The sequence below is a fragment of the Syngnathoides biaculeatus genome, chromosome 8, assembly GCF_019802595.1.
Source record: "Syngnathoides biaculeatus isolate LvHL_M chromosome 8, ASM1980259v1, whole genome shotgun sequence".
NCBI classification, from domain to species: Eukaryota; Metazoa; Chordata; class Actinopteri; order Syngnathiformes; family Syngnathidae; genus Syngnathoides; species Syngnathoides biaculeatus.
Genome location: NC_084647.1, coordinates 29,813,210 through 29,885,298, shown reverse-complemented (window position 1 = coordinate 29,885,298; position 72,089 = coordinate 29,813,210). Strand labels below are relative to the sequence as shown.

General features: G+C 42.9%; 2 long non-coding RNA genes and 2 pseudogenes across 2 annotated transcripts; 1 reads left to right on the top strand and 3 right to left on the bottom strand.

The window, feature by feature from the left end:
* Nucleotides 1-18,444: 18,444 nt before the first annotated feature.
* On the bottom strand, nucleotides 18,445-28,613 carry LOC133504704 (uncharacterized). Its single transcript, XR_009796060.1, has 3 exons — nucleotides 28,471-28,613; nucleotides 19,423-19,562; nucleotides 18,445-18,787 (listed from the first exon to the last, which is right to left on the bottom strand). It is a non-coding gene; the product is annotated as an uncharacterized LOC133504704 (long non-coding RNA).
* A 5,208-nt stretch (nucleotides 28,614-33,821) lies between these two features.
* Nucleotides 33,822-33,940, top strand: LOC133505451 (5S ribosomal RNA; annotated as a pseudogene).
* An 11,348-nt stretch (nucleotides 33,941-45,288) lies between these two features.
* On the bottom strand, nucleotides 45,289-49,738 carry LOC133504982 (protein Jade-1-like; annotated as a pseudogene).
* Nucleotides 49,739-50,588: 850 nt separating this feature from the next.
* On the bottom strand, nucleotides 50,589-56,567 carry LOC133504705 (uncharacterized). Its single transcript, XR_009796061.1, has 3 exons — nucleotides 56,498-56,567; nucleotides 51,716-51,920; nucleotides 50,589-50,699 (listed from the first exon to the last, which is right to left on the bottom strand). It is a non-coding gene; the product is annotated as an uncharacterized LOC133504705 (long non-coding RNA).
* Nucleotides 56,568-72,089: the final 15,522 nt, after the last annotated feature.

Sequence of the window (72,089 nt, the reverse complement as noted above, 5' to 3'; positions counted from 1 at the left end):
TTGTGGACAAAGTTCCTATCATGCCTGAAAAGTTGCTGGAGAGTTGTGATGAGGAATGGATATTCTGAAGGAGTTTTATTGGGCCTTTTTGGCCTGTGGAATTTTGGAGGCATCTGATGGGTACTGGCTAGCCAAGCAGAACACAGCTTTCATGGTTGCTGAGACAAGAACTCACCTAACTCCTGGAAACATCCTTCTTTACAGCTTCCCTTCACATTGACAGATTACATGTGTCAACCATTGTGACCATCAAGTTTCATTCTCGAGTGCCAAAAAAACAAAAGGTCCTCTTGACCTTTGCCCTCTCCTTAAAAAAATCCTCCAACCCCCATTGGCATGGACAGGAGGCCCCACTCTCATCTTTCCTGCGGAGACCCTCCCTTCTCCACATCACCTATTTCATTTCACCTCCTTACTGGCCCCGGGAAGTTTTTGGTTATTGAATACTTGGGTGCAATAACCCCTGGTAATAACCTCGGGTGATCACCCGTGAGGTGGCTAACTCTAAAACCCCCAAATGGAAATAGAATTTCTTTGAAGCAGACCTTAGTGTTGTTTTGATGTAGAATTACTCAGGGAGTTTGTCTATCTTCCTTTCTAAGATCAGACCTTAATTCTCCTCACTCAGGTTTCATCTAATATAATGCCAAAATATACTACAGGACACTGCGTTCTCAGAAACCGGAGGGAGTATATCCTTTTTGAGGATGTAGTTGATGTTTATCTGTCACTTCATGTCCTGTGAGACAGTAATTTCCAGGAACTTGAAGTTCTCAATGGCTGACTCAAGACAATTAGACTGCAGCTGTGATAAAATATGCCTCTAAAAGTCCACAATCATCTCTACAATCTTTAGTGTGTTCAGCTCCAGGTTGTGTCGGCCATTGCAAAACCCCAGCCTCTCCACTGTCTATACACAGACTCGTCATTGTCTTTGATGAGGCCCATAACTGTCGTTTCATCGGGTAACGATAGGAGTTTGACAGCAAGGTGCGTTAAGATGCAGTCATTTCTGTTGAGAGAGAATAACAGTGAGGACAGGACACCACCTTGGGGAGCATCGGTGCTGATGGTGCACGTGGATGAGGTCTTTGTCCTCAAGCCTCACCAGCTGTGTCATGCTCGTTAGCAAGTTTTAAATCCACTGGCAGATGGAATGAAAGATATTGAGCTGGAGAAGTTTGGAGGAGAGACATTTGGGGAGGATGGTTTGAACGCAGAGCTGAAGTCCACAAAGAGCATCCTCGCGTAGGTCCCCACGTTATCGAGGTGTTCAAGGGTGAAGTTCAATCCCATGTTCACTGGATCATTGGCTGACCCATTTGCATAGTAGGCAAACTGCAGTGGGTCCAGCAGATGACCTGTGATGATCTTGAGGTAGTCTAACATAAGGTGTATAAAGGACTCCATGACCACAGACGTCAAGGCAACAGGCCTGTAATCATCAAAGTTCTGCTGGAGATCTTTCTGAAGACTGAAGCAAGTTAGTCTTCACAGATTTTGAGGCGGAATGGGGAAATGAGGTCTGGGCCTGCAGGTTTGTTAATCTTTTGTTGTTTGAAGATTGTCTCACATCCTGTTCATGGATGGTCAACGCCGAAGTCAGAGGACAGTAGTGGGGCATGGTGGTTGTGGGAAAGTATCCATTTTGAATCCAGGACATTGTATCATTGTCCATTGCAACAAAATTGTATTTAAATCCAAAAATGTACACCAAAAAAGGTGCCCCAACTACGCACAAAAGAAACAAAGAAAACCTTAAATAAAAATAGACCGGGAACAAGTCAAGATGTGGCACAGAGAGACAATGGCATGGGCATGGATGAACATGACATCAATAAATAATGGACTGACAAGAACTGAAAGAAACCAGGGACTTAAATACACAATGATTGACAAGACAATGAGGAACACCTGGACAAGATACGTGTGGCTGCAGGGAGAAGAAGTCTTTGGAAAGAGATAAAAAGATACAAGTCTGATGAGTTGTCACCCCTTACAAATGAGCCGACTAAAAGTCCATCCAACCATTCATCCATTTTCTAAGGTGCTTATCATTCCGAGGGTCGTGGGAGTGCTGGTGCCAATTTCAGCTGTCATCAGACAGGAAGCAAGGTACACTTTGAACTGGTTGCCAGCCAATCACAGAGCACATGGAGACAGACAACAGTTGCACTCACAATCATACTTAGGGGCAATTTAGAGTCTCAAATTAATGCATGTTTTGTGGATGTTGGATGAAACCGGAGTGCCCGGAGAAAACCCACGCAGCCATGGAGAGAACATATACCCTCTACTCAAGCGGATCTGGGAGTTGAAGCCAGATTCCTCAGAATTGTGAGGCCTACACTCAAACTAGTTGCTCCAAAAAACTTAATGAGTAATTTACATTGACATTACATTAATGACCCAAAAGGAAGTGAAGTAAAGCAACTAATACTAAATATTAATAAGCTTGAAGAAAGTAAATCAAAGTCAAGTAAAACTACAAAAAATTAAACAGCAAATCATCATTTATCAACAAAACAACAACCTCACAAATTTACAGGACCGCTTTAAGCAAAAATTATAAGACAGTCGTCATTGAGTATGTAGCAGATTATGGATGAGGAAAGTGAACAATGATCGATATCATACAGGAAGTCGGATCAGCCTTCATAGGCTCACCTTTTTGACCTTGATGACCTTTATCGTCAATCACCATAGAAGATGAGGAGAGTTGAGGACTCAGGACCATCAGAGGTGCTGGGACCAACATGCAGTGTGATCTGTGAACCCACGAAGCGCGTTGAGCATCCTTCACTGGAGTGTGGGTCAGCCAGTGCTGATGTCTCCACATTTTCCGCCGGATGTTTTTTATCAGCACGACGTCACCGGGTTTGATGTCATGCAAGAGTCTATTTTCCAGATTCTGTAGTGTTGTATGAATGTGTTTCCTGGCATCAGAGAGCAGATAACTGTGATGAAAGGTACTCTTGCAAAATAGAGCTTACACAATGGGGGACAGAGTGAGCGGGGCATTCCCACATAGTCACGCGTCGCAAGTACAGGCGGTGCTCACAGGTTGCCACCACATGAAGGCACGCAGGAAGACCTTGTGGTCACCGTGGCATTGAAGCAACACTGATGTAACGTTTCCATGGCATTCGTCTCCAAACTGAACAAAGGGTTTGGATGAGTCCGTGAACCCTCGAGTTGGGCAGGACTGCAAGGCACACTTGAGGCACTGGTAGCCTCAGGTGTCCATTTAACGCATGATGAGGAAGTCAGTCACCTGCCCTATCCAAATCTTGAGCAAAACACCATTCGCTTGGTTGACCTCGAGGTCTGATTTTTTTTTCCACCAGAAATATCAACGTTTGAACTGGTAAAATATCACATTTTACAATTATTCCAGCTTTGAGCAACTCTTCAAATCCCGGTCAAAACCCGTCAACAGCATCTGCACGTAATGGGTATTGATGCTGTACGGGGTGATAAAACAATTTAGGCTCAATCTGAACAGGTGGACAGTTTTTAATTAGCCAAACATCATGTTTACTGGTAGCCCACAGTATAGATGGGACTTCCTCCAGCAGAAAAGAAATCTCCGAAGGAATTTGTGTGTGATGGGTAAATACGGCATCCAGGCAAGGAACTTTGAGGGACACATGGTGGTGGACTTTGCAAAAAGGATGAAAATGGCTGTAGTGAACACTTTTCCAGAAGAGGCAGGAATATAGAGTGACCTACAAGAGTGGAGGTAGAAGCACAAAAATGGATTATATTTATTGCAGACGATGTAATCTGAAAGAGGTTACTTAGTGTAAAGTAGTGGTAGGGAACCAAACCATAGGATGGTGGTGTGTAGGATGTCTCTGGTGGTGGGTAGGAAGATTAAAAAGACACATCTAAAGCTGAGAACCATGTGATGGAAGCTGAAAAAGGAAGAATGTTGTGCGACCTTTTGAAAAGAGGGAAAACAGGCTCTCGATGGACAGGAGGAGCTCCTGGAAGAGTGGACAACTACAGCCAAGATGATCAGAGAGACAGCTCGGAGAGTACTTTGTGGGTCTTCTGGTAGGAAAGGGGAAAAGAAGATTTGATGGTGGAATCCCAAAATACAGGAAGTCATACAAGGAAAGAGGTTGGCGAAGAAGAAGTGGGACACTGAGAGGACTGAGGATAGGTGAAAGTAATACATTCAGATGTGACATAGGGCAAAGGTAGAGGTGGCGAAGGTTAAACAAGAGGCATATGATGACATGTACATCAGGTTGGACACGAAAGAAGGATAAAAAGATCTCTACATGTTCGCCAGACAGGGAGAGAGATGCGAAGGATGTGCAGGAGGAAAGGGTGATAAAGGGTAGAGATGGAAATGTGTTGAATGGTGCCAGTAGTGTGCTCGATAGATGGAAATAATACTTTTAGAATTTGATCAATGAAGAAAATGAGAGCGAAGGAAGAGTAGAAGTGCCAAGTGTGAAGGACCAGGAAGTGGTAATGATTGGTGAGGGGGAAGTTATAAAGGCACTAAAAAGGATGAAAAATGGAAAAGCAGTTGGTCCTGATGACATACCGATGGAGGTATGGAAGCAATTGGAGAGGTGGCTGTGGAGTTATTGACCAACTTATTCAACAGAATACTAGCAGGCGAGAGGATGCCTCAAGAATAGTGGAAAAGTGTGCTGGTTCTCATTTTTAAGAACAAAGGCAATTTTCAGAGCTGTGGGAACTATAGAGGAATAAAGTTGATGAGCCACGCAATGACGTTATGGTGAAGAGTAGTGGAGGGTAGACTCAGGACAGACGTAAGTATTTGCAGGCAACAGTGTGGTTTCATGCCTAGAAAGAGTACCATAGATGCATTATTTGCCTTGAGGAAAAGTACAGAGAAGGTCAGAAGGAGCTAGATTGTGTCAGAGTACCAAGAGAGGAACTGTGGTACTGCATGCGTAAGTCTGGTGTGGTGTAGAAATATGTTAGAATAGTACAGGACATGTTTGAGGACAGCAGAACAGTGGTGAGGTGTGCCATTGGTGTGAGAGAAGAATTTATTGTGGAGATGGGGCTGCGTCAGAGATCAGCTCTAGCCCATTCCTGTTTGCTGTGGTAATGGATAGGCTCACAGATGAGGTTAAACTGGAATTCCTTTGGACCATGATGTTCCCAGATGATATTGTGATATGCAGTATAAGCAAGGAGCCGGTGGAAGAACAATTAGAAAGATGGAGGCATGCACTGGAAAAGAGGAATGAAGATTAGCTGAAGTAAAACAGAATACATGTGCGTGAATGAGAGGGGTGGAGGTGGAAGAGTGAGGCTCCAGAGAGAAGAGATATCGAGGGTGGATGACTTCAAATACTTGGGGTCAACAATCCAGAGCAATGGTGAGTGTCGTAAGAAAGTGAAGAAACGGGTCCAAGCAGGTGAGAACACCTGGCAGATGGTGTCTGGTGTGTTGTGTGACAGAAGAGCCTCTGCTCGGATGAAGGTTTATAAAACAGTGGTGAAGCCAGCCATGATGTATGGATTAGAGACGGTGGCACTGAAGAGACAACAGGAAGCACAACTGGAGGTGGCAGAAATGAAGATGTTGAGGTTCTGGCTCGGAGTGACCAGGTTGGATAGGATTAGAAATGAGTTCATTAGTGGGACAGCCAAAGTTGAATGTTGTGGAGACAAGGTTCGAGAAAGCAGACTTTGCTGGTTTGGACATGTCCAGAGGCAAGAGAGTGAGTACATTTGTAGAAGGATGCTGAGGATGGAGCTGCCAGGCAAAAGAGCATGACAGTTGATGCATGTTGTGAGGGAAGACATGAGGGAAGTTGGTGTTAGAGGGGAAGTTGCAGGAGATAGGTGCACATAGAAAAAGATAACATGCTGTGGTGACCTCTAACGGGACAACCCGAAAGAAAAAGAAGAGTGGCCATCTTATGGCACAACCATGCAATACTCATGCTCAGGATCTTGACATGACATACCTTTGAGCTGGGATCAATTATCTTGACAAAGGATTTAGACAGACTTGTGGAAAATATTTCAGGGAAATGGTTTTAGATGTATGTCGAAAAAGTTTCAGATCTTGAAGTACAGCTCATGAAAAATGGGAGCAAAAACAAAAGTGTTCTAAGTCTATATTTTCATTCAGTGTATTACGTGTAACCCCAACACACAAATTTATATGTCCTAATATGTTTAATGTGGCCCTTTTCAGGAATGGACATTTTTGATTAGCGCACACACCTAAGCCCCCTGTTGGTGATTGAGTTTCGATGTGAAAGAGTATGTTAACGATATCCCCAGCCCCACCCTGACCTCCATGTCGATGATTGGTTTTTGGGATTGAAAAGTACAACAAACATTGATTGATTGATTGATGGATGGATGGATGGATTGATTGATTGATGCTCCCGACCATTGAACTATTTAGTATGTAACTGGTTAACCGTGACAAGGCTGCAATTTTTATTTACGGTATTGGAAAAAAAAATCTGCTTATAAAAAGGGTGCCCGTAAGTCATCTGCCTCGAGGGCTTGTGCCCACTGCGAACATAATATAAATGGCAATCAGTTCTTTGTGGCATACTAGTCTGCATCGTGACTGCTGTTGAGTTGCCCTTAAGCAAGGCACTGACCCCATTTCCTATCATACCTGTGTCTGTGCAATCACGTTGATATGGGGTGTGCAAATTGAACATAAAACAGAGTGTGAATTGAGAGTTTTCCATTTAGGGTTATAATGAGTATGATAAATGAAACAAATACAAAAAAATCCTTCACTCATTCACATTTCTTTGAGAAATTAGTTATTTCAGTGACCACATAGTTGCCAATAAAATGAGAACATTTTGAAAATAACACTACTCGGAGATTTATGGCAGAGAACAAGTTGGTAGGTCAACCATCCTATATTGCCACTTGCTGCCACTGACATTCTCATTTTGTGCTTAGGAGAACCACATTTGGTATAATTCTGAGCTGCGCTCTTTTTACACAAAGCTGGTTGGCATGACTGCCTGTGACCATTCTTAGTCAACAGGATTAAGCCTGCTTAACATAGAATGATTTATACTACATATTGTACATTCATTCGTGGCCTGCCAGTTTGGCAACAACATCTTTCTCTGCCCCTTTCCCCTCCTCTTGAATTTATTCGATATGATTGTGGTTCATTGAACAGAGACAAAAGGATTGACGTAATGAAGGCCAAGCTATCAACCTTAGCCTAAATGGATGCTCTAAATTAATTTTCAACACTTTAATACACTAAGATTAATTTGAATACGAGAGTCTGTTTCAGCTGTGAAATGTGCTGAAAAACAACAATTTGGTAACTCATAAAATATCATAAAAAAGTAGATGTAGTAATTGTGCAGCACATTGGCACAGCTGTAAAGTGTTGTTCTCACAGCTCTGAGGAACTGGGTTCAATTCTGACCCTGCCTGTGTGGAGCTTGCATGTTCTCCCCATGCCTGTGTGGGTTTTCTCTAACTCTGGTTTCCTCTCACATCTCCAAAACATGTAACATTATTTGGAGACTCTAAATTGCCCCTGAGTTGTGTGAATTGTGAGTGCGACTATTGTCTGTCTCCATGTGCCCTCCGATTGGCTTGCAAACAGTTCAGGGTGTACCCTACCTCCTACCCGTTGACAGCTGGGATAGGGTCCAGCACTCTTGTGAGGATAACCGGCTAAGAGAATGGATGGATGGATGTATTAATTGTCACTAAATAGGATTGTTCACGAATGGGTGGTAGTGAGAGTTTGGATACAAATGGGTCGAAAAAGTGATCATCTAATGAGAATTTTCAGGCTCGAAAAAAAGTTTGAGAATATCATGTTACTTTAGGTCAATGTCGCATTTCCAAAAACAAATACAACAACAAAACAACAAAATATTTCACATTTACTTTGTTCACGGGTGATGCCATTTTGACCAACTGTGCATGATTTAGGTGCATATGTGCAGACGTACAGGGTACTGCAGTTCGTCTGATAGCCACACAATTAACTGCACAGATGCTCTTGGCAGAATGAATGGGAGAAAATTGCCCAAGATCTATCCAGCGCCAAATGAGTGCCAGCAGGCGAGCTAATAGATTGCTTTAGTCAGCGTGGATCTACCCGTTTTATGGCACTTGAGAGGGGTACAAAAACAACCTAGGTTCTACTTTTAGGCAAGTATAATGAGGGTTGGTTTAGTGCGCTCTATGGCACAATAGACAGTACCTCATGACATAGCTGCCACATCAGAACCCCACATTCAATGTGGCCAACATATAGGGATGGGAGGCGCAGCTCTTCATATTGTATATCTATATGTATAAATTAAGATGGCACCTACCAGTGTAGCCGCAGTCGGGACATACTGAATGGTACTGTTTGTGTGTTTTTCAGGCGTCTCGGGACTCAAGTACACAAAAGAGGACGTGCTAACCATCAGAGAGTATTCTCCGGACTTTTTTCGACAACTCTCACCAATTCGCTGAATCTTTTTCTGGAGTTACTCGTCGGCGTACTCTTCAAGGCTTCGCATCGGCGACGAAGGGGGGCCCAACCCTAACCCTCACAAGTTAAGCTGCGGAAAAGAGGACATCGACTAGGGCTCCTGTCGATTCATCTCGCGAACCTACGCTCCCTAGCCAACAAAATGGATGAACTTCTGCTTTTGATCAGGACCAACAAAGACTTTGGATGTTCTGCAGCCCTGTGCCCTCAAAGTCTGCGCAGACCAACTTGCTCATGTCTTCACAAAAATCTTCAAGTCTCTAGAACTGCGTGAAGTACCAGCCTGCTTCACCATTACACTGGTCCCAAAATAAGCAGCAGTCTCAGGTCTTGATGATTACAGGCCCGTTGCCTTGACATCTGTTGTCATGAAGTCTTTTGAACGCCTTGTGCTGGACCACCTCAAGAGCGTCACAGGTCCTTAGCTGGACCCATTGGAGTTTGCCTCTCGAGCTAACAGGTCTGTGTATGATGCAGTCAACATGGGTCTGCACTTCATCCTTGAACATCTTGACAGCGAGGGAAACCTATGCGAGGATCCTGTTTGTGGACTTCAGTTCTGCGTTCAACACCATCATCCCTGAACTCCTCTCCTCCAAACTTCTCCAGCTCGGCGTCTTGCCTGCCATCTTCCAGTGGATCTACAACTTCCGGACGGGCAGGACACAACAGGTGGGGGTACACCAGGGTTAGGGCACCATCAGCACCAGAGCACCCCAAGGTTGTGTCCTCTCCCTTCTGCTCTTCTCACTCTACACTAACGACTGCACCTCGTGGCATCCGACTGTCAAACTCCTGAAGTCTGCAGATGAAACCAGTCATCGGTCTCATCAAAGACGGTGACAAGTCTGTATATCGACAGAAAGTGGCGAGACTGGAGCTTTGGTGTGGTCAACACAACGTGGTGTTGAACACTCTCAAGACTATAGAGATGATTATGGATTTCAGGAGGCAACCTTCACCACAGCTGCCCCTGACAGTGTCCAACTGTCTTGTGGTAACTGTCAATATCATCAAGTTCTTGGGAATTACAGTCTCAAAGGACCTGTGGTGGGAAACGAACATCAATTCTATCCTCAAAAAGTCCAGCAAAGGATTTACTTCTTGCAGCTTCTGAGGAAGCACGGTCTGCCACACGAGCCGCCAAGTCAGTTCTCCAAAGCGGTCATCTAATTAGGACTGGGTACCTCCATCACAGTCTGGTTTGGGCCCACCACAAAAAAGGACAAACTCTGACTACAACGGACAATCAAAACAGTTGAACAGACTATCGCCACCACTCTACCCACTATTGAGGACATACATGCAACGCGAACTAGGTCCAAAGCAGGCAGGATTTTTTCGGTTCCTCCACATCCTGCCCACCAGGTCTTCCAGCTTCTTCCATCGGGAAAGTACTACAGATCAATGCAAGTCAAAACTTGCAGGCATTCGAACTGTTTTTTTCCTCTGGCAATTAAGTTGATATTCTTATTATTCTTAATTAGCAAATTTACTATTTTCTGCCTCGTCCCATTTTTTGGGCACACATTCTGCTGGTCCTTCTTATTTTTCTTTTGGCTTGTCCCATTAGGGTTTGCCACATGGTGTTATATTTTTCCATGTAATCCCATATCCTTCATCTTTCTCTCTAATACCCACTCCCCTCATGCTTTCCCTCACAAAATCCATCAACTTTCTCTTTGGTCTTCCTCTCATTCTTTTGCCTGGCAGTTCCATCCTCAGCACCCTTCTACCTATATACTCACTCGCTCGCTTCTGGACATGTCCAAACCATTGAAATCTCCTCTCTCGAACCTTGTCTCCAAAACATCCAACTTTGGCTCTCCCTTGAATGAGCTCATTTTAAATCCTGTCCAACCTGCTCACTCATAGATAGAACCTCAACCTCTTCATTTATGGCACTTCAAGCTGTGCTTCCTGTTGTCTCTTCAGTCCCACCGTCTCTTATCCGTACAACCTGGCTGGCCTCACCACTGTTGTATAAACTTCGCCTTTCATCCTCGTCAGCTGACTATAGAGCACTACTGGGTTTGAGAAGGAAGCGTTAACCTCTTGCAGGATGACGTTGGTACGGAGAAGAGCACTGCATGTCCTGACCACGGTCACATGACCACACCAAGAAAGGCTCGCACAGTATTTTTGCAATGAAAATAGCTCAAAGTTTCACAGCTGGACGGTGATCTTTGGAGAAAATAATTCATAATATTTTCAATCTCAAAATGCACAGTTAAACGAAAATATGTCGATGAACACATGACATTTTTACGAGAGCGGGAGACCTCATATATATATACATAAACAATATATAATAAACAAATTTATTTATATTTATTATATATGGCATCCGGCGTAAAAATTGTGCCAAACATATATATGCATTCATCTGAGATGATACGCTGTGGCGACCCCGAAAGGGACAAGCCGAAAGAAACACACACAATATGAATCAAAGAATCTACAGAAACAACAAAAATGGATGTTTCTGCTTTTGCGTCTGAACTCTTGATATTTTTTTTGGGGTGAATGTAACCGCCAGCCACTCTGTTTTTTATTTGAATATTGCATTTCACAACATCAAATCTTCAGTTGATCACACTCAACGCTGACATCGACCAGGAATTTTCAAAAGGGGCAAAAATTCTCAGTCAGAAGTTAGTCACTTTGTAAAATCACATAGAAAAGCATAAGGAGTTAAAAGAAAGAAAAGAAGCACCCAGAGACAAATACTTGCATTACATCAAGTGAAGATTGAACATTGTAACGACCAAAAAGCCATACATTGAAGGGTAATTTATTAAAAAAAATCCCTCAGTGATGTCGCTGAAATCTTGGTGTCCAGAAAACAAAAATCTTAAACAAATGATATCAGACATTCAACTGTTATGCCACACTGTCAAACAGATAATATAGGACATTAGCATGGCTATTGGTTCATAGGTGCACCCAGACTTCAAATAATGTATTTTTGTGTGGCATTAGATGGGAATTATGCCATACAAGACAAAACTTGGTTCAACTAGTACTGTAGTTTGACTGTGTGAGAGAGCACAATTTTTTTTTAATTACTGGCCTATGGTCTTGGTACTCTGTAGAGTCGATTTTTATTGTTATCATGTTGGTGTTTGACATCCATCCCGCCATCCATTTTCTAAGATGCTTATCCTCACAAGGGTCTCGGGAGTGCTGAAGCCAATCCCAGCTGTCATCGCAAAATTTGACTTTAACGCTGAAATCCGATCTACACCAAAATTCGGGTTATGTCGCTAGTGGAGGACTGGGGCTCGGTTGTAGACCGAGGACTCCCTGTTCAGGCATCAAGCCTTGGGACAACCCAGTAAGTATGCCAACACCTGATCCACCATTTCAGTCCCTCTGAAATTTATCTGAAGGAATCAGTTAACCCACTGAGTCTCTGGGTCGCACACACGCACACACACACGCACGCACGCAGACACACAGGTGACTTTCTAGAACTGGCCAGTGGTTTCATTATTTTTGCAAGGCATTGCATTAGTCTGTGCTTTTCATCTTCAGAAAATTCCTTCTTTTTCACACACTGGATAAGATGGTGACTTAGTGTGTGGAACATACTCCTCAAGAGAGTTCAAGAAATAAAATGTAATGGAGCACAATTCATTCACTCATTAATCTCCAGCATGGTCGTGACCCTAGTGAGTACGGGGAGTATGGATGGAGGGCTGTACTTCTGGTGAGCAGGTCTGCACTGTCACTGTTGTCAAGTTGCAATTGATACTTGGTATGCAAATGAAACTCAAAATATTTTACCATTAATTTTAGTCTATATTGTTTAGATAATAAACACTAAATAGCATTTGAGTAGGATGACATTATCCAGAGAATCTAGCCTCAAGCTGAATTTGAACTCATACCGATGGCTTTAAATATACACACAGACCAAATCTCGTATGTCAAATTGGACCAAAAAGCCGTAAACCCAGGATCCCCTATGAGTCTTTCATGATTTAAGAGTGAATACTTTCTTTATTAAATAGCAGACTACTTTTCACCTCTCCTGAGAACCTTAAATGGATGTATTTGTAGATAATGCTGAAAATCATTCTAACTTTTTTTTTTTTGCAAATCTCTAATGAAAATTAAGTGCCATAAAATCATATGCTATTTAAATCCTACTTTTGGTTGCAAAAATAAGATAAAAACATATCTGACTTTCTGGTATCCAGTCTGTTCTTTTCAAAGCATGTAAATAATATTTTTTGTGATACCGTACTATTTTTGTGACTGAAAAAAAACAGGAGTGGAAAAAGTTATTACTTACATATATTAAAAAAGCCTAACAAAGGCCTAGACAATAACAGCCCTTTACTACATTTGAATTATCCTGAAAAAATAAGTCTGCGAGAGAATAAGCCCTTTGTTTTGAGTTATCCAGTGAAACCAATCAGAGCACATTTTAATATAAATGTTCAAACATACCTACATTTTCTTTGAAAAAGAAATTGGCTCTTTAAGATTTACCTCTCCATAGGGAACACTGAGTTTGAATTTGAATTTGCACTTCAATCTTCAACTAACTGATCAGAATTCTTAATGAGGGATATAAGCACAACTGTGAAAAGAGATGGGGGTTACTGAGTGCTTGTGTCTGTGCGTATGTGTGTGTGCACATGCATGTGCATGTGTACACATGCATGTTTGTGCGTGTGTACAGCCTGTTACAGGCACACACTATCACTCTGTCATACAACTGCTTGTCAGTGCCCCCCTTCTTGTCCTTCATGCTAGGGCCAGTAGCACCACTATGATTGCAGTGGCGGCTTAAAAATGTCAAATAAAAAAAAAAAAGCCAGAGAATTATGAGGAAATATTGCCTTCCTTTACAGTGTGGGCCATGAATGAAGCCATAAAATTATGAGCAGCTTTTATGATGGGCCACCGAAGTAGGATGCTTGTAAATTGATGGTTCGCAGGCTGTATTCTTCTTTCCACATGCAGTGGAAGAGCTGACAAAGGGGCCCTTGTGTAACTATTTTTCATGCATTTAATATATTAATAATCCATTAAATGTTCCCCAGGCAGTGTTTGGGATATTAGAGTGTTAGGTTTATCACCTAACTTGCTGGAATAGTTGCACAAATAACACACAAGAAGTCGTCTTTCTTCTGATCAGGAGGACGTGAGAGACAGGCCAGTTACAGTCTCCAAACATGTTCTGAACCAGCCTCTCACATACTCTTTTTTTTTTTTTTAATTAGAAAACAGACAAGGTCTAAAGGAGGGGTGAGCAGATGAAATGAACAAAGGTACAGTTTTGGTGATGATGTGTCACATTCTTTGGTTATGATGGAGTTGCCCTTGGCCACTTGTAGGAAGATACTGTTGCACCTGTGTGTAGGAGTTCGTCCTGTGAACAAGACTCTTCGAAGCAAGGATGATACTTTGGCTTTGTTGCAAGTCCATAATAAATATATTAACAATAACTCTAATACATAGAATGATAGCTTTCAATGAAGCTTCTTGGTTAACCCATCAGGTTGCAGTGTAATATATGGGAAAGGTCATCGGAGGGTAACTAACTTTTGTTTTTTGCTGATTTATCTTATGCAGTCATCGAGTAAGGAAAGAGTGTGGATCTAGTTTTGGCGAAGAAAAAAAGAAGAGATTTTTTTTGAGGGGTGGTGTGTTATAACATAGCTGATACTACCAAGCTTTGTTTGTATTTGTGTTGAGCTTCATTGTGCTTTCTTCACCCTCTCCTCTGCCTCGTCAAACACACACATGCATGCACATGTTTGTACACTTACACACATCCACACACTCTAAACCCCACTAAAGCCAGAATTTACAACATCAAAGAAACAGAAAGGTGAGCCTGAAACGAAAAGGCATAGCTGCTGTAGCCCCCTGATTGTCTGCAATCATTCATATCTTACCTTCATATCTTGTTCCAAATCAATTCTTGATCAATTTCATGTCAAAGACAGACGCATTTCCTGGATGGGGGACATTTTAGTTTGTACTCATGCAGGGGTGATCAAGATGCTGGTTGTAATTAGTGAACAAATGAATGTGTATAGTTCAGATTTAGACTCTGTTCTTTAGAATTCCCCTCCAAAAAAGCAGCAATTTTGTACATGTTTCAAACTTACAAGATGAATCAATTTGAGTTTTTAGTCACTATCAACACTCCCACTAATTTATGCCCTTTGAAATTTGTCAAAGCAAAGCAATGCAAAGCAAACCAAATGTATTTATATAGCGTATTTCATACACAAAGTAACTCAATGGGCTTTACAGGATTAAAGGCATTTGATTGCAAGGAAATGAAACATTTGAAATGGGGGAAAAAACGAGAAACATAATAAAATATATATATAAAAAAGCAAAGTACAATTAAAAACAGCAGACTGTGCAAGAAATCATTAAAATTGTAAACACCATAATTTCTCATGTATAAAATCATTATGAAAATTCTTCTACCAAGATAAAATGTGCAACACCAATTCGCTGCTATCAGTATGCTCAAAATATTGGGAATTATCTGTATTGCTATTATACGAGTTTTTACGTTTATTGTTTGTACTCGTATTGTTTTTAAAAAAAGTGACTTTGCAACAATCATTAAAAATAATCTTTGTGCATCTGCTGATGTAGCGGTAATATATATATCTTGACAGGCCACAGGACACCGTTGTTCTGGTCACTGTAATTGTCAGAACCAAATCCCCAAGTCAATTAAAATGAATGCTCGATGATGGTAAACATTTTATTAATACTGTTGGTAACGCATATGAGAGTCTTAAATAAATAAAGACTTTAACATTGTTTGACTTGCAATGCAAAGCATTTTTTTGCATTAAATATTTCTCCATTAAACATTTGCGTGTAGTATAGTTTATCCACTACATTACACATCCTTGGCCAAGCCTTGAAAAGAAGCATCTGACTCATCTCCAGTCTGAAAAAGATCCATAGTCGGTACCTTTGGTGCATCGCTGTGGAACTCATCATTAATGACTTGGTCCATTTCCGCTGCTCCCTGCATTGCATCTTGAACAGCAATCCCATCTTCCTCCTGCAGCATGTCATCCTGTGCCATAAATGGCATTTGTATGGAACCATTTTTTTTAATCCTAAGAGTCTTGGGTCCCTTTAGGCCTGATTATTGTCAGCACTTTGAGGCGAAGCTCCACAGTGCTAATGACGCAGCCTCTTGCCCATCGATCAGCTACAATCTGGAGCAGGTCTTCTATAGCATTAGGTCACTATCAAAACAACGAGACCTCAAACTATGTAGAAATGAGCATTATGGGCACATTAAAAAAAGTTAAGAAATTAGTTGTGATAGTACTCCCGGTTTTTATAATGTGGCCATTACGCTTTCTACTTAATTTGAGCTTTCATTGTTTTGTATAGCTGCGCTGCTTCAGAGTTGCCCACATCTTCGGCAGGAAAGATGACACTTTTCTTTTAAAAGCAGCTGCATAACTAGCCCTTGTAGTCGACATTTTTTGTCTTAGTTTTAGTTAAAAGAAACTCACGGGAAGCCGTTGCTGATATTTGGTGCACGAACAACAAATATGTTACTCTAATCATCGTAAAATGGCAAACTACCGCGAGCAGGTCAGGAAGCTCAGGTTGCCGTCGCACATTATCGGAATACATATAAATGTGTAACATATCATATTGAAATGTAAAGGTATATATTTTTTTACCACTTTAAGTACCCGTATATGACTACACAATGTTTTTTTTAATTTATACCAAATTATTATGTGCTCTAATGACTTTTTGAAAATATTTTGGGAGCATGACAAAAAAAGAATAGTTTTCAACCGGGATTAAAAAATATTCACACTTGGGTCTGACGTCATCTCTGCTCACAACTTCTTCCATTTGTGTGCAGCATAATAGCTAAATGCTGCTTCACCATGTTTGCCTTGGACTCTCAGAGCTCTACTGGGTTTATATTTCTTTCATGTATTCAGGACCCAAACCATCTAGTGATTCATAGTCCAATAGCAGAACTTTAAAGTGTATTCTAATGCTGACTGGAAGCCCAGTGTAAGGACTTTACAATTGGAATTATATGCTCTGACCTCTTTGTTCTGGTCAGAACCCAAGCTGCAGCATTCTGAATGAGTTGCAGCTGTTTAATGCTCTTTTTGGGGGGGCCCAGTCAGAAGACCATGACAGTATTTAGGTTTAATTAAGATAAAAGCACGTATGAGCTTTTCCTGGTCTGCTTAACACATACAAGCATTCACTCTCTATATGTTCTTCAGATGGTAGAAGTCAGTTTTTTGTAATTGACTTGGTAAGATTGTTGAAAGTCAGGTCGGAATCCATCAGAACACCAAGGTTTTGGACTTGGTTTTTGGTTTTTAAAGATAAGGAGTCTAGGTGAGTACTAACAGCAATTTATTTTCTTTATTGCCAAAAACAATTGTCTCAGTTTTGTTGTGATTAAAATAAAGAAAAAAATTTGCTCATCCAATTATTTATCTGCTTTTAGAGAGCAGCACAATACCTCAATTGAACTGTAGTCATCTGGATACACTGTTAAATATAACTGTCATCTGCATAGCAATGATCGTCAAATTAAAGTTTTGAAGAATTTGACACAATTGTAGCATATACAGTGTAGAAAATATACACATAAGAAAATAAGTGTTTGAACACCCTGCTATATTGCAAGTTCTCCCACTTAGAAATCATGGAGGGGTCTGAAATTTTCATCGTTGGTGGATGTCCACTCAGAGAGAGATAATCTAAAAAGAAAAATCCGGAAATCACAATGTATGATTTTTTTAACGATTTGTTTGTGTGATACAGCTGCAAATAAGTATTGGAACACCTGTCTATCAGCTACAATTCTGACCCTCAAAGACATGCATGGCACGGAAGGTTCCCTTGCTTAAACCAGCACATGTCAAGACCCATCTTAAATTTGCCAATGACCATTTGGATGATACAAAGGAGAAAGTTTTGTGGTCAGATGAGACCAAAATTGAACTTTTTGGTCATAATGCCACCACCCTAGTTTGGAGGAAGACGAAAAATGAGTTCCATCCCAGGAACACCATCCTGACTGTGAAGCATGGGGGTGGTAGCTTAATGCTTTGGGGGTGTTTTTCTGCACATAGGACAAGACGACTGCACTGAATTAAGGAGAGGATTACCACGGCCATGTGTTGTGAGATTTTGGTAACAACCTCTTTCCCTCAGTCACAGCATTGAAGATGGGTCGTGTCTGGGCCTTTCAACATGACAATGACCCAAAGCACACAGTCAGGAAAAGCAGCATCAGACGTTTGTTTGAATTAGATTATTTCATCAACAAGGTGTACTGTAGATTTCTCGAGGCACTTACCAGTCTATGTTTTGGGAGTGAAGTTCCAGGTCAACCTTGTCAGGTCTCGCTGAATACCGTCCTTGTGTTGCATTTTTCATCTCCGGTTCGAACAAGTATGGTTGAATTATACCCACATGGGATGTTTTTCGAACATGGGAAGAATCAGAAAATTCCTCCTCTTCACTTCCTATCTCTTTACAAAGCAGTCCATAAAAACTCCTTCATCACTGCTATCTATCTCCTCGAGATCCCACTCGCAGAATGACTGTTTCTATACGACACCATTTTCTTTACTGGGATTGTCTAGACAGGATGTCACACGGAAGCAGCGTCAACAGAGCCTCGGTTTGAAACAGCTACTGGGGGCTTTTGGATTCCAAAGAAAATGTGCACTTTGACGCTAATTTATTTCATTTCTGTTGTGTTGGGAATTTTTCCAATATTTTTTTTTATGAAAAATTAGCTATGTTTGTGTGATATATAAATAAAATATAAGTCCTCTGGATGAGACCTTTAATTTCCATAGGGAAAAACTGTTTGAATGGCTAATACTTTTCACTTTGATTGATCTCTAGCAATTTTCCAACAGAAGGAGCTGGAAGAGCTGGTGGCCAGGATTTGGAAGGTCCGAAAGGATCCTGCCTGCTCTAGACCGAGTTCGCGTTGTGAGTAAGTCCTCGATAGTGGGTAGCGTGTTGCTGACAATCCATTCAGTGGTTTTGATTGTCCTTTGCAGACTGAGTTTGTCCTTTTTTTGTGGCGGCCCCAAACCAGACTGTGATGGAGGTACACAGTCCTGATTGGATGACCGCTGTGTAGAACTGTCTCACTAGCTCTCGTAACAGGCCGTGCTTCCTCAGAAACCGCAAGAAGTACATCCTCTGCTGGACTTTTCGGAGGATGGAGGAGATGTTTGTTCCACACTTAAGGTCCTTTGAGACTGGAAGGGAATAGGTCTGGAAGAGAATTCATAACGGCATAATCGTGGTCAACAATATCACTGTCATCACCCAGCTGTGCCAGAAGTGGATATATTTCTGACAATTTTGAATTTGTCAGGGCAATAGCAGTGATTATAAGTTGGGTAAGTAATGCCCTTATGCAGGGAATACAACAAAATCAACACAATGTAAGAATAGCTGCAAACACAGCTCTAGAAACTAGGACAGAGAACACCAAGTTTTTATATTTGCCAAACATTTTTTCCCACTACTCAGACCAGGCTGATGTGTTTACACCAGATGGCTCCTTCTTCTTGTGGGTCAGGGTGCATAGGCCTTGAATGGCCCTTGTGAGTGACCCATCAGGTGCGGTGTTATTTGGAACAAACGTACGACGTTGGTCGCCGAACAGGGAGCAGATGCCACCCTTCTTTGCCAGGAGCACGTCGACCGCTATGTGGGTCTGGATTGCCATGAGTGAGGTTGCAGCTAGTTTTTCTCTTCTGGCAATAAAGCCTGCTTCCGTATTGTTACCTAGTTTCTGTACATTGTAATTGATGTAGTTGATTCTGTTAACATTTTTATTTGGGGTTATCCATCACCCCATTCCATTCCATCCCATCCTGCAGCAATCGAGTGAGCCAATTTACTGTATACTCATCTGATATCCCTCGTAGGATGCCAATCGCATCAATGTATCTCGGATCTCCATCTTTCCAAGAGGACCTTCACCTTTTGGAGAAACCGAAGGGAGGTCCAAAGATGGATGCAGCCAATTGTATATCCTCTGCTGTGGATGGAAACAAAGTCACAGGTAAGAGCAGTGACACCAATGTACATGTTCCTGATGCATTTATCAGTGTGTCATACTACTTTTGACCAACACACCACCACCCACACAGTTTGCCGATGGATATCATGACACCATGTTTTGTTGAGACTTCCCACCCTAACATCTGTCATTGTAAAGTTAACAAGGGAGAAGTTAGCCAATGCAACATAAATAGAAAATATGGGTTTGTCATTTACTGCCTTAGTTGTTCGATAAGCACTAGTCCATTTTCCACTGTGTTGGGATTTCTCCCGCAATGACACATAGTAGTGCCTAGGGCCCATGCAGGTGTTAGCCACACTCTCCATTAATAACAACCACGTGTTTCCCATTTGTGAAATACCTGTCACTGCAAAACTATGTTCATCACGCTTTTTTTGGTTGAAACACTTCAAGTCCCTCTAAAGTATGCAGACTCTTTTGTATGGTATTTGTGTTTAGGGTAGTGTTAAATTGGCTTTCCCTCAGCATATGCCCATAGATGGAATACCCAGCAATATGTGGCAGAAGGCTTAAAAGCCGGGGGAATAATTGAACCTTTAGTTACATTTACCTGTATTGTAAGGGCTGTTTCTGTTTTAAGCAAGATCATTAGGTGTTTGTGATGCTGAGAGTATGATGATGTTCCCCAGGAGGGGCTCCATCTGTTATCTTCGTCCACCACCAGGGTATTCAATCTTGAGTCTTGTACATTATTTGTCAGATACTATTTATTTGATCGATACCTTATTCCTTATAGAGTCCCTTTGTTTGGGTGTTCAATTAGACTCGGCCAAGGAATTACAATTGTGCTTAAATGATTCATTAGAAGGCACACATGGAGTCCTGCCTTCATGCCTCGGTGACTGCCACATAGTTGTTTATCAATGTTATTTGAAATGAGGTTGCACCTCTTATGTGTGGTAGGCCTAGTTAACTGAGTATAATTATTGGTTCTGTTGTTATATGTTTTTGTCAGCTGTAGAGGTGCCCAAAGGTACCACATGAACAAAAAATACCAATACGGCTGTCAACATTGCAGCCCAACGTGCTACCATATTATTTAGCCATTTTGGAGTCCTATCGACCAAGTCAACCCAAAATGAGTTCAGTGTCTTTTAGTCACTCCACCAGCCTTCGGGTATTTTCAGATACTAGAAATCTGCACCCACCTTATGCTGGGCTTCGCCCACCTTTCCCTTTAGGTGACTCAGCTGAGATGACCTTTTACAATGTGCAAGGTGTATCCATGTGTTTCTGCTATTTTGTCCATGTCATTCAGCTCCTCAGTTTATTCGAATGTGCAGGTAAAACTGCATGTACAGTATATGTTAATTTAAACGTACATAAGATGAATAGGTAAATGAAAATAAGAGTTATTAAAGCACAGTAACCCGTTACATTTTTTTCTTTATTATCTTTATGAAAAAGACTTTTACTGCCACACCACCACAAGATGTCGCTATGTGACAATGGGTTCGAGTTATTAATCATGAAAATGATTTTACAATCCTGACAAATTTCCTAATTTGTTTCCAGTTCCTATCAATTTGATGCATGTGAAATTTCCAGGTGACACGTCATTAGAAAACATTTTTTTGTTTTTTCGTTATCAGGTAATCGGACTGGTATAATCTGTGGACCCGTGCAAACAAAATCTTTTGAACAAGTTTTTGCTGCTTGTTTTACTATAAGGAGCCAATTAATATTTTGTCCAGAAATGCCTGTTGCGATTTGAAAATATTTTTCTACATCTATTTTAGAGTTTAAATAAGCGGTCACTCCCTTTAACCTCAAAACTGTCGCAAAGGCAGATTATTGTAGTTTGTGACCTGCATAAATCTACACAGGGAATTGAGGATTTTAGGAAAACACAAAAGCCCTAGTTCAATTCACAGGTACACATATTTTAACACTTGCAACTCTCATGGCATGATTATTGTTAAGAATGTGGTTTTACATTTTACAGTGTCATATTAATTAACTCAAATTATTTTTTTTATATACGTAGCTATCCAATTAGTTTTTCTGGGAACTTGGGTGGTTCCCACAGATACCACTCGAACAGAAAAATATAAATAATGGAGAGTGTTTTCATCCAACACCCAACAGCAAAACTTAACTGTTGATTCACCATTATGACAGCAGTCTCACTGCCCTGAATACCTCGGTCTGGTTGTTTTATTCACTTGGCCAATAAAAACAATTTTGTTTTTAGTATTACAATGGTGTCAAAATCAATAACCTTCTTACATTAGACAAATGAACTTAAGTATTCCTTTTTTGCTATTTTTTAAAGCTGTTGGGTTTGCCAATAACTCCTGAAAGGGACTTTCCCACTTGTATGTGTGTTTATGTGCGTGTGTTTTTTTTCTTCATTCGTCTCTCTCATTGTGTGGAAAATATCTGCAATTTGTATGGTCTCCTAAACAGTGTTTTGACTGGAACGAGACCTGTCATGCTTGTAGTGTATGTATAGTTTGACTAAATGTATTCATTGTGTCCATGGTCTGTGTTTCTTCCATTCATTTCCGGTTAATGTGGAACATGAGTCCTTTTTTGTCAATCACTTTGTTTACAAAGTGTGTTCCATTGGGAAGATGTCTTTGCGTAATGCTTTAGCTACTGTTAGTGCATCAGGTTGTTTAGCTGGGAACACTTCTATATATTTTAAAAGAACAATGATGATGACTAAACAATTTATTCCTTTGTTTGGTTCAGTGAAATCCATGTGTATTTTCTGAAATAGATATGTAAGCTGAGGCCCCATAGCTCAGTGGTTAGACCATTGGTTTGGTAAACCAGGGGTCGTGAGTTCGTATTTCACTGGGGCCTCTGCTCCCCAAGAGGGGTTGGATCAGGAAGGGCATCTGGCGTAAAATCTGTGCCAAACAAATATGGGCGTTCATTTGAGATGTCACACTGTGGCGACCCCTAAGGGGACAAGCCGAAAGAAACTTGCTTTCTAGCCAGAGGAAACTGACCACGTTTTAGACACACATTCCCTTGTAGATTATGAGCACAGGTCAAACAAGCTTGACGAAACATTTTTGCATAGAAGTTAAATCCATAGGTCCTATAATGCGTTTGTACCATGGCTACCATCCCCCCCTGTTGAGACATGAGACTTCCCATGGCTCAATTTTTCCGCCCACTTAAAAAAGATTTTTTAGTAGAATGGGTTTTATATCTGTGGTGACATAAATCCAATTTTGTAATGTAGCACCTTTATTTTCCCAAACTCTTTGTTCTGCTGGTAAGATCTGTTGTTGCATTTTGATTAACACATCATCCAAATGTATGTCTTCATTTGTTACATGGTCAGCTAATCCCATAAAGGTTTTGGCTGCTACTTCTTTTGCTGTTTTATCTGCAAATGCATTTCCTAATGATACTTAGTCTGTATTTGAAGTGTGTGCTGCACATTTACATATTGCTATTTCTTTTGAGAGTTGAACTGCTATGAGCAAATTTTGTAGTACCTCTGCATGTGTCACTGATTTTCCTGATACCACACTGATACCACGATAAATACAGCAACATCTGGTCTCAGATAGTTTTACATTGTCCAATAAAGTGATTTTCTGTACAATTCAGTCATCCCAATCCAAATCTGGTACTTTTTCTGTCCAATCAGAAACATTTAATGTTGTCTATACAAATTGTCCAAATCTCTTCCACTCCTGTTCAGTTTGTTTGTACAATATGTGTGGTAGTGTCCATTCCTTGTGTAATGGATTTAATTTGTCAGTTAGTCTTGTTCCTGCCACCACTACTGATATACCATCTGAGTACAAGTCATCAATCCTGATTTTGGCTGATGTGGGCTGTGATTAGTTCATCTTACACTACATAGTCACATGCAGAGAGTCACTTCCTATTTCATTTTGTGGTTGTTCAATCATGTCTCGACCTGTTTGCAGCAAGAGATGTCCTGTTCTTGTGGGACGTTTGTTTAGATTACCTAAGGTGTAAAAATAGAGTGCTGGGTTTCTATTTTGTAAGACATTCAACTGTCCTTCTAGTGATTCCTTTCTTCTTTTTACTTCTATATTTCCTGTCGGAGAGGTAACTAAACCTAGTCCTAGTTTTACAATCCATCTCTTCCCAACAGGTTTATGGGGCAGTCTGGGACCATGAGAATTGTCAATTTGCACGACTCTCCCAGAGGGTCTAACACCCACAGAGGATTCGTTTCAGCGACTACAGAGAGCCTCCCCTGAGCTGTTCTGACAAGCACTTCCTGACATGGTATATCCTGGAATGCTCTTTCTACATGCTGTTTTTCACGCCCCTGTGTCACACAATATTTTCATTGATGTGACGCAAACTCTTTGTGCCCTTTGTGACATGGAAGTCTGCAATGTTTCAAGCATTACCTATTTAAGGATGAGAAAGACGCACAACCGGGCTTCTTCTTACGACCTTACCGCTGCTCTGGGAAACTACGCTGCTTGGAACACTAACTACATGGGCACCTGCTGCCTTTTGTTTTAGGACCACCTGGAACTTTTGTTCACTAGGAATTCTCGCTTGTTTGGGAACACTCATTCAACATTGGTGACTCTTCGTCATTGTGGCTCAACTACTCTGATCTTGAACACCTATTTTGTGTTAGCTATTCTATCATGTTTGTGTTGTGTAGATGTGTGTGAGATTAAATTGTCAGAAATGCAATACAACTGCCTTGTCGTATTTTGCCGGTTTTAACAGAGGGGACGTTAGTCTGAATTCACATGTAACATAAGTCAGTGTTCCCCAACCACCGGGCCGCGGACCAGTACCAGTCCGTGGATCAATTGGTACTGGGCCACGAAGAAATAATTAATTAGTTACGTTGTATTCCTTATCCGAGTCTGAACTATCTTTTATTTTGAAAAATGACCGGATTCTCTAGGTCTCTTGGTTACATCTCAGTCACTTGAGTGCCAAAATTTACCCCCACAAGCAAGCAAAATGAGTACAAAACAGATGTCTTTGGAAACTTTCTTTTTGAATGGTAAAAGGCCCGGTGAAGTGACAGAAGAAGTACCTACAACTTCCAAGAAAAAGAAAGTTATTTACCATATCAAAGCCCATAACCTTACTCGTGCCTTTTTTAGGCGCTTTATGAGGAGATGGACGCGGAGCACACACGGCTTCTCTTATACAGGGAAATAAGATAGTTATCCAGAGGGAACTCGTTCGCAAGAGCGTTTGAATTATGAGAGCTGCTGCAAATATTTCCCTCCGAAAATAAGTCGCCACTGGCATGACATTTCAGGAATGAGGAATGGGTCGCAAAACTGGCTTACTTATTCAGCCCGCTCAATAAATTCAATCTGTCACTTAAACGAGAAATCCAGTGCTTTGCATAAACACTGTATCATATAGGTCATATAATATGTACCCTATTTTGACAAAGTGATGTTAAATCCTCTTTCATTTATAAGTGTTTTGAGAAAATTTTTGTGGACAGTGATGAATTTTCAGGGGTTAGTCACATGATGGAGTCACATGATGTACGTGGGCGTGTGTGACATGTACCGTGCCGTTCCAAACGCTCAATTACATGGGTCACCATGATGCTCAGTGCTGATTTCTCTGATTTATCCTCATCTGATGAAGAAATAGCAGTATCGGTTGATCGGGAAGACGGAGAAATACTTTCATACAGATTTGAACATCTGGCTGTAATTAATGTTGAATATTCGGATGGTTCTTCGGACGGAATGACGCGGAGTCTGACGACTCGGAGGCCTACGTGCGACATAAGTGCGTAAACAAAGGCTCCCAGGAGCTCTGGACTGGCATCTGCGGATGGTTCTTCAGAGTCTGACGAGTGAGCTCCGGCTGCAGGCTGCGAGCCGAGCTTTCAGGCGGCGGAGGCCTTTAGCCAAGCTTCGGTGGTGGCGGAGGCCTATAGCCTAACTTCAGCGTCCAGGGCTAACGGCCTCCGCTGCCTACTTTGTTAGCCCTGGACATCGAAGCTAGGCTAAAGGCCTCCGCTGCTTCGGCATCCAGGGCTAACAGTCGCCACCACCTAGAACCTCGGCTCGCGGCCACCGCCTTCGGTGGCAGCGGAGGCTTTTAGCCTAGCTTCGCCATCCAGAGCTAATGGCCTCCACCGCCTGGAAACTTGGCTCGCGGCGGCTGCCGGAGCTCACTCGTCAGACTCCGCGTCATTCCCGTCCAAAGAACCATCTGCGGATGCCGGCCAAGAGCTCCAACTGGGCTTTGTTTACGCACTTATGTCGCACGTTGGCCTTTGAGTTGTCAGACTCAGCGTCATTCCGCCCGAAGAACCATCCGAATATTCAACATTAATTACAGCCACAGGTTCAAATCTGTATGGAAGTATTCCTCCGTCTTCCCGATCAAGCGATACTGGTATTTCTTGATACACAGTACACATCACATACCCCCACGGAGATCATGTGACTCGCAAAAATGGAAACGCTCCTGAAAATTTGCAATTGTCGGTAAAAATCTTCTCAAAACACTATTAAATGAGAGAGTATTTAACATTACATTGTTTAAATAGGTTACATATTACATGACCTATTGGATACACTGTTAATGCAAGCACTGAATTTCCCCTTTAAGGGGAAAATGATAACGGTCAACGACTGCTGATGTTCTGGATTAAAGTCATAGCAGAATAAACGAAAATCGCCACCAAAGCACTGAAAACCCTATTGCCATTTCCAACATCCCATGTGTGAAGCATTTTTTTTTCTGCAGTGACAGCAACCCAAACAAAACAACGTAATAAATTGGACTTCGGGTGTCATTGTTTCTCATTACCCGCAGATGAGACCATCTCGTTGCGGAGAAACAAGCTCAGGGCTTCCATTGATTTAGCCTTATGATTAGTTAAAATTTGCAGGCACTTTAAATTCATTTTCGTGGGGTTTATTTTGAAGGCATGTTTAAACGTTACGATAGCGACCAGTAAGAGCGTTAGGGCGGTGGTCGCCAATAGAGTGAAGTGAGGCAGAGGGAGAGGTGATGGTTTAAACTGACAAATGTATTTCATCGGTTGAAAATAAACATTCATGGAGTGTTTAAATCGAACTGTTATGTAGGTATAACTAGATAAAAGAAAGAAATGTGGAATTGCTGGTTCTTGTTCTTTATTTGTTTTCCATGTATATTTTTTCATTATTATTTATTTCATTATTTTATTCTTCATTATCATGATTATTCTATTTGGTATTCAATACAAATACAGTGAAGAAAATCAGTATTTGAGCACTCTGCTGTACTGCAAGTTCTCCCACTTAGAAATCATTGAGGGGTCTTAAATTTTTATCGTAGGTGTATGTCGACTGTGAGAGAGTTAATCTGAAAAGAAAAATCCAGAAATAACAATGTATGATTTTTTAAACTATTTATTTGTGTGATACAGCTGCAAATAAGTATTTGAACACCTGTCTATCAGCTAGAATTCTGACCCTCAAAGACCTGTTATTCCGCCTTTAAAGGTCTACCTCCACTCCATGTATTTTCCTGAATCAAATTCATCTCTGTGATGTTGTTAGCTGCATAGACACCAGCAATCATGAGAAAATGGAAGAAGCTAAACATGACGGTCGATCTCAATCGGAGTGGAGCCCCATGCAAGATATCACCTCGTGGGGTCTCAATGATCCTGAGAAAGGTGAGGTACCAGCCCAGGATGACATGACAGGACTTGATCAATGACCTGAAAAGAGCTGGGACCACTGTTTCCAATGTGACTGTTGGTAAGACATCATGGTTTGAAATCATGCATGGTACGGAAGGTTCCCCTGCTTAAACCAGCACATGTCAAGGCCCATCTTAAGTTTGCCAATGACCATTTGGATGATACAGAGGAGTCATGGGAGAAAGTTGTGGTCAGATGAGAGCAAAATGGAACTTTTTGGTCAGAATTCCACTAACTGTGTTTGGAGGAAGACAAATTATGAATTCCATCGCAAGAACACCATCCCAACTGTGAAGCATGGGGGTGGTAGCATCATGCTTTAGGGCTGTTTTTCTGGGACAGGGCAACTGCACTGTATTAAGGAGAGGATGACCGCGGCCGTGTATTCTGAGATTTTGGGGAACAACCTCTTTCCATCTGTCAGAGCATTGAAGATGGGTTGTGGCTGGGTCTTTCAACATGGCAATGACCCGAAGCACATGGCCAGGAAAACCAAGGAGTGGCTCCGTAAGAAGGAAATCAAGGTTGTGGCGTGGCCTAGCTAAGTCTCCAGATGTAAACCCAATAGAAAATCTTTGGAGGGAGCTGAAACTCCCTGTTTCTCAGCAACAGCCCAGAAACCTGTCTGATCTAGAGTGGTTCTGTGTAGAGGAGTGGGCCAAAATGCCTCCTGCAGTGTGTGCAAACCCGGTGAACAGCTACACGAAACGTTTGACCTCTGCAATTCCAAACAAAGGCTACCGTACCAAATATTAACATTGTTTTTTCTCAGGTGTTCAAATACTCATTGGCAGCTGTATCACACGAATAAATTGTTGAAAAAATCATACATTATGATTTTTGGATTTTTCTTTTTTTTTTTTTTGATTATCTCTCTCACAGTGGACATGCATCTCCGATGAAAATTTCAGACCCCTCCATCCTTTCTAAGTGGGAGAACTTGCAATATAGCAGGTTGTTCAAATACTAACTTTCTTCTCTGTAGTTTTGGTTTCCCCTTAGAGGGCTGTTAGGACTGTGAAAACATAAAAACTTTAATCACCTCATCACATTTACACACAAAATATATTAATGAGTTTTGGAATCAGAAATCAAGGGAAATTAGTTTTCCACAATTGTTCATGTTGGTAAACACAAAAACGCAGTTTTCATATATATGACAATACAAAATTTTTGGTACGTATTTACACAAGACTCATGGAAGTCGACACGATTTACCTTTACGGGCCACATAAAATCATGCGACAAGCGGGATTTGGCCTCCAGGTCTTGACCTTGACACCTGTTCCTTAGGAGGTGGGAGTCTCGACCTAATGTCCCTCATGAGGCACCTTTGGTCCTCCTCCCACTGCTCCTCCCAGTCACTCATGAAAAAAGAAATAGATATATTACAACAGGCAACAGTTTAAATTATACACAGTGAACATATTGACAGTGAAAATACAACCTTAAATATTAATGTATATTTCTATTCAGAATTGATATCTCAAAGTTATCCCACGTTTTGATTTCCTGTTCTTCTCTCATCCACGTGGGGGTGCTCTAGCCGTGTATTCAAACGGAATACTCCTCCCCTTTCTCCCGGGCATCAACATCCATAAATTGTGTTGGGATTTTCACAGAAGCAGATCCCCTGCTCCTCCCAGCGTAACTGCAATTTCCATAACGGAGTGGTCCGCGAAAGTCCAGCATTCTGTTTGTTCTCAAGCAAGGTGAGGTAGTTCCCTGTACCCAACCGGTGTGACATCAGGTACCCAGTGGGGAGTTGCCTCAGGCTGGCCTCTATTTTTCCCGGGTGAAGAGGAATACATCGTTTGCATAGCATTGTGGCCGGTCTTGCCTGCAAACACTCTCTTCCTCCCCGCGGGACCCCAGTAAGCCATAACATGGAGACAATTGCCACACAGTAGTGTGCCAGACACCCGGCCGGGCACACCTCAGACCATGCTCTGCAGCCCCCCTTCACCTCTCGCATGGAGGCAGTCACGAACGCACAGTGCGCTCACCTCTCGTGAGGTATTCACAGCAAAACAAATGCTCTACCCTCCATGAGTGTGTGCAAATCTGCTGCGCAGCTCACCATTCACATGCACAACCATCTTCCAGTGGAGCAGCCGAGTCGCAACTCACTTTAATCACAGCCAAACATTTCCGATGTCCCCACATCACAACCCCACATTCTACAAATTCAACTGCTGCATCGAGATCAGTCAACCAACACTCCTATTTGCTTATGTATTCTTTGCAAAGCCACTATGGCCCTCCGCCATCCCGTATAGGAAAAACCACAGAGTATCCCTAAATATTTGTCTCTGGCTCTCACTTAGTGGTCCTGTTTCTTATTTCCCTTATCATTTCATTGTTAATTTATAACTAACGGGTAACAACCAAAGCACTTATCTGCCTTTATATCTATTAGTCGTATCACTCAGAATACACATTCACAGACTGAAATTTTATTTTACTCCCTGGGGGCTCTGTTATGTCAATTAGGGGTCTCACTTATTCGTATCTTAATTTTGCTGGCATCTGCTCCACATAATTCCCCCAACCGGGAGACATGCTCACAGCTGTGACTTCCTCTTCAACTACTAGTCGACCATAAAGTTAATATGTCGTTGTTGTACGCATGCAACATCGTCCCTCAAGCCCACCGAGATGCATGCGGGGCCTTGCAACTCATGCAAAGGCTCATTGGCTGACTCATGCACCCATGCAACACGTGCCAGACAAAGACCCGCCATCTTGACCAAGCTGCAGCGTGTGGCATCTCAGCGGCGACTACATAAAAAAAAAAAATTATCGTAGTTCCAATACACATGCGGCAACTGAAGGGCTGGATGAAGACCTGCTGTAATCCCAAAGCGCCTGCTGCAGCTCTTGCGACCCCAATTGAAGTATATTTTCTCCTTGAGTCCGGGTAGCAAATGGAGGAAGCACTCTCAGAGACTGAAGTTTGGGATAATTGTTTTATTCGGAGGTGTCACAGCTCCCAGCAATCCGCATCCGTCAGGCCATCTGTTACCTTCTTTTAACCCACCAAAAAGTTCTCCCCTGTTCCTTTGGCCGCTTCTTAAAACATCCCTCTGCCCCTGTGGGCATGGACAGGAGGTCCCACTCTCCCCTTTCCCGCCGGGGAGCTATCCTCCTCCACCTCACCGATGTCACATCCCCCTCCCTTCCAAGCTCCAGGAAGTCTGTGGGTGACAGTCAATAGAAGAGCAGCTCTATTGTGCAACACAAACCAAGGATGGTTTATTTATTGTGGAATTTCGGGTATCCAGCGCCTATTTTTTTCCTTTTGTTTTGTTTTGTAACCTAAATTTTTCATGATTAGGGACGTTTGTGAAATATATTTTCCCATTGAGTCTGGGCAGCAAATGGAGGAAGCACTCTCTGAGACTGACATTTGGGCTAATTTATTATTAAGTGGTGTCACAGCCCTCTCTTTGTAGCCCCACGAAGTCTGTGGGCCCTGAATGCAATAAATAAATGCAATAAATCAATTGAGTGTAAATTTGGAATCAGAACACCTGGTGTTAACCTCATGTGGTCACCCGTGAGGTGGCTGACTGTAGAAACACCAAAGGGCTATCTAATTCCTTTTGAAGTAGACCTTAGAGTTCCTTTGAATTAGAATTACTCGGGGGATTTGTCTGTGGGACAATATTGGATTACCTGTAGAAAACCAACATTGACATGGGGAGAACATGCAAACTCCATACATGTGAGGACAGATTTGAACCTAGGTCCTCAAAAGTATGAGTGAGATATGCTTGGATTTAGTTATTTGGCAGCATGGTCAATTCTTAAAAGAATGATGCAGCTATCAGTGTCTGTGATCTAATCAGTAAAACTGTGTAATCAGATCTAATGATTAAATCTGGAATGCTGTGATTATATATTATGCAGTAGAATATATATATTAGACAATTTGACATGGCCATTACATTTTTTCCCACAGTGTCCTGTTCCTTCAAAAAAAAAAGGTCTTCCTATCTTGGTTACTGTTATACTTTTAGGAGAGGCACTCCTACCCACACAAAAAAGGTCACAGTTTTACATGTCTGCCATCATTTGTACAATTTGTACAATTTGTCAGCAGTGATTACCACATGAGCTACTTGCAAATCTAATATGAATACAAAGTCACTAAAACAAACTGTTGACACTAAAAACAAGGTGATGCTTATACACATAAATAGTCACAAACTGTTTTTCAGTTCTCTCAAGTATATCCTCCATGTGACAAAAGACCTTGTCACTTCATCTGCTCTCTCGAAACAGAGACCCCAGACTTTGCTTCCATTTGGGGAGGTGTGTCGGTGAAATTGAGGAGGTCTTAGACGTATTCTCCTCAGCGACTCACAACATTCCCAGCAGAAGTCAGCAGGACCCATACTTACTGTATACAGTGTTGATGGTGCACTGTTTCCCCCTCCTGAGATGCTGGATGGTAGACCAGAACTTCCTGGAATACATCTGGAAGTCAATCTCAAACTCACCGGACTTCTCCCATGCCTGCATTTTTGCCTCAGCGACCATCCAAGCTGTATTCTACCAGCCGGTACCCATCAGCCACCACAGGAAGGTCCACAGACCAAAAAAGCCCAATAGGCTTGTCTTGACTGTCTTAAACTTGAGGGCATCATTCACTGCTTGTGTCCACCAACAGGTTTTGGGATTGCTGCCACAACAGGCACCGACGACCTTATGGCCACAGGTCCATTCTGCTGCCACGGCAATAGAGGCACGGAGCATGTTCTGCCAGAGGTAGGAGTTGAAACTCCTTCTGACAGGGGATTCTGTGAGACATTCCCAGCAGACCCTCACAATACATTTGGGCCTGCCAGGTCAGACCAGCACTTCCCCCCACCAACATACCATCGAAGTGGGCAACAGTCAGGACCCCCCCCCCCCGACCCGAAGGCAACAGGGTGAACCCCAAACTCCAATAAGCATATCCAAACCTGCCCTGCACCTTTAATCATGAGCAACTACATAGTGGAAAAGTGGCCAACCACTCTCAAGAGGATTGTTACCAAAGCCGAAGCCACTTGTGGAAGTGAGCCTGACTAGATCCAACTACTCAACCTTGCACACCAGCTCAGGCTCCATTCCTGTTGGACAGGTGACATTCCACATTCCTCGTGCCAGATTCTGTAGCCAGGGATCAGATCGTCAAGATCCCTGCCTTCGGCCACCACCCAGCTAACACTGCACTCGAACCCTATAGCGTATAGAGTTTATGGGAATGGGGGCCCACATTACCCTTTCATGCTGTGCCTGGCCGAGCCCCATTGGTGCAGACCTGGCCACCAGCTGCCCGCCTTTGAATCCTACCTCCAGGCCTGGCTGCAGAGAGATAGCCCTGGTAAGCATATTCTCCCCATGCCTGCCTGAGTTATCTCCAGGTGCTCCTGTTTCCTCCCACATCCTATAAAAAACATTAATTGGACACTCTAAATTGCCCCTAGGTATGATTGTTAGTGTGATTTGTTTGTCTTCATGTGCCCTCCAATTGGCTGGCAGCCAGGTCAGGGTGTGCACTCCCTCCTGACTGTTGACACCTGTAATAGGCTCCAAAAGTCCCATGACCCTTGGGAGGATTAGCTGCTAGGAAAATTGATGTTTGAATATTGATTGATTGGTTTATGTTGAACTTCTTTTCCACTTAAACACCATTCCACTGTTCTGCTGTATGCCAAGAGAATCAGCTCCATTAGCTACAACCATGTGTTGTACTTCATTGCGATTGCTCAATTTGGCTGAGTTTTTATTCAAGTCAAAAGAGCTACCATTTTCTTTTATACTCATCAGCCCCAGGGTAGGGCATTGAACACCGATTGGAACCAGGACGAACATTCTGGTTCTGACAGAATTTTTCAAATTAAAAATTGTGGTTCCCAGTTTTGATGGCAACAGTCTGCCGACCCCAGAATACAAGCACAATATTACTATTAATCATAAAACATCCATGCATCCATCCATTTTCTTAGCACAAGGATCGCGGGGAGTACTGGAGCCTATCCCAGCTGTGAAGGAGCAGGAGGCAGGGTACGCCCTGAACTGGTTGCCAGCCAATCGCAGTGCACATAGAGACAAACAATCACACTCACAATCACACCTAGTGGCAATTAAGAGTATCCAATTAGTGTTGCATGTTTTTGGGATGTGGGAGGAACCAAAGCGCCTGGAGAAAACCCACGCAGGGAGGAGGAGAAGATGTAAACTCGACACAGAGATGGAAGGGATTGAACCAAGGTCCTCAGATCTGCGAGGCCAATGCTTTCCAGCTAATTCACAGTGTTGCCTAATCATAAAACATTTCAAGATTTTTTTTTTATTTTAAAGAAAAAGAACACACAAACACAGTTGAGACTCAATTATTTACATAAGTATGTCACAGAAGACAAAACTACATCAGGGTGTCATTTCTCATGCAGAAATATCTATGAAAATAACCTAATCCTGTTCCCTAATTAAGTGCAAGATTTACTGTCACGTTGAAACAACTTTGCTGTGGCCTAGCAGTTGTTTATTCAAGTTATTCAAGGAGCTCTGTAAAGGCTTACGGCCACGCTACCCTGAGAACGCCCGATCTCATCAGATCTTGGAAACTAAGCTGGTTTGGCCCTGGTTAGTAGTAGAATGGGAGACCCCCTGGGAATACCAGGTGCTGTCAGCTTCTCCCCCCGTCTAAAATGCAGAGTGGTTGCATCAGGAAGGGCATCCGGCTTAAAACTGTGCCAAACAAATATGCATTTATCTGAGATGACACGCTGTGGCGACCCTTGACGGGACAAGCCGAAAGGAAAAGAAGAAAAAGAATTCAGGAGATCTGTAACAACCACTATAAATGGAAGGTCCAACATCCATTCCGTGGAATGAAATTGTAGCACTGGTCTGCCCTTATCAGAATCAGAATAAGTTTTATTGGCCAAGTGTATGACAATACACAAGAAATTTGTCCCCGGCTGTCGGTGCCGCCCTGGGATGACTTTCAGAACAAAAAACAAACAAACCAACAAGAACAAAGAACAAGAGACATTGAGTTAATTGGAGTGATTTTTTAATAAGAGTCACAGATGTGCAATATGCATAGTCTTCTTCATTTAGAAGAGTTAAGAGTGCATCAACGCCAAACATTATATTCAGTTTGTCCAGAGTGCCCTTACCCATTTGCGGTTCCTGTGATAGACCAGTGCAATGATAATTGTGTTAAGGGAACAGTTTAAAGTGACAAATTGTGCGATAGTCTACAGAATATATTACTTATACTGATACAAATTGGACCAGCAGGATATGAGGGTGTGTCCCAACAACGGCTCAAGGGAGAAAATAGTAGGTTCACTGATCAACTGACTTAACTGATCAGCTGACTTAACTGTGATGGGGAAAAAAACTTTGGATGCCTGCCAGTTTTGACTTGCATTGATCAGTAGCACTAACCGATGGAAGGAGCTGGAAGAGCTGGTGGCCAGGATGTGGAAGGTCTGAAATGATACTGCCTGCTCTGGACCTAGTTCGAGTGGCGTGCAAGTCTTCAAAATTGGGTAGGGTGGTGGCGAAAATTTCGTTCAGTGCTCAATTGCAGTCAGAGTTTGTCCTTTTTTTTTTTTGAAAGCCCCAAACCAGACTGTGATGGAGGTACACAGTACTGATTGGATGACCGCTTTGTAGAACTGTCTCAGCAGCTCTGCCATGAACTGTCCTTCTCTTAAATCAAAGAAATGCCACAACACAGCACCTTGGTGTAACCTGCTTTTCTTAGTGTGATATGGCAGGCTATAAGTGTGGTGTTTTTCTCTGAGAAGCATGTCAAACTGGCGGTGATTAACGCTTCTGTATCAGAAGAAATTAACAGTTTTAATGATAACTTTCATGACGTTATCCATTTTTAATGACTTGGAACACAAAGCCTCCTGGTGCAAAATACTGAGTCAAAAGTCAAAAAATCACGTCCTCTATTTGCAGATTGCCCTTTCTCTCGTAACTTTGTCAAAAAACCTGCTTTTTTTCATGATCATTGAGGGCACACACTCTGTAGCCTGACTGGGTGGGACCAGTCCACTCCAAACCTGTCCATGAGAGGTGCCGACAGCTGCTGTCAGTGCCGGTTTCATTGGCACCATCTGTATGAACTCTCCAGTGATGGTCAATGTGTCATCAACTCCGCGGATGAAAATCTCCAGTTGTCCAGTGTCTGTAATGTCCATGCTTTCATCAACTGTAACTGAGGACGCAACAAATGACTATTTCATGCTGTAACTGGCTGTCCAAATCCACTAAAAGATCAGAAATCCCATCTACATCTGTGTTTCTTGTCAGACTCATAATCACAAAAGCCTGGTTGCTTTTCGGGCGCACAGTCTCGGCTGCCTTCATCGTGCATTACACGGTTTCTGTGATTTCATTAGCAATATGAGGTAGCTAGCCTTCCCAGCACCGTCACTTATGTCTCTGCTGTAAATAAACACTGACACAGTTTCTTCAGACCGGCCAAACGTTTATTCACTTTCCCTCTTCTCTGCTGTCCTTGAAATTTGGTCATATTTGTCGGCATGAAGACTCAAATAGTGGCGACAAAGGTTATATTCTTTCAGCACTTAAACATGATGTTGTTTCGTGTAAATTTAGAATCATGAAATCCCTTGGTCGAACCAGCAAAATATAACAAAACAGTCACCACAGTCCCAATGAATGTCCCTGGAGGCGAATGTTATTTCCAGCAATGGAGTAATGAATCCAGATACAGTATATTCAGAAGATGAGTGGCAGATAATTAGAGTCGTTACTTGTAAGAAGCAAAAATTAAAAACCATTGATGTGTCCTCTCTGCCAGTCCTTATATAGGCAACCATTTCCATAACACTCCACAAAGATCTGCGTCAGATGACATAATCAAGTCCCCACTTCCAGAACGTTCCGAGAGAATTTTCCCCTCTGCTTTGATTCTACCGGATTGAATTGGCTGGAGAGACCTCTCACCATGGGCCATCTGTCTGTAGATGGAGACCTGAGGAACTTGCACCGATCCCTATTAGTGTACTGGTCGTATATATCCAAATGAGACAGAAACTCCACATTTGTCAGAAGTCACGACAAACAGTGCAGTTGTAGTCAAGGCTGACACACTGGGCGATGCTATGACACCTCCCATAATAAATGCAATACAATCTTATACATAAATAACTAAATATAGACACTCACAACAATATGAACATTGCTTTCCCATTCACTTCCGTGAATAAGTAGGGGTATGACCATTTTCTTGGAACACGCTGCACTCTATGTCCACTTTTCTATTTTTTTTGACAGAGATATTGAGGCAATGACGGTGCCAAAGCACACATTAAAAGTACCATGCCATAAAAGCTGTACTATATAGCGTGGGCAGTACACAAAGCAACTCATCGCGACGACACGCTTCACCTATTTACTTTGACCCAGTATTTGCTTGGTGAGCACAATTGTTATTGTGCCATCCCGTGAACTTAATCATTTACATTTATTGAAAAATTACATCTTTTTTGTGTCCATGTCCAAGCCATCGTTTTATACTTTACAAAATCATTTTGTGGCCGGATTAAACCGGGTTGTGGGGTGAATCTCTTCCATGGGCCGTATGATCGACACCGCTGCACTAGTCACTTCAGTGCAACACTTGGTATAAGATGTGCAAAGGATGCTTTCACAATATGTAGCAGTCTGATGCCCTTCCTCCTGCTTCAAACGTCAGCCTGCACTCTGCGGAACTTCGGTCAAGTGAAATTGGGTAAGTGAAACAATAAAATACATCCTTGTCAACGGTGAGTCAGGTAACAATTTAAATGCTGGGTTGTACATTTACATTGATGCTTTTTTAGCGCTTATCTATCCATCCATTTCCTTAGCTGCTTATCCTCACTAGGGTCACGGGAGTGCTGCAGCCTAGCCCAGCTGTCAACGGGCAGGAGGCAGGGTACACCTTGAACAGCTTCCCAGCTAATTACAGGCCAAATGGAGACAGACAATAGTCATACTCACAATCACACCTAGGGCAATTTAGAGTCTCCGATTAATGCATGTTTTTCGGAAGTGGGAGGAAACTAGAGTACCCGGAGAAAACCCACGCAGGCATGAGAGAGAACATGCATACTGCGCACAGGTAGAGCAGGGATTGAACCCTGGTCCTCAGAACTGCATGGCCAACGCTCTCTACACTTGTTCAATGCTCTCTACACTTGCCCCACCGTGCTGCCTTTTAGTGCTTATATTAATCTTAAAACTAACATTAAAACCGATGACAGGAAAAATAAAAGCTTAACGTTGAGTTAAAACTTCAATGGCCAAACTAGCAACTTTACTTTACGCTGAATTGGGACGAGATTGAGATAAACAACTCGCAGTATCACAAACACTAACCTTGAGCCTTATCAGTTGGTAGGAGAAGGAATCGTTTTATAGTACCATATTTCTGGACTATAAGATGCTAGATTTTTCCCGCGGTCTTAACCTTGAGGCCTTTGTAACGATGTGGCTAAAATATATTTTTTTCTCTAGTAGCAATTTAAGTGTACATCAAAAACTTGCTTGAATGTAATGTTTAAAATATCACCTTTCCCTATAATACGCCCGGGTTTGCCCATGTACAGATGCCACCAGGCTGCAGAAGAAGAAGAAGTCTTTACAGTCAGCGCCCACAGAAGAAGAAGACTTTACCTACAGTGAACGTAGAGGAAGACGAATCTACCTCCAGCACGCAGAAGACGATACTACCTCAAGCGCGTCAAATAAGATGGCGCTAGTTTTTGGTGCACTCAAACCAAAACACAGCACGACATTCAAGAATGCAATATATATATTTCTATTTAACTTGGCCATGTTAGTGTGATCCTTTTCTGAGGTTTGCAGTAGATCTTAAAAACATGGAGCAGTGTGAAACAATTTACTATTGCCATCATATTTTGAAAGGCTTTACTGCTCTGTGAGGAGAAGAGCACAACTTCAGCAGTATATATGTCTGAATGAAAAAGACATTGAGAACTACAGAGGAACTGAAATGATGTGTGGTGGATACATTCTGAGGCTCTTCAACTCCAACGACGTTTTTAGGGGTTTCAATGAAGGAGAGGGGGATGAATAAAACCAAGAACTTTCTCTTATGTTTGAGCTGTCTTACTACTTAGTTACAGTTACTGTTTGCAAACAAGGTATATAAATAGACATTTCCAAAGTCTTTCTGTAGGAATATCTAATTTGACAACGTGCATATATATCTGCAGCATATAGACCGGGACAGCTATTATATGTAAAACCCTCTACATAGAGTGAGTGCGACTTAGATTTCGGTGTGCTCTACATCCGGATAATACACTACTTGGTTCCATTTATTACCTTTTTCATGCCGTCTAGGTTTATCTTTGGTTTCAAAATTCACGTGTAGTGCATTGTGTTGCATACCCTTCAAAAGAAATGGCTGCAAGGTTAAAACAGGAACTCAAGTTAAAACTTGACATAGCAGAAAGGTTTGATGTGCAAAGACTGGGATGAGCAGCAGCTGGTTGAAGCAAGCTTTGTGTTTCAACTCTCAAAATTCTTTGTTATGAAATGGAGATTGGAGATGGGTTCGGATGGGATGTGATGGCTTACTAATATGTAAGCATCCAGCGCTGTTTTTTTTTTTTTTAAAGAAGCTTGGCACAAGCTACTTTAAGAACTTTCGAAACTTATCAGATTGAAGTGAGCAATTGATTATTTGCTGCATATCAGCAACCACTGACTTCACAATAGTTTTGAAAAAGTCTGACGGTATTAAATCGAGACAGCTCGTTGATGGTTTCATCTGCTGAATAGTTTTCTCTGCAGTTTTTTGGTCAACTGTATCAAATTCTTATAAGGTAATAAATATTTCCCTGGGTTGCATGTTATCATTTTGCTGATTTGTTGTGCTATTTAACCTGATGGATTGTATTTTTTCACAAAAATAGTTCAACTCATTGCATTTATAAGCTGTAACAAGTTCTGGAGCTATCTGATTTTGGAAGGTTGGGGGTGAGGTGGAGTTGTGCGCTTGTCAACCACAGTAAACAGAGTGCAAGTATTTTCATCTTACAGATGGTTTCATACAAGTGTTGTTGTTGTGTTGACTTTGTCGAGTTATTGTGAATTTCGACTTGAGGTTTTTCTGCAATTTCGTTCTGCTTTCCTACACTTTGATTCAGAGCTTGTGCAAGGCAGATCTGTTCTTAATTTGTCTTTGTTCTTGTTTTACTGTGAAAAATCCTATTTTCGTCAAGGTTTCTTCATCTCTCTGAGGCATGGATGGATGGATGGATGGATGAAATTGCACAAAATTTGGTTAAACAATACGAATAGTTACAGAACTAAGAATTATGTGCTGATTGTTCATCATGTTGGTGGTCAATATAAAAACTACATACAAAATTAAATTATTTATTTTTGATGAACATCATGAAAAATAGCTTGCTTTTAATTTTGGCAATGAAGTCAGTGAGGTATGGTGCTGTAGGAAATGTGCCATGCCTGTGTCATTCCTTGTCAATCAGTGCATCCTGCTCATCCTATGTCTTTCATTCTGTGCACTGTTTCTCACTTTCTCTTCGTTGGTCCCCACAGACCCATCAAAGGCTGATTTTCCACGCTACTGGGTCAGGCAGGGAGGCGCACAGCCAGGAACAGGTGGGAGGCAGGGGTAACCGTGGAGGCTGGTGAGCCAGCATCTGAGCCCAGAGAGTGCTGGGACCAGGCCAGAAACTGAACATAAAATAGTGCTGGCCTTCATACACAGACTGATAGGTCCACGTTGATTCGGCCCCATACACAGTTGGACAATAGTTCGATCTATTTGTTGGAAATATGGCACTCCGGCATTTGTAAAACATTTTTTGTTAAAATGGTGTCAAGAGCCACTATTTATGGACAATTTGTAAAAACAATACTTTGAGTGTCGTCTGGGTTTCTTGGTTCCTTATTTTTTCCTCGCAAAATTATGAGGAACTGAAATCTGTGTCCATCTTCACATGGGATTAAACTGCTACTACACCCATTAGGCCAGTGAAGCCATCAAACCAATTTTTCTTTTGGTAGGCTGGTTCCCCAGCTCTTTTAGATTTTAAACTTCCCCTGCCACCATCCATTTTATGATGGGATAAATGAGTTTCCCCACAAAATCTATAGTGCATCTTTAAAAAACGATAACTCTCACCCTAGAACTGTGATACTGACCCTCCCCCGCTTCGCAGCAGGGCAGTTCAGGTTCACTTACCAGGCCTCATGGTTGATGAAGAAACACATGCACATATATCCACACACTCAGGGCCAGACACCAGGTGCACCAAGAGGAGCAGTTAAATCTCATTATTACCCTTTCTTCCTTGTGTTGTAGCTTTTTATAGGACGCTTTTATGGCCTAGTCAGAAGGTCCCATTTTGGTCCCCCTGGTACACAGAAAAAACAAAGATGAATGTCGACTGAAAGAATAAAGAGTGTTGGGGTGAAGGCCTGTGTGAAACAAGGTAGACAAGGGAGGCAAAGTATGCCTGAATGCACACAAGGGTGTACCTTGTGTGCGTAGATTCAAAGCAAGTGGGGCACTTGGGAGTGAGAAAGAAAAGAGAAATGGAGAGAAATTCTTAGAGAGAGAGTGAGAAGGCCATAAGTTGTCAGTCTGACTGCTAGCTGATATAAAAATGGTGATGACAGTAGATTATAAGGTAGATGATAAATGGGCTGGAGACACTCACCCATCCCACTGAAGGATTTGTAGCCAGGGAGTTACAGTATTTACAGACACATTTAGAATTAATGGGCTGTATGTGTGAGTGGTAGGAGTTGGACACATTTTGTTTATTTTTAGGAAGGTGTGTTGGAGTGGTGACTTGAAAGACAGGACAAAACAGAAATAATGGATTCCTTATGTAAGTGTATGTAGTTCCAATTTGGGTTGTATTATTTGGTATGTCTTGTGAAAGGATATACAGCCCATACTGTTGTGCAAAGTTCTATTATGAATCCCTCTTTTGCATATCTGTGATGACAGGGCTCGCCCATAATGAATAAATGACATCTAATGCTGATTAGGATATGCTCGGGCGTCCACTCCCGACAAACACCTCAGAGTTATAAACACTGTCCACTTATTTCCGATTAATCCAAATTCGCATTACGACTCAGAAAGGTGGACATCACTAGGACATCATTTGGAAAACACAGAGTAGGCTGAGCTATGCAGTGGGTCTATCATTTTTCGACCAAGAAGTGGTTTTAGAAAAGGCTGACATTGCAGAAGTAAATGTTTGGAGGAGCCCATTTTCTGTTCAAGTTTTACAAAAATAAATGTACATATTTTAAAAACAGCGTCACAGTAGCTGAGCTGGAAAGCGTTGGGCTCCCAGTTCTGAGGTCCTGGGTTCAATCCCGGACCTGCCTGTGTGGAGTTTGCATGTTCTCCCCATCCCTGCGTGAGTTTTCTCTCGGCACATCCCAAAAACATGCAACATTAATTGGACACTCTAAATTGCCCCTAGGTGTGATTGTGAGTGCAGCTGTTTGTCTCCATGTGCCCTGTCAGCTCGCAATTACAGAACCCTTTGCCCGGCAATGTAAATACAGACATGAGCATGGCGCACGTACAGTATGCTTATATTGTATACAAAATAGGATAACTATTGTAATGAAGGCGGCAAAGTGGACAACTGGTTAGAGCGTTTGCCTCATAGTTCTCCCCGCCTGTGTGGAGTTTGCATGTTCTTGTTGCATGTTCTCCCTGTCCCTGTTTGGGTTTTCTCCAGGCACTCCGATTTCCTCCCACATCCCAAGAACATGAATTATTTAGAGATGCTAAATTGCACTTAGTAGTGATTGTGAGTGCGAATAGTTGTTTGTTACCCTCCAATTGGCTGGCACCCAGTTCAGAGTGTACCCCACCGCCTACCTGAAGATGGGCGCTGTCACTCTTGCCAACTTTTGTGAGATAAGCAGTTCAATAAATGGTTGAATGGATATTGTAAAGAGATGTAGCAATTGAATATGTCGACAAAGCAGCGTTCAAAGAAATGCTGTAACCTTTTGAATTAAAAAAGGTTGCTTTCATCGACTTGTCATTAATATGGATAATTTTTTTCTCAGTTGAAAACTTGAATATATAGCCCCTTGTTTTTTTTTTTTACATTTTATCTAAGGTATTTTATTTATATTTGCACACTCCAATATCACTGTTCCTTATTCTTAGAATTGGAATTAAAAGTGAATTGTTCTTAAAAAGGATGTGCAGTGAAGAAAATAAGTATTTTAACACCCTGCTATATTCTCTTCCATGATTTCTAAGTGGGAGCACTTAGAAATCATGGAAGAGTCTGAAATTTTCATCGCAGGTGCATGTCAACCTTGAGAGAGAGAATCTAAAAAGAAAAATCCAGAAATCACAATGTATGATTTTTGACAAATTATTTGTGTGATACAGCAGCAAATAAGTATTTGAACACCTGTCTATCAACTAGAATTATGGCCTTCAAATACCTGTTAGTCCGCCTTTAAAAGTCCACATCCACTACATGTATTATCCTGAATCAAATGTACCTGTGTCCGGTCATTAGCTGCATAAAGACACCTGTCCACCCCATACAATCAGTAAGACTCAAACTTGTAAAATGGCCAAGACCAAAGAGCTGTCCAAAGACACCATCGAGAAAATTGTAAAACTCCACATGGCTGGAAAGGGCTATGGATAAATTGCCGAGCAGCTTGGTGAAAAAAAGTCCACTGTTGGACTAATCATTAGAAAATGGAAGAAGCAAAACTTGACGGTCAATCTCAATCGGAGTGGAGCCCCATGTAAGATATCACCTCGTGGGGTCTCAATGATCCTTAAAAAGGTGACGAATCAGCTCAGGACTACACGACAGGACTTGGTCAATGACCTGAAAAGAGCTGGGACCACCGTTTCCAAGGTGACAGTTGGTAATACATGAAGACGTCATGCTTTGAAATCATGCATGGCACAGAAAGTTCCCCTGCTTAAACCAGCACATGTCAAGGCCTGTCTTAAGTTGACCAATGACCATTTGGATGATACAGAGGCGTCATGGGAGAAAATTTTATGGTCAGATGAGACCAAAATGGAACTTATGGGTCATAATTTCATTAACTGTTTGGAAGAAGACGAACGATGACTTCCATCCCAAGGACACCAACCCGACTGTGAAGCATGGGGGTGGTAGCATCATGCTTTGAGGGTGTTCTTCTGCACATGGGACACGACTACTGCACTGTATTAAGAAGAATGAAGAAGAGGATGACCACGGCCATGTATTGTGAGATTTTAGGGACAACAATGAGTGGCTCCATAAGAAGCTTCACGCCAGAACCTTGATCTGCTTTTTACGGAGCCACTCCTTGGTTTTCCTGGCTGTGTGCTTCGGGTCATTGTCATGTTGAAAGACCCAGCCATGACCCATCTTCAATGCTCTGAGTGAGGGAAAGAGTTTGTTCGCCAGAATCTCACAATACGTGGCCGCGGTCATCCTCTCCTTAATACAGTGCAGTCATCCTGTCCCATGTGCAGAAAAACACCCCGAAAGCATGATGCTACGACCCCCATACTTCACAGTAGGGATGGTGTTGTTGGGATGGAACTCATCATTTGTCTTCCTCCAAGAATGGTTAGTGGTCATATGACCAAAATTTTCATTTTGGTCTCATCTGACCACAAAACCTCCCATGACTCCTCTGTACCATCTAAATGGTCATTGCCAAACTTAAGTTGGGCCTTGACATGTGCTGGTTTTAGCAGGGGAACCTTCCGTGCCATGCATGATTTCAAACCATGACGTCTTCGTGTATTATTGACAGTCACATTGGAAACGGTGGTCCCAGCTCTTTTCAGGTCATTTATCAAGTCCTTTCTGTAGTCCTGGGCTGTGTCCTCACCTTTCTAAGGATCATTGAGACCCCACAATGTTTTATCTTGCATGGGGCTCCACTCCAATTGAGATTGACTGGTATGTTTAGCTTCTTCCATCTTCTAATGATTGTTCTAACAGTGGAACTTTTTTTCACCAAACTCCTTGGCAATTTGTCCGTAGCCCTTTCCAGCCATGTGTAATTTGCACAGCTCTTTTGTCTTGCCCATGTTACAAGTTTGAGTCTTACTGATTGTATGGGCTGGACAGGTGTCTTTATGCAGCTAATGAGTGGATGTGGACTTTTCAAGGTGGACTAACAGGTATCTGAAGGCCATAATTCTAGCTGATAGACAGGTGTTCAAATACTTATTTGCTGCTGTATCACACAATTTGTCAAAAATCATACATTGTGATTTCTGGATTTTTCTTTTTAGATTATCTCCCTCACATTTGACATGCACCTACGATGAAAATTTCAGACTCTTCCATGATTTCTAAGTAGAAGAGCTTCCAATATAGCAGGGTGTTCAAAGCCAACAGAACCACATCATCTGCAAAGAGCAGAAATGCGATGTTGAGGCCACCAAACCAGACACACTATATGATTTGGCTGCGCCGAGAGATTCTGTCCGTAAAGGCTAAGAACAAAGTCGATGACAAAGGGAAGCCTTGGCGTAGTCCAAACGATTCTGACTTATTGCCGGCATTGCAGACCAAACTCTGACAGCACTCTGACATGGTCAAACACCTTCTCCAAGTCCACAACACACATGTAGACTGGTTGGGCACACTGCCTTGCACCCTTGAGGATCCTGCCGAGGGTGAAGAGCATTTCCACAGCCACGACGAAAACGCATTGCTCCTCCTGAATCTGAGATTCAACTTCCCGATGGACCCTCCTCTCCAGCACCCCTGAATAGACCTTTCCAGGGAGGCTGAGGAGTGTGCTTCCCCTACAGTTGGAACACACCTTCCGGTCCCCTTCTTAAAAAAGGGGGACCACTGTCAGGTTTAAAAAGCTTCACACTTTATTAAAATAAGGCAAACAGACAAGGCTTCAAGTTTTACTTGCTGCAAGGGGAGCGACAGGACTTCTCCCTGCTTCCAACCAACTCCAACTTGTGTCCCCTTGGAGCTTCTTTTCATTCACATAAATCACATGAGTGTATGTGTCTGTGTGCGTGTGTGTGACTGTTTGATTCATTACATTTGTCTGATTGATGACATCTGTTTTCAAGACAATGAGTTCAAAGGTAGAAGCTCGGTGGTGATGTGGAAACCAACGACAGCATGTACAAAATGAGAACATGTGAATAATTTCTGTAACATTTCCCCCCTGTTTATCATTTTGGAAATACGAGTGGGGACATCAGAATACTGTTGCATTTTCAGAAAGTTCATCATTTACACTTGAGCGTGTAATAGGCATCAAACGTTTCCTTTTGGCTGTAGCTGCATATAATCAGGGTCTACTTGTTGTAGAAGGGCATAGTTCACAAAAACATTTGACCTTGCTCTAACCATCATAGATTTCAAACGTGGGATTATAGACATCGTGAAAAGGCAGAACAAACGCAGAACAGTAATTACAGGTACAAGGAACTTAACATATAACAAAATAGCAAGGTCCAGAGGTGAACAAGGACCAATAATAATACTACAACTACTAATAATAATAATAAATAAACAATGGATGAAAATCGGAGCTCATTTGTGAACCCATCAAATGCGGGTACACAGCAGCCCAAGCAAGTCTAGTGTAGATGTTCTTGGTACTGGAGTCGGGAAACATGTAGGAGAAAGGCAACGGTTGATGTCAAGATAAACACACAGCCTCCACTGACAGTGGAAGCCGTGATTAGAGATGTAACCCTCGCTGGTGGTCGGGACAGTCATGACCCACTGCACATAAGGGCAAGCATAGAGCAAATTCTTCAGCTCTACTGGTGGCAATGCAGAGTCCTTGTCCATTTAAAGTCAAGCTATTGTCCTGCACGCCATTGCCCGTATTTTTCAAAACAACCGTCTTCACATCTTCTAAGGCCTCTTGTGCCAGTGGAATTTCAAAGCAAGATTTTTGAAAACAGTTGAGCTCAACGTCGCTGTGGACATGGTCGTTGTTCTGGTCGGAGAAGTAAAAGATTTGACTGAGCGTTTTGACACACTGAGGTTGGAGCTGTTTGTTTTCGGGGTCATACAGAGGGCCGGTGTTGTGGAGGACCGCCTTCTGTGCGTAGAACAGCTCTGATGTTTTTCAGATTCCTTGTAAAACACTTGACACGTCTCACTCTCAAAAAACTGATTCATGATGGGGTGAGTGGTTTCCATGGAGCTACTCGAACACAGATCTGACTTGTTCCCCACAAGGATGATTGGAACTCTTGCGGATCGATCCTTTCAGTGTCTCATCATTCTGCTCTTTTTCTGAGTACTCCACGATGTGTGTCGGCACTTTCTCCGGAGTGACATCAGCAGGGATGGTGATTTTTTTCAGCTCGAGATGGAACCTCCTCAGGGAACTCCTCTCCAACCAAGGACATAATGAGGGATGTTTTCCCCAACATGGCAGGCAATACGGTTGCACAGGAAGTGTGAGCCAGTCCAGTACACTACACTTGAATCACTCAGCTGCCCAAACACTGACCCACCTGTCAACGCTGGCAGCTGACCACAGGTCATTCCCAACCAGTCCAAAGCCCTTACACTGTTCACAAACACACTGGGTGGTGATGATGGCTGCCGCTTTGTGGTCCCTGAAATTGCGGATGGTTGATCCATCCAGGGGACGACTAACAGCCATGAGACAATTTTTTCCCCACCAGAGAGGATCACGTCACTGTTGGCAGAGTACTGGACAGCAGGGACAGCAGTGACAGCAACGCGATGGGAATGTAGCTTCCTCTCCATTTCAGAGGTGGCGAGCCGAAAGGTGCGCAGGATGCCATCGCTGTATCCAGCCGGCATGCGCACACGCTGCAGACCCGGAAAGGGCTCCAGCACACACAGGTGCATGACTGGTTGAGCACCTGGAACTACACCACCAGGTCATTACTGGGGATGGACTACACCCTGAGCCTGCAGGTAGCAAAGTGTGTTTCATCTGTCTGAAAGGCCAAATAATTAACCTTTTTCTTTGTGGCCGCTGACCAGCCGGATGTTGCCTTTTTCTCACCAGTCTATGTACCACAAGGTTCCCATGGTGGTGCCCACAATGCCTATGTCTATTGTGTTGTCAAAGGCAGCGCTGAGTGTGGTCCCATCCAGCATGATCTCTTGCTTCAACACAACCGATTTCCTGCTTCTTCTGGTTTCTCCAGCACCCAATGATTTAATGCGTATCAGTTGGATGGAAATGGTTTTGTCAAGAGCCTTAGAGTGAAAGCGACACTTCAGGGCTCCATTGGAGACATCTAAAATTTCAGTCCAACACTTCCACATCCAGCCCTCATGCTCCGGATGTTTTCCTTGCCGCTGTTCAGGCACCAGGGCCTCAATCCAAATGATTTTCCAGTGCAGTCTCACAGTATCGCCTTCCTGAGCGGTCACCTCCTGCTTCGGGGACTTCATGTGGCGAAGCACAAGGTTGTCGTTAGGGTGGTTTGGGCATCTGGAGTAATGATCCAACTCATTGACCTCCAAGGGTTTTGTTCTCAAGGGTTCTGGTGTCGTCCTTGGATACTGGCAGTGAGTCTCAGCTTCTTTTCCTTTCATGCGATTTCCCCTTGTCCTGCTTTGATCGTTGTTTGGTCCTGTGTTCCGAGTGGTTACATAGGGTCCACGTTTGAGACCGCTGAGAGCTCAGCTGGTCTAAAGTGAAGAGACTCTGCAGATCCTACTCTGATGGATTACTGCTGAGGAGCTCTTGGGTTATTAGCTGGACTTGGTGCTGGAAGATCTGCTCCTGAACTTGCCACTTGGAACGTTTCATCACCATGCAAGTCAGGTTACACACCTGCTCCAGGTCTTGGCGGAGGTGCGTGAATAGCTGCAGTCATCTCAGCAACACCTCGTGTTCACGTCTGGCCAGGGTGTCCTCCTCGTCCTTCTTAGGGATGAGCAGCAGCTGGTTGAAGTAAGCTTTGTGTTTCAGCTTCTAGTACTGGTACAGAAAGTCAACTGTCTCGGATGCCATCTTGAGGTGACGGCCGACTTCCTCAGTGTCCACAAACTGGTAGAAGACCTCCTCCATCTCTTGCGATTTCATCTTGCGGACATGCTTCTTCTGCGGGTCACATTGACAAACAAGACACAAGGACGACTGATGAGGGGGAAGACGAGGCGATAGGGATGAGGGCGAGGGCGGCCATGTCCTCTTTATTGTCCCCTCTAACCTTTCCTCTGAATTTTCCCTTCTTGCTCCCAAAGCTTTCCTCATTTTCAACTTCAGTGGTGGAGTCCTGCTCTACAGAGTCACTGCCCTTAAGGCCAGTAGTACTTGAACTTGACTTTGTTGTTCTGGGTGATGATGGTCATTTCCAGGCTGGAGTGGAGGCAGCAAGTCACTGGGAAGGCAAAGCGGCAGTTTTTGGCAGAGCACTGGATGCAGGCGCTCGTCTTTTCTTTACACAGGCAGCAGTTGAGCACCCACATGTTGCTGGGAATGTGCGACACGTTGGTGACAGGCTCCATCTTCTCCGGGTTCCCATTGCTCATCTCTGGGATCCACAAGCCACAGTTGACATGGACACACCTGGTTCCACTGCGGGTGGGCTTCATCGCATCACCCTTCTTACGGCACAACTGGGACTTTGGCAGGATACCTAAGTGCGTATCCGACACAACCAGCTGCTCTTTGGGAGTTTTTGTATGCCGTAACATACCTGGTGGACGCAGATATTGCACTTGCTGCAGAACACCATCTCGTTGTTGTCCTCTCCGTTGGGGAGCTGGCACGTCGCACACCACATTCTCATTGTACTCGATTCGAAGGCCCTACTGTGTCTCGGTAGTGTGTGTCACGTTGTTATGATAATGGCGCTCTAACACCTCCAAGAAGCACTCCATGGCGAATTCATCCAGTAGCGGAAGGGCCAACCTTGCAAACTCGTCGTTGATGACCTGCAGCCAGGTGACGTCTTCCTCGTTGAGGTCGTAGTGACACATGCCCTCCGCCAAAGTCCTGATGTCCACATAACTGAGGGCCAGGGTGGCCGACCTGTGGATTAATTTCTTGGGCCTGATGAGCTTGACTTCGTTGCTTTTGTCAGTTAGCGCCCGGGCCATGGGCTCCGGGATGGATTGCGGGCTAACGGGCACGTGGACACCCTTTTTCCGCTTCTGCTTCTATGGATTGACCAGCACGTAGTCATCCTCTGCGTTGAGCTGGTACGAGTCGTGCACCTTCATGGTGGTGATCAGGTCCGTCCTGAAGACCTCAGATGGTTTCTGTCTGCATCCTCTCCTGGCCTGGCATGAAGTCTGGGACCAGCAGGTGGAATTACTGGCATTGTCGGACTCATCGCTGCTGCAGACTTCTTTTCATGGCGGGGCGTCTGAGTAGTTCCAGCTTCACCACACTTGTTGATCTGTCATTGGTTGTGCACGGAGAGACACTATCTTCACATACGAGTACCAGGCATTGGCGTCCATTGGAGAGGTGGAATTGTCAAGCGCGGATCAGCTGAATTCTTCACCGGTTTGAGACCAGGGCAGCCTATTGCTACCCCACCCTTTGTAGCCAGACTTCCACCGCAACTCGTCGTTGAATGAAAAGGGAGTCACAGGCTTGCAGTGGGACAAGTGTATCTGCGTGGGACATTCTGCTATCTTTATCACTGTGGGAGTGGACCTTCCCAGCGAGGTGAGGACCAACACTTCCTCTTGATGACTTTTCTCAGGACCCAATCATCAATGGACACCAATAGCACCTGTGAAGAAGGCACGGTAGGCAGCAGATCATTTTGCTTCTTTCACAGTTTTATTTAGCAGCATCTCTTTCATCCAATCACTTAAACTATTTTCTTCTGACTGCTGCACTGGCCGCTCTACCATGAGCAGTCTAATCTAAATGGGAACAATCCTTTATCTGTTGGGGTTATTTTCATATACAGTTTTACTAAATGTAAACATTCTCTTCAAGTTCTCCTTGTATGTTCCATAGTTTTCCTTAATCGAGGCTTCACTGTCCCATTGCTTTGTTCCACTAATCCGGCACAATGATTTTTTAAAGTGTTTTCTAGATTTGCAGCTACTTTACTGATTTTTTTTTTCTATTAACAAAATGTGACACATTGTTGCCATACAATTTTTCTGGGATGCCATGTGAAGGAATAATATATTGACACAAGAACCTTGCCACAGTAATAGCATCAGCACTTGTACATGGAAAAATCTCACACAATTTGTCCTAACATGTCATTATCCAAGCCCCTTATTCTCACAAGAGTTGCGGGAAAGCTGGAGCCTATCCCAGCTAACTTCGGGCGAAAGGCGGACAACACCCTGAACAGATCGCCAGTCACAGAGCAGATAGACACCATCACTGAGCGGGAATTGGTCCACACTGCCCACACCAAAGGCAGGCGTACATCCTCAGCGATTCTAGTTGCACACAATTTAAAAGAGGTTTTTTTAAGCAAAAAATAAGATAAGCACGAAAGCTGGTGCAAACAGGTTGTGCGCAAATCTAAAAAAACTCATTAAACTAAACAAAATCACTAACTTTCACTCAATGAAAATGTTTCTCAGCTTGTATCAAGACTTGTCACTGTCACACCCCGAAAGCCACAACCCCACCGTGATTGGTAGGTTCACCAGCTCCGCACACAACACTGTAAAGTGCCATTCATATAAAACGTCAGGGCCACACCATCATTTAACATTCACAGTAAGTAAGGTGGAGGCCGCAAAATATCATCTTGGGGGCCACAAATGGCCATCAGACCGCCAATTTGAGACCCTTAATGCATATTTAATTCTAATTCAGTTTTTTTTATGTAAGCCATCACTGGGTTTCACTTTGAGGAGCATGTTTTGCATGTCTTTTAGAATTGTTAAATCAATAGGAGGGTTGGGTGCTTGTGATTATGTCAATACGTGTGTGCCATAATTTCCTGTTGCTGCCTCCTTGGCGCTTTTATCAGCGAATGTATTTCCCAGGGAGACAGCATTTTTTTCCCTTTTTCATTTATTTTCAAGTTTTTTCTTATGGCTCTCTTTCTGCCTCTCGCTTTCTTTAGCCTGTTCTAAACTGTTGTAGCTGGTTTTAATATAGCCACTGCTTCCATTACTTCAGCTGACTCTCCTGCCTTTCTCTTTCTTGCCTATGCTAACAAACCTCTTGCCATTAAGTCTTAATCTTGGCTTTTCCTTACTTCCCTGTAACACTTGCCATAAATCTTTCTACCAACCTGCTGCATCCTTCAAGTGTTACCTTGCCATTTAAGCCGTTATTTTTCTCTTTTTTTCTTTTTTTTTTTTTTAAACATCATGGTGCCCGATAAACATTGTTCCATAAAGTTTACATCCCCTTTAGGGCAGACTTACTGTTGCCGATCACCATTATGCTTTTCTACGTTTGTCCCTTCAACCTCCTTCTGGCGGATTGGCTTACTTACCGGTTCAAGCGTTTTCTGGACAGCAGTTGTTCGTGATCCCGTCAATCTTCGTCCACCGAGGGGAGATTGGACTCTGGCACCGGCCTGGCCACGAATTCATGTCCAACCAGGGCTTTTCTTCAGGAACAGCTAAATGCTCCTGGCTGTCGACAGACTTCAGTGTGTCTTCTCCCTCCTCGATGGGCGGTAGTGTGTTGGGATCTGCCTCGAAGGACCGAATGTCAGGTTTAAAAAGCTTAACTCTCGATTAAAAGAAGGTGAACAGACAAGGCTTCAAGTTTTACTTGCTGCAAGGGGAGCGACAGGACTTCTCCCTGCTTCCAACCAACTCCAACTTGTGTCCCCTTGCAGCTTATTTTTATTCACACAAATCACATGAGTGTATGTGTCTGTGTGTTTGTGTGATTGTTTGATTGATTACAGCTGTCTGATCAATGACATCTGTTTTCAAGAGAAAGAGTTCAAAGGTAGAAGCTAGGTGGTGATGTGGAAACCATCTACCATCTATGTACAAAATGAGAACATGTGAATAGTTTCTGTAACAACCACCACCCCAGTCTGCCAATTGAGAGGCACTGTCCCCAATGTCCATGCGATGTCTCTTCAATGGCCTTGTCTCCAAAACATCCAACTTTGGCTGTTCCTCTAATGAGCTCGTTTCTAATCCTATCCAACCTGCTCACTCCAAGCGAGAACCTCAGCATATTCATTTCTGCCTCGTGTTGTTTCTTTAGTCCCACCATCTCTAATCCATACATCATGGCCTGCCTCACCACTGTTTTATAAACTTTGCCCTTCATTCTAGCAGAGACTCTTCTGTCACATAACTCACAAGACACCTTACGCTTAGCTGTTCCAACCAGCTTGGAACCATTTCTTCACTTCCTTATCACACTCACCATTGCTCTGGATTGTTGACCCCAGGTATTTGAAGTTGTCTACCCTTGGTATTTCCCTGGAGCCTCACTCTACCCTTACACCCCTCTCATTCACACACATATATTCTGGTTTACTTCGGCTAATCTTCATTCCTCTCCTTTCCAGTGCATGGATCCATTTTTCTAATTGCTCAACCACCTGCTCCCTGGTTTCACTGCAGATCACAATGTCATCTGCAAACATCATGGTCCAAGGGGATTCCAGTCTAACCTCATCTGTCGGCCTATCCATGACCACAGCAAACAAAAGGGGATCACAGCTGATCCCTGATGCAGTCTGAGGGTTAGGGTTCCATCTTAAATTCTTCTGTCACACCAACGGCACACCTCACCACTGTTCTGATGTCCTCATACATGTCCTGTACTATTCTAACATATTTCTCAGCCACATTAGACTTACGCAGATAGTACCACAGTTCCTCTCTTGGTACTCTGTCATATGCTTTCTCCAGGTCTACAGAGACACAATGTAGCTCCTTTTGACCTCTGTACTTTTCCCCTGGCATCCCAAAGGCAAATAATGCATCTTTGGTACTCTTTCTAGGCATGAAACCATATAGTTCCTTGCAGATACTAAGTAAGTCTAGCCTCTACTACTCTTTCCCATCACTTAATTTATTCCTCTGTAGTTTCCACAGCACTGAACAATGCCTTTGTTCATAAAAATGGGAACTATCATACTTTTCCTCCATTCTTCAGTCATCTTCTCGCCTGCTATTATTCTGTTGAATAAATTGGTCAAAAACTCCACAGCTACCTCTTCAAATTGCTTCCATACCTCCACAGACATGTCATCAGGACCAACTGCCTTTCCATTTTTCATCCTCTTTAGTGCCTTTCTATCTTCCCCCTTAATAATCATTGCATTTCACACTTGCCTCTTCTACTCTTCCTTCTCTCTCATTATTTTCACTCATCAACTTCTCAAAATGCTATTTCCATCTATTTGGCACACTACTGACAGCAGTCAACACGTTTCCATCTCTATCCTGAATCACCCTTACCTGCTGCACATCTGTTTCATCTGTATCCCTCTTTCTGGCCAACCTGTAGAGATTCTTTTCTCCTTCTTTAGTGTCAAACCTGGTGGACATGTCATCATATGCCTCTTGTTTAGCCTTCACCACCACTAACTTTGGCCTGCATCGTATCTTAATGTTTTCCTTTCACCTCTCCTCAGTCCACTCAGTGTCCCACTTCTTCTTTAATAATATCTTTCCTTGTAGGACTTCCTGTATTTTGGGGTTCCATCACCAAGTCTCCTTCTCCCCTTTATTCCCAGAAGACACTCAACGTACTCTCCTGCCTGTCTCTGATCACCTTTGCCCTAGTAGTCCAGTCTTCTGGGAGCTCCTCCTGTCCATCGAGAGCCTGTCTTACCTCTTTCTGAAAGACTGCACAACATTCTTTCTTTCTCAGCTTCCACCACGTGGTTCTCTTCTCTACCTTTGTCTTCTTAATCTTCCTACCCACAACCAGAGTCATCCTACACACCACCATCCTATACTTTCAAGCTACAATCTCCCCTACCACTACCTTACAGTCAGTAACCTTCAGATAACCTCGTCTGCACAAAATACAATCCACCTGCATGTTTCTACCTCTGCTCTTGTAAATCACTCTATGTTCCTGCCGCTTGTGTGTTCAGAACTGCCATTTACATCCTTTTTGCAAAGTCCACCACCATCTGTCCCTCAAAGTTCCTTTCCTGGATGCCATACTTACCCATCACTTCCTCATTGCCCCTGTTTCCTTCACCAACATGTCCATTACAATCTGCACCAATCACAACTCTCTCTCTGTCTGGGATGTTCAGAACCACTTCATCTAGTTCCTTTCAGAATTTCTCTTTCAACTCTAGGTCACATCCTACCTGTGGGGTATAGCCGCTAATCACATTTTTCATGACACCCTCAATTTCAAATTCCAGACTGATCACGCTATCTGATACTCTTTTCAATTGACCCCTCCGTAGAAATTGCGTCATCTGCGTCGCTGACCAATCAGAGCCCAGAGATCTGCATAAACCACGCCCCTTGTTGGCGTCCGCTATTACCTCAGACAATGTTGCATGGTCCAGTATAGCTTTTGTTAGCGTTTTATCGCATACTTGGGTTCTTTAACAATAGATATGGTTAAGAGGTGTAGTCACGGACTTTGTAATAGTGACGACAGGTATCTTGAAAGGCTAAAATTTTAAAGGGTTCTGAATACCTTTTGTTCCCACTGTACAATACTACAGTAAAAAGAGAAAGGTGGCAGAAAACCTTCATGTTATTGAGTGAGTTCTGGTAAAATCCAGATTACAGATTTATTTTAGTTATTATAAAGCAGCAAGTGATCTGGAGTCACTGAATATTATATGACAGAATAAGAACAGTTTGTGCCAGGCTTCAAATCCTGGCCTCGCCTGTGTAGAGTTTGCATGTTTTCCCCATGCCTGCGTGGGTTTTCTCCTGGCACACCGGTTTCCTCCCGCCTCCCAAAAACATGCATCATTGGGGACTCCAAATTGCCCCAAGGTGTGATTGTGAGTGCAACTGTTGTTTGTCTCTATACTGTATGTCCTGTGATAGGGTAGCAACCAGTGTAATGCATTGTTATTGTGATTACATTGATCTACCATCTCTTTTTCACATGACACACACACACGCACACACACACTCAAATGCACAGATGCGCACACATGCACGCAGACACACAAAGCGTGCGTGCATAAAAAAAAAAAAAAAACACTCATCCAAGGACACATAAGGAGATTTGGAGGAGGCGTTTAGAAGACCCTGTAGCTCAGTGGCGAGAGCTCTGGTTTGGTAAAACCAGCGGTTGTGGGTTCGTATCCCACTGGGGCCTCCACTCCCTGAGAAGGGTTTTGTCAGGAAGGGCAACTGATGTTTATTTAAAAAAAAAAAAATAAAAATTGTCCCAAACATGTGTGCCAAAAGAAACTTACTTTATTTGGAGGAGGCATTATCCACCATGTGAATGAAATGAATAGATTCCTTATTTAATAATAATTTAAGTGTTTTAAAGGATGCAGCAGGCAATGTTCGGTTTCTGAAATTGGATAAAATTTGATCAATGTGCCTGCCATTCGCTTGTGATTACATGTTAATATCTTTTTTGTATCCCAAATCACAGGACTGTTTCTACTGTTGGTTTAAATATTTTGTAATAGTTGGTGCATTTGCGTGAACATGTGTCTGTTGTATGGTTTTATAGATTCCCTGTCAGGGAGACAGTGGTGGGTGGCTTAAAAGTTGGGAAGGACTACTTTAATGGTCTTTTGAAGGAGATAAATGGCTTACAGATGGCGGAATCAATATATTCAAATGAGAAAAACACCCAAGCAATGACCATTGAGCTTTTGTTCGGTGTTGATGGGCTGAAGCACCTCAAATTATATCTCAATCACACTGCAGAAATCAAGATGTAGCAGCCCTTGGCATCAATGAGACAGCATAGAGTTCAACAGGTGCAAACTTTATTGCATCTTCAAGCACCGTGAAACAAAAAAACGCATAATATTAATTGGTACAAAGTTCAGTTTTCTCTAAAAACACACACTTCATTATACATCCAACCATAAAACTCCTAATATCATCATCCATTTTTGTATATAAACAACAATTAATTAAAGCAACACACAAATAAAGAGAATGAGCCAACCTCACTCCGCCTACCAAGGGTGCAAACTCTTCAATGACATAATGAAGGCCACAAGCGCCTGGCCCAAACAGCATTTGAATAACAAAAAAACCCAAAAACATTTCACATCAATGTCATGCTTATATGCATATAAATGGACAAAACCTGTCAAACCTTGTCAAACATTTAGACTTACTCTGCTTCTCTGCTCTGCTCCACATAACCTCCTCTCTGTGTGATCACCCAGGTAAGTATGGCAAATCAACACAGGTGTGGCAATCAGCACAGAACAGGAATGGTTCATTGAATTTACTCAACTGGCCACTAACACAAGAGCTACAATGACTAACACTTAAAAGATGAAAATGAACACATGAGGCTGTGCTTAGCTTGCAACTAGTTCAGGGAGTACCGAATCTTTCGCCCAGAATTAGCTATGACATAGTGAGTATAAGTGGAACAGAAAATGGAAGGATGGATTGAAAAAGCATGTGCCGTCATCAGAGGTGAGCTGAATGGGTTCCAGAGACAGAGGTAGCCACTCAAACCATGCGGTTATAGACATATAGAGAAAAACAACAGTCACACTCACAACTCAGGGCAATTAAAAGTATCCAAATAAATCATGTTTTTGGGATGTGGAAGGAAGCCACAGTGCGTGGCAAAAACCCACACAGGTACAGGGAGAACATGCAAACTCCCCACACACAGGTGTGGGATTTGAACCCCAATCCTCAGGACTATGAAACCAACATTCTAACCAGTTGCACCACAGTGCTACCTGCCACTGGTCTACAAATCACTAAATGGTTTACCTCATCAACACATGAAAGAATTGCTCATGGAATATAAACTAGATAATCAGACTCAGGTCGAATAGTGGACCATAGAATCCAAGGCAAACATGGTGAAGCAACATTTTGCTATTATGCTCCACTCAAATAAAATAAATTGGCAACACAAGTGGCATCAGCACCGTGTGTAATTGTTTTAAATCCAGATTAAAAAAACATTTTTTTTCTCGTGCTTTTAGTATTTAAGTATTTTCACTTTAAATTATATTTATTGCACTGTATGCTGTTTTTATTGTACTTTGTTTTTTAAATTTTCTTAATCATGTAAGCCACATTGACTTACCTCGTATATGAAATGCGCTGTATTGGTAACATTGCTTTGATTTGCTTTATTCTGTGAATGCAAAATGGGTGCCTCATACTGGAACTTCAGTTTATAGATCCTTCTAGTCTATTCCAACAACATACTGAGGCAATCTCCAATGACATTAACGGTCAAGATGCTTGAGTGATAAAGAAGGCCCATTTGTAATCCAAAACTGAAGATAACAGAAATAACATACATTAGGTAGTTAGTTCGTTAGTTTTCTAGTTAGTTAAAATATGTGAGCTTATAAGTGTAATAAACAAATCTTCATAAAGCATAGCAAATCCTAACACAGAATTTCTTAATGTCAAATCCTGCTCACTGATTGTATCCATATGTGCCGTGCAACTGACTGGCGATCACTTTTAGGGTGTCGTCCGCATTTCGCCCAAACCCACAACCCCTGGTTTATCAAACCAGTGCTCTAACCACTGAGCTACAGGGCCTCCCAAAGTTAGCTGGGATAGGGTCCAGTATTCCCACGACCCTTTTGAGAAAAAGCGGCTTGAAGAATGGATGGATGGGTAAGTTCCTTTTTGGCATTAAGTTTGAAAAATATTATTTTTGAGTGTTTGTTTTACTTAGAAACAATAATGATGTTTTGACAACAAATGTCAATAATTCAAACACATGCGTCAGTTCAAGTATTTGATTGTCAAAAGGAAACTCAGTAGGAAGTCACTGATGGTGAACTGGTACACAGCCCTGCCTTTTGATGTGGGCAGCGTGGGATCGATTCCCGCTCAGTGATGGTGTCGATATCTGCCGTAGCGACCACTTGAAGGTGTAATCTGCCTTTTGCCCAAAGCTAGCTGGGATAGGCTCCACCTTTTCCGCAACCCTTGTGAGGCTAAGTCGCTTGGATAACATGACAAATTCAGTAGGAACTGTCTTTTCCGTTATTGACCAAATTATATGATATTATATGATCCATTTGCATATTCAAGTATTTTTGCATAAAATATCCCTAGAGAATATCTCACAATATCACATTTTTTATTTTTGTAAAAATGTTTGCATGCATTTGTGTGAGTGTGAATATTTGTAAAAAGAATGACAAACACCGAGAGTACCATAACAGTCATGGATGAGACCCCATCTGGCTGTCTTCTGAGGGTTAGGTGATACTAAAAGACACTGGAGACTGCCCCGGCTGTGACCCACCCACCCACACAACACCCTCAACCAAACTAACTCTCCAACCATTTGTTCGCTTTATAACATTAAAAAATAGGCTTTTAATTTAGCTGGGTGGCTGGGGCGTGTGGGGCCTGCCAGAATCAATCATCATGAGAAGGCTGAGCAGACTAGGCTCTCCCCTGGGTCCTCTCAGTGAAGAGGATGTCCCAGTGCATGTGCGTGCACTCCAACACACGCACGCACGCACACACACACACACACACACACACACTCACACACACACACACACACACACACACACACACACTCACTTGCTCTATCATACAGGAAATGTTTTGTGAGAGATCAAGATCTCATTTTATCAAACACAATCTTGCACACGTGTGTGTGTGTGTGTGGGTCTGTGTGTGTGCGCGTGCGTGTTTGTCTGTGCATGCAGATACACATCTTTTTTGGAACATGTTGAATTCTTTCTTTCATTCAAAGTAAATGATTACTTGCTAAATACAAAAAAGTTCATCAGTTGAATATCTTGTCTTTGTTGTGTATTTAATTAAATATAGGTTGAGCATGATTTGCAAATCATTGTACAGTACAGGGTTCCCTCACTACTTTGGGCTTCACTTTTTGTGGTTTAAGTGCTTCACGTTTTTCGACAGAAGTGACACTTTTGTGTCCCACCATTATGGCATCTGTGCGCGACATAAAATCCGTAAAACATCTTCAATAACTTTTAATAAGTGTGATGCAACAAAGAGAGGCACATTGGTGGGATGGAGAGGTTGTCACAACAGTGAGAAGGAGAAGATGTTACAACAGAAAGATGAATGGCGACGTTACAACCATGATACAGTGGGGACATCACAGGGGTGTTTCGGGAACATTCTGCGCTCTACAGAAGACATCATGCGTTTGCTTTGTTTGTCATGGTTGCTTATGGTTGCTTTGTTCATCATGTTACTGTGTTTGTTATGTTGCAGACCACCGTAAGGAAATAAAAAGGACGAATTATGGAGATGTAGCCAGAATGGGTAGGAGATTGTAACTCTACACATCCCCTACGTTCTCATCCTGAGCAAAAGTCGGTCTTGTCTTCCTTCCTTGAATATTGTACTTTAAATGCGCTAGATTGCGTACACCTGAGAAGGACCTCCAGCAGAAGATTCTCCAAGTGAAGAATGTTAATTCCATACTACAATAAAAATGTTATTGTTTGATGCACATGCATTGTTGTAATTTTTGTCTCAAGTACGCAAAGTATAAATATTTTACTGTTGACATATTTCAAACATTCTCGTACCAAACACACACATGCACACACACACACACAAAACAACTCCCCATCTCCAACCTACATCGCCAGCGCCTCCAGTAGTCTCAGAGTGATGAATGGTAACTACACAGTAATATAATACCCAGACTTTTTTAAGATCTACTTTTCAAGCAGCCTGTCTCTCACAATCGACGGGGGGCATCTTTTTTTTTTTTTTAGAATGACCATGTCACAAAGATCTACCCACTACAAAAATGCAAAACATATTTATTTGAAAGTACATCGAGGATTTTTTTATGTGTAAATGTATGTTTGTGCATAACCACATGAGCCAATATCGCATCACATAACATAACTATGAACATTTTTTGTAACTATCTGTGTTCACGTTGATGATCACTAAAAACCACACAAATTAAAATGCAGATGTTTTGTTTCGTTGCATTTACGAAATTATAGAAATATAATAAAGAAAACAGATTTTTGTCATTTATTTTGAGGGGCAGCACAGAGGAAACCCTGCAGAGCATTGGCCAAACAGTTCTCAGGAACGGGGTTGGCCTATGTGAAATTTGTATGTTCTCCACTTGCCCGTGTGGGCTTTTCCGGGCAGTCTGATTTCCTCCCACATCCCAAAAACATGCATTAATTGGTGACTCTAAATTGCCTTTAAGTGTGATTTCGAGTGCGACAGTTATTGGGACATGAAGAAATATACATTTGGAGTATTAGCCATCTTTGGATCAACATACCTGTGCAAGCAGATTTTCTCAAACATGAACTACATTAAATTCAGATACCGCAACCACCTCATATATGATTTTGCAGCCGTGTTTCAAGATTAAAATTACATTCACATGCCCAGTGTTGAGAAGCTGTCCAGTGAGGTCCGTAAGCAGAAGTCGCATTCAACGGGTAAGAATACAATTCTATCTTGGGCACATATTTAGCAACAAAATGTCTGTGTTTCTAAAGTAGTTTCAGGTTTTTATCACTGTATATTTGGAAGGAAGGTGGCAGGGTGGGGCACCTGGTTAGCATATTGGCCTTACAGTTCTGAGGACAGCGCTTGCGTTCCAGCCTCGCCTGTGTGGAGTTTACATGTTCTCCCTGTGCCTGTGTGGGTTTTTTCCGGGCCCTCCGGTGTCCTCCCACATCCCAAAAACATGCGCTAATTGGAGACTAAATTCCCTCTAGGTATGATTGTGAGTGTGGCTTTTGTCTGTCTCTATGTGTCCTTTAATTTGCTGGCAACCAGTTCAGGGCGTACCCTGCCTGACAGCTGGAATAAGCGCCAGTACTCCTGTGACCCTCGTGAGGATAAGGTGCTCAGAAAAGAGGATGGATGGATGGATTTATTTTGAGGATGAAAAAAATGAATATGCCTTCTGTATGTATAATATAAATATGTATTTATTTTATCTGTTGTTTTTACCTAAGATGTTCTTCTAACCACACACTGGACTGTTCAACTATAATTCAAGCTGTACACTATTTCTCAATGTAGCAAAGTGTCATTTCTTCAGTGTTGTCCCATGAAAAGATATAACAAAATACATCCATCCATTTTCTGAGCGGCTTATCCTCACAAGTGCTGGAGCCCATCCCAGCTCTCTTTGGGCAGGAGGCGGGGTATAATCCCATTGAACATAGGAACAAACAAGCCGTCACACTCACAATCACACCCAAGGGCAATTTGGAGTTTTACATGCAGCACACACTAAAAGGTGGATACCTAAAACCGTTATTACTGGCCATTTGCATCAATGTCACAATATGGACAACTCTTAAATGCATGCCAAAGATTTTCTATTGGGTTTAGGTCTGGAGACTAGCTAAGCCACGCCAGAACGATGATATGCCTCTTACGGAGCCACTCCTTGGTTTTCCTGGTTGTGTGCTTCGGGTTATCGTCAGGTTGAAAGAACCAGCCACGACGTATCTGTCATGATCCTGCCGCTTCAGCACGAGCTGTGCGGGTGTCCGCGCAGGTGCGCTGATTGGAAGGTGCACACCTGCGCCTCATGCAGCCTGATTATGCTATGGATTTAAATGACCGCGATGACAACTGGCCGGCGCCAGTTCGTATGATCTTCATGTCCCATTCGTGTGCTCCGGTATCCCTGATTGAACCTGTGTGTACCGACCTTCGTCCGTTCTCCGACCAACCTTGTAAGCCTGACTCCTTCGTTACTTCTGCCTGCTTTGATTGTTCCCCGATGCGCCGACTCCTGCTTGCCCGACGCCGCTGCTGCACCGGACTGCTTGCTCGATCCCCTACCTCTGCATATCATAAACATGTATCTTCTTGAACTACCTTGCGTCTCCCGAGTTCCTGCATTTGGGTCCTACTCTCGTTTCCGATGGGTCGTGACAGTATCTTCAATGCTCTGACTGAGGGAAAGAGGTTGTTTCCCCAAATGTCACAATACATGGTTGCGGTCATCCTCCCTTAATACAGTGCAGTCGTCCTGTCCCATGTGCAGAAAAACACCCCTAAAGCATGATGCCAGCACCCCTATGCTTCACAGTAGGGATGGTGTTCTTGGGATGGAACTCATCATTTGTCTTCCTCGGAACACGGCTAGTGGAATTATGACCAAAAAGTTCAATTTTGGTCTCATCTGACCACAACACTTTCTCCCATGACTCCTCTGTATCATCCAAATGGTCATTTGCAAACTTAAGACAGGCCTTGACATGTGGTGGTATAAGCAGGGGAACCTTCTGTGCCATGCATGCTTTCAAACCATGATGTCTTAGTGTATTACCAACAGTCACCTTGGAAACGGTGGTCCCAGCTCTTTTCAGGTCATTGAACAAGTCCTGTCGTGTAGTTCTGGGCTGATTCCTCACCTTTATAAGGATCATTGAGACCCCATGAAGTGATATCTTGCATGGGGCTCCACTCCGATTGAGATTGGCCATCATGTTTAGATTCTTCGACTTTCTAATGATTGCTATAACAGTGGACTTTTTTTTTTACCGAGCTGCTCGGTAATTTCTCCATAGCCCTTTCCAGCCGTGTGGAGTACAATTTTATCTCTGGTGTATTTAGACAGGTGTCTTTATTCAGCTAAAGACCTCACACAGGTGCATTTGATTCAGGATAATACATGCAGTGGAGGTGGACTTTTAAAGGCGGACTAACAGGTCTTTGAGGTTCAGAATTCTACCTGATAGACAGGTGTTCAAATACGTATTTGCAGCTGGATCACAAAAATAAATCATTAAAAAAATCATACATTGTGATTTCTGGATTTTTCTTTTTAGATTATTCTCACAGTGGACATGCACGTGCAGTGAAAATGTCGGACCCCTCCATGAATTCTAAGTGGCAGAACTTGCACTATAGCTCCATGTTCAAATACTTATTTTCTTCACCGTATGACAGGTTCATTTACATCAAGTTCAGTATCAGTATACAGCAGCAACAATTGCACTTTTACTTGACTTTACTTTAAGCAGAAGAATGATCTTAGATTTCCCCACACAATGACAACTAATTAGTGAACATGTCATGCACAATCATGTTGTGGTATTGAAATTAAAATGATCATGCCACAGCCAACAGAATAGCATAAATAGCAAATAATAAAACAAATAAAATAATGACTAAAGAAATAATTGACCCACACTTTAAATGCTATTTACGTTATTTAAGTGCAGCTGAGCATGCTTGGAGGTGCTATCAATGTAACAATGAATTCAGAGTGAAGAACAGGTACCCCTTCGCAGATATTTTGACCACCTTTTAACTCTTGTGAGCTGTGATCATTAAACTCGACTAAAGAAATGCTTCTTAACTGCTTAAGACAATGATAAATAGAAAACTGTATTATCACCTGCGATTGACTGGCGACCAGTTCAAGGTGTTACCCATCTCTCACCCGAAGATGACTAAGATAGGCTCCAGCACCCCTTCGGCCCTGGTGAGGATAAATGGAGATGAAGATGAATGAATGAATGAATGAGTGAATTTAACACATCTACTCGATACATTCCTCATCACTGAAATGTGTTCCCAGTGGTGACTTCTTTTCTGGGAGAGATCTTTCCAGCGGCTCTCAGCAATTAACCTTGGGATATCTCACTTCTCACTTCTGTATACAAAAGAAGGCGTCCGCACTTTGCATCTATCTCCTCACAGAACTGCTCAAGCAGGTGCAAGTTAAAGGTGTGTGCCCTGATATGGTTAATGGGTTTGACCACACCATTCAATGCACTGTTCATTTGCGGTAGCATTGTTTTGGCAAGCCAGCATTTTCATGTGAATGATACAATGCGTACAGTGCTGTGAAAAAGTATATGCCCTCTTCCTAATTCTTTTTTTGCATATCAATCACACACAAAGGTTTCAAATAATCCCTCCATCCCTTTTCTTAGCCGCTTATCCTCACGAGGGTTGCGGGAGTGCTGGAGCCTATCCTAGTTTTCAATGGACAGGAGGCAGGGTACACCCTGAACTGGTTGCTAGCCAATCACAGGGCACATCGAGACAAATAGCCGCACTCATAAAGGGCCATGGACACATAAAGCATGATTTTTAGTATGCTTTTAATGAAAAAAAAGTGCAGCTGGAATCGATCCATCCGTTTTTTCACCAAACGTCATGATGTATTCGTATATGGATTTTTGCATCTCCCGCCATGAAAATCGTCGAGAGGCATTTGTTTTGGAGAAAAAGCAGGAAGTAACGTTTTTTTTTCCAGAAGCCCACACTGACGGGTCCGTGTGTTTACACCCGTTTTACCATCAGAAAGTAGCTTTTTTTCTGCGTGTTAGGCAAAATGCCGACTCGTTGTATTTCTGGATATTGCTTGAACACTCGGGAGGATGAATTCACTCTTTACATGTTTCCAAAATACCCGGTTCGTCGTGAAAAATGGATTGCACAATTCCAAAAGACGAGAGCTTCGTGGGTTCCAAATGACAGGAAGGTGTGAATACAGCCATCCATGATCTACTGCTTTTCCGAGTCGAGTCACGGGGGAAGTAGCTTCAGCAGGGTTACCCAGATTTCCCCCCAAGATACTTGAACTCCTCAAATTGAGGAAGGAGCTCATACCCGACCAGGAGAGGGCATGCCACCCTTTTCCGACTGAGGACCATAATCTCGGATTTGGAGGTGCTAATTCTCATCCCAGCCGCTTCACACTCGGCTGTGAATCGCTCCAGTGAGAGCTGGAGAACACGGCTTGATGAAGATAACAGAACCACATCATCTGCAAAGGGCAGAGATGCGATGCTGAGGTCATCAATCTGGACACCCTCTACGCCTTGGCTGCGCCTAGAAATTCTGTCCATAAAAGTTATAAACAAAATCGGTGACAAAGGGCAGCCTTGGCAGAGTCCAACTCACACCGCAAACAAGCCGACTTATTGGTGGCAATGTGGACCAAACTCTGACAGCGGTCGTATAGGGATCGAACAGCTCGTATAAGGGAGTTTGGTACCCCATACTCCCGAAGAACTCCCCAAACTACTCCCCGTGGGACACGGTCGAATGCCTTTTCGAAGTCCACAAAACACATGAAGACTGGTTGGGCGAGCTCCCATGCACCCTCGATGATCCTGCCAAGGGTTTAGAGCTGGTCCACTGTTCCACGGCCAGACACAAAAACCACATTGCTCCTCCTGAATCCCAGACTCGACTTCCCGATGGACCCTCTTCTCCAGTACCCCTGAGTAGACCTTACCAGGGAGCCTGAGGAGTGTGATCCCTCTATAGTTGGAACACACCCTCCCGTCACCCTTCTTGAAAAGGGGGACCACCACCCCAGTCTACCAATAAAGAGGCACAGTCCTTGATGTCCACGTGATGTTGAAGAGATGTGTCAACCAGGACAGCCCCACAACATCCAGAGCCTTTAGGAATCTCATCCACCACCGGGGCCCTGCCACCAAGGAGCTTTTTGCCCACCTTGGTGGGATCGGAGAGCCTCGTGGGAAGGCGTGTTGGTGAAATTGAGGAGGTCTTCGAAGTATTTCTCCCCACCGACTCACAACATCCTGAGTTGAGGTCAGCAGCGCCTGTCCCCACTATACACAGTGTTGACTCTGCACCGCTTCCCCATCCTGAGACGCCAGACAGTGGACCAGAATTTCCTCCAAGCTGTCTTGAAGTCATTCTCCATGGCCTCACCAAACTCCTCCTACGACCAGATTTTTGCCTCAGCGACCACCAAAGCTGCATTCCACTTGGCCAGCTGATACCTATCAGCTGCCTCGGGAGTCCAACAGGCCAGGAATGCCCGATAGGACTCCTTCTTCAACTGTACAGCATCCTTCACTGTTTGTGTCCACCAACGTGTTCGTGGGTTGCCACCACAATGGGCACCGGCCACCTTACAGCCACAGCTCCCGTCGGTCGCCTCGGCAATGGAGGCGGAACATCCTCCACTCGGACTCAATGTCCCCTGCCTCCTCCGGGACGTGAGTTCTTTCGGAGGTGGGAGTTGAAATTCCTTCTGACAGGGGAATCTGCCACCTATTCCCAGCAATTAGAAAACTCCAGTTGGCCTTTACCTCTACCCCCATTCTCATCTTTCCCAACCCTAAATTATAGTCATGGAAATAGAAGCATCTGATGCAGGTATAGGAGCAGTACTAATCCTGAAGACCCCCAAAAATGGCAAGTTACACCCTTGTCACAATCTCTCCAAGAAGCTTACCTTTGTATAAAGAAATTAAGATATTTTGTCCACTAGTTGTCAGGGTGGCATTGGTGGGATGAAGGAGGATGCTCAGGTCCTGTTTGTTGTTTGGACTGATCATAAAACCTGGAGTACCTAAAGACAGCTAAAAGACTTAACACTTGACAGGCTAGGTGGGCGGAATTATTTTCCTGGTTTGACTCACTCTCATATTGCCCAGGTGGCAAAAAATGATAAACCATACGCTCTCTCATGTATCCACTGTGAGGAAAAGACTGCACCCAAGACTGAAATCCCGTTGCTAGCATCTTATTTTGTTTATATTTTTGTTTGGGAAAACCAAACTTTGGACAAAGACACATTAAACATATACCCATAACCCGGAAGGCAGACTTTACGTGGTCCTGTCCTTAAGGGGCAGGGTAATTAATTCGGCTCATACTAAATAGGAGAGTCTGTCACAGTGCCATAGCAAAGTCGATGACAGAACAGCACATTTGTTGGCCCAATATTAACCCTAGAGAACCAAAACTATCCAAATCCTCTTTTAAAATTGTATGTACTAACTAAATTAATCAATAAGCATCAAAGTTACACAAAAACATGACATTTGGAAAAATGTACTAATTTACTTCCGGTTTGATAATGGGTCACATATGACCCAGTGGACCTTATCTACCAAAAAATAATGCATTTAATGCAGACACATGTGAGGCATTGAGCTTTAAGGGTAAAAAGAGTAACTGTGGTGCGTTGTGTTTATACACTGGGCCCTTCATTACAATGGGTCCTATGTGACCCCATGGGTTCTCTTGGGTCAAAAAAGATTATATCAGCGCTTGTCTGGTGTGGATGGCTAACAAAATGTCTCGCCACCATTGGTCGTCAGAGATGCGACTCCCAACCCCTACCACGATGACCCTGGTCAGACATTTCTTTTGACTTTGTAATTGGACTACCAGCCTCTCAGGGTAATGCCACATTTCTCTCTGTCATAGACCAGTTCTCCAAAATGGTAAATTTCATCGCATTACCTAAACTTTCCTTGGCAAAACTGACTGCTGAGCAAATGATGATCCATGTTTTTAAGATTTATGGTTTCCTGAGACCAATGAGTGGACAGAGTGGTTGAACCAGGACCTGGAGACTAGGCTCAAGGAACTGCACACCTGGAGCCAGAAACTGATTTGGGTGAAGTTTTTGCACAATTCTCTCCCCTCTGCATCCACGGGTCTGTCCCCATTTCATGTTGTGCACGGTTTTCAACCTACCTTATTTTCCACCATAGCCTCTGAGTCGACGATGCCTTCTGCATTGGTGTTTGTGAGACGCTGCAGGAGAACCTGAGAGTGAGCTTGGCAGATGCTGTTACGCCGTGGATGGTCCTACAAGATCAAGGCAGACCCAAAGCGGACCCCAAAGATGAAGTACTGTGTGGGTTAGCAAGTTTGGCTCTCGAGGATCTCAAGCTTCTTTTATTTTGGGTGGAGTCCTGGAAAATTGCTCCAAGATTCATCGGGCCCTTCCCCATCGTTAAGGTTGTCAACCTGGTCACTGTGAAGCTGAAGCTCCCAAGGTCGATGTGGGTCCACCCCGCTTTTCACAACACCCTACTTAAGGCTGCACTGGTGTCCGTGTTGGTTCCGCCTTCCACCCCACCCCCCCCCCCACCCTGTTCGTGGGCCCCATCTTTTTGAGTGAGGCAGATGTTATCCTTCCACCGTAGGGGGAGGGGAGTGCAGTATTTAGTGGATTGGGAGGGCTATGATCCCAAGGAGCGCTCTTGGATTCCATCTCGATTCATTGTCAACCCAATGCTCTTTAACGACTTCCATGCCACTCATCCTGAGGCTAGAGGGCTGGCCGTTGGGGGAGGAGTGGGTATCGTTATGGGTGTGGTCATTCCCTCTCCCTCGCATGCACTTGCTCCTGGGAGCATTCTCCCCACCTTTTCCTCGTTTGTGTTAATTGTGCAATGCATATAAGCCTTATGCCTCATGTTGTTCTTTGATAAATTGTTGTAACTTGTTGTCACATTCCTGTATTCCTTGTTTCACGTTTTTGACTCACAGTAATTTGACCCTTGTCTTGCATTTTTTACTTTTTGTATTGCTTCATGATTTGCATTGTTGCCTTCTGGACTGCCTCGGTGTGTACTCACCTTTGCCTGCCATTAAACCCTCCTCTCAAACTGCATCTTGTTCTCTAGTTGTGGATTTAAATCCTCTTTCATGTTCGCTCTTGCCAGTTTGTGGTAATTTGTTCTGTTGAGTGAGAGGCCCGAGCTCAGTGTCCACTTGAAATTAACCCAAAGGTCTTCGATTGGGTTAGGGGCAAGACTCTATGCAGGTCAGTCAAGTTCATGAAAACTAAATTCTCTCATTTATGTGTGAATGAACATGGCTTTGTACACTGGTGGACAGACATGTTAGAGCAAGAAGGGGTAATCCCCAAACTGTTTGAGTGTCCAAAATATATTGGTTATGATGAAGCATTTAGCAGTTCCTTTCACTAGAGTTGAAGAGCTACATTCGGACATTTTCTAGCTTTGTGGCTCTTGTTTGGACTTGGCCCATTCGTATTCCAACATAACTCTAAATCAGTGTACAAATCAAAATTCATAAAGACAGGGATGAGAGACTTTGATGTGGTTCAATTTCACTGGCCTCCACAATCCTGACAACCCTTTAGAACATAATAAAAAAGAGGAGTTGTGCCTAGTTGTTGGGGTGCCTTGGTGGGGTCGCCTGACCACCCTGGGTTGCTCGGTATGGGACATGCTCTCCCAGCTCTCAGTTGATTGGGTGTGGTCCTCATTCTCCGTGGTCTGGGCACAACAATCAAATGACTTTTCTGTTACTCCTTCTGCAGATAAAACATCAATTCACTTGCACTTGATCACAGGCACACATCCCTGGGACTCTTTCACTGGGTTTGGGCCCACTCACTTATTGATTAACAATTATTAATTGGTTTTATATTTTTATTTAATTATTAATAACACAAATTCATTCTGTATCCCCTCACTCACATTCATGTCCAATAGACAGCATTTCCAATCAATCCCATCAGCCTTCAGTTGCATCCTTCTTTTCCTGTCATTGTCTTGTTCCATCCTTTCCTGTCTTTTCCTTGTAGGATGTAGAACTGCAACCCAATGGAACGCTCATATTTATTTCATTATTTTCCATATCTAATGATTTACTTTTCTCATCCTGTTGAAAATTCGATTTTTGTCTTTTGTTTTTGTGTCTCTCTCCCCTCTAGAAACCTTGTTCTGTTCAACTGATCGATACTGATTCTCAATAAACATCAATTATTAAATTAAGAAAGCACAGCCAAATACAAATTCCACTGTGACAGAGTACAACGCTTGCAGTATAAAAGGGATCCTCCATTGTGCTTGACCTAACAGTTGAACTAGACAAAAAAAATTAAATAAACCTGCTGTTGCACGAGCTGCAGGTCTGGAGGTTGTGGCCCTCTTTGTCAGTGGTTCTCCGGCCTGTTGGGCCTGACCTGCAGAGCCTTGCCTCTTAATCATTCACTTGGCACACAGCTATGCTATTTACTGTAGATAGATATTTTTTCATTGATTACATCTGGGCACATAACAATGTCAAAGCATTTCTGGGGGGCTGTGGGTGTCGGAGTGTGTTGCAGCACGTTTGTGCTGTTTTCTGGTCCGAGCGCCCTGTCCCTTGCCTCTGCCTGACCCATGGAACCCCCTTTTCTTTTTAATGCATGACATACACCAATCCCTGAGGGGTTGTGAGTCAAGGGTACATGGAATTAGCTATTAGGTAGTTGTGCCTGGCAGCCCTGCCTTCTCCCCTCTCATGCCTGCTCCCTGGGTTCCAGGTCTCATCATTCTCTTGTCAGGTGCCCTTATCTGTCCCCCACTTTAAAACAAACAAGTGAACTTCTCCTGTCAATGGGCTGGGCTGGGACTGGCCGCATCTTGGCCCTGTGGGCCGTGGAGGTGCTTCCTGTTCTCTTGGGGATGGGCGTGGCAGGGCGTCTCCAGCTCAGTGTCTTGCATGGCATCTCCTAGTGGATGTACATCTTCCTGAAGCCAGGACACAGCAGATGAGGCTGGAGGACGTTACCTTATCCATGCACACTATCAGCACCGGGGCACCCCTATAACGGGAACTGTGAATGGGTCAAAGCAGTCTGTACAAGTTTAACACAATGTGGGACTTTGGGACACTCTTATCTCTTTCCTGTTCTAAATGAAGAAGACTTTACATCTTGTACATCTCTGACCCTTATAAGGAATAGTTCCTACAAACAGAAATGTCTCTTATTCTTTGTTCTTGTTACTTTGTTGTTCTTTGTGCTGAATGTTGTACCGTGGCAGCACCGATTGCGGGACAAATATTCCTTGTGTGTTTTTACACACTTGGCCAATAAAGCTGATTTTGATTCTGAATAAAGCTGATTCTGATTCTGATCGGACAAATGCAGAGTGTTGCGGCAGAAAGGGCATCCGGCGTAAAACTGTGTCAAACATATGCGTTCATCAAAAATCTTCCATAACGGATATGTCATGGACTGGGCTAACTACGCCCGCCCCCGGCACTGTTAATCTGCAAGGCATAGGTGGAAATTCAGGTAATGTAGGTCAATGTCAAAAAAGAGGAAGAAAGCGACTTAATTGGCAGAATAAGAAGAGGCATGCGGAGTCCCCACAGCTGTGTGTAGGGACTTTGAATGTTGAGACTATGACAGGAAAAGCTCAGGAGTTAGTTGACATGATGTTTAGGAGAAAAGTTGATGTATTGTGCATCCAACAGAGTGGAAAGGGAGTAAGGCTAGAAGCTTAAAAGCAGGGTTTAAATTATTCTACCATGGAGTAGATGGGAGGAGAAATGGAGTAGGGGTTATTTTAAAGGAAGAGCTGGCCAAGAATGTCTTGGAGGTGAAATAAGTATCATATTGAATGATGAGGCTGAAATTTTAAATTGAGTGTTTTGTGTATAATGTGATTAGCGGCTATGCCCCACAAGTAGGATCTGACCTTGAGTTGAAAGAGAAATTCTGGAAGGAAATAGACGAAGAAGTCCTGAGCATCCCAGAGAAGGAGTTGTGATTGGTGTAGATTTCAATGGACAAGTTAGTAAGCTAGTACAAGCTAACAAGCTAGTAGTAAGTAAAAATAAATAATGTGAACAAAAACAAATGAAATGAAATGAAATAAATGAAAAAAACATACTATAAGTGAAAAAACAACACCCTGTAATTAAACAAAAAAAAAGAGGCAGGGTCTCGTCTCCAAGGGGTATGCAACTGCATGATTGGATTTCCTTTGGTGCACACAGTTACTGTCACTGCAGACATTGACTCAAAGACTTTTCTTCGAACATTTCTGTTGAAAAGAAGTTAAAATGTCCTTTGTTTAGGCTTGGAGCCCACAACGGGGATTCTGACCTTTGTGGGCACTCTCTGGCGGTGGTGACCCTGTATACTGACACCTTATTTAATTTGTCAGGCACTCACCACAAAGACATAAGCCTAAATGTGATGCCCATGCACTGTGTGCTGGTATCTTTGGG